General features: G+C 44.1%; 3 protein-coding genes across 6 annotated transcripts in view; 1 reads left to right on the top strand and 2 right to left on the bottom strand.

The window, feature by feature from the left end:
• Positions 1 to 919: 919 nt before the first annotated feature.
• Positions 920 to 11,842, bottom strand: MAPK13 (mitogen-activated protein kinase 13). Its single transcript, XM_030965667.1, has 12 exons — positions 11,131 to 11,842; positions 8,066 to 8,195; positions 7,653 to 7,711; positions 6,507 to 6,615; positions 5,459 to 5,488; positions 4,976 to 5,023; positions 3,943 to 4,057; positions 3,526 to 3,597; positions 2,978 to 3,057; positions 2,466 to 2,544; positions 1,412 to 1,588; positions 920 to 1,152 (listed from the first exon to the last, which is right to left on the bottom strand). Exons 1-12 carry the CDS (start codon positions 11,247 to 11,249, stop codon positions 1,073 to 1,075), a joined length of 1,098 nt encoding a protein of 365 aa, XP_030821527.1. The 5' UTR covers positions 11,250 to 11,842; the 3' UTR covers positions 920 to 1,072.
• Positions 11,843 to 12,862: 1,020 nt separating this feature from the next.
• Positions 12,863 to 34,774, bottom strand: MAPK14 (mitogen-activated protein kinase 14). 2 transcript variants are annotated; one of them, XM_030965566.1, is made up of 12 exons: positions 34,345 to 34,774; positions 27,617 to 27,746; positions 27,214 to 27,272; positions 26,731 to 26,842; positions 26,194 to 26,223; positions 25,723 to 25,770; positions 25,179 to 25,293; positions 24,648 to 24,719; positions 19,181 to 19,260; positions 16,484 to 16,562; positions 16,031 to 16,204; positions 12,863 to 15,253 (listed from the first exon to the last, which is right to left on the bottom strand). In XM_030965566.1, the coding sequence occupies exons 1-12, from the start codon at positions 34,458 to 34,460 to the stop codon at positions 15,186 to 15,188; spliced, it is 1,083 nt and encodes a 360-aa protein (XP_030821426.1). In that variant the 5' UTR covers positions 34,461 to 34,774; the 3' UTR covers positions 12,863 to 15,185. The 2 variants fall into 2 exon arrangements, with proteins under 2 accessions (XP_030821426.1, XP_030821427.1); XM_030965567.1 differs by lacking the exon at positions 19,181 to 19,260 and adding an exon at positions 17,082 to 17,161 and having other exon boundaries at positions 14,727 to 15,253.
• Positions 34,775 to 39,333: 4,559 nt separating this feature from the next.
• Positions 39,334 to 61,645, top strand: part of SRPK1 (SRSF protein kinase 1) — a 22,930-nt gene continuing 618 nt past the window's right edge. The window contains exons 1-16 of one of the 3 annotated variants that reach the window (XM_030965565.1): positions 39,334 to 39,432; positions 39,518 to 39,578; positions 47,999 to 48,117; positions 49,017 to 49,125; positions 49,538 to 49,625; positions 49,784 to 49,871; positions 51,217 to 51,323; positions 51,970 to 52,135; positions 53,134 to 53,159; positions 53,654 to 53,867; positions 54,109 to 54,546; positions 55,974 to 56,074; positions 56,965 to 57,072; positions 58,396 to 58,465; positions 58,917 to 59,009; positions 59,704 to 61,645. The exon at positions 59,704 to 61,645 is cut by the window's right edge and continues 618 nt beyond it. In XM_030965565.1, the coding sequence (XP_030821425.1) occupies positions 39,420 to 39,432; positions 39,518 to 39,578; positions 47,999 to 48,117; positions 49,017 to 49,125; positions 49,538 to 49,625; positions 49,784 to 49,871; positions 51,217 to 51,323; positions 51,970 to 52,135; positions 53,134 to 53,159; positions 53,654 to 53,867; positions 54,109 to 54,546; positions 55,974 to 56,074; positions 56,965 to 57,072; positions 58,396 to 58,465; positions 58,917 to 59,009; positions 59,704 to 59,888 (1,986 nt within the window). In that variant the 5' untranslated portion in view covers positions 39,334 to 39,419 and the 3' untranslated portion in view covers positions 59,889 to 61,645. Of the gene's footprint in view, positions 39,433 to 39,517; positions 39,579 to 43,236; positions 44,778 to 47,998; positions 48,118 to 49,016; positions 49,126 to 49,537; positions 49,626 to 49,783; positions 49,872 to 51,216; positions 51,324 to 51,969; positions 52,136 to 53,133; positions 53,160 to 53,653; positions 53,868 to 54,105; positions 54,547 to 55,973; positions 56,075 to 56,964; positions 57,073 to 58,395; positions 58,466 to 58,916; positions 59,010 to 59,703 lie in introns of those variants that run through there. The other 2 variants (XM_030965563.1, XM_030965564.1) reach the window with 2 other exon arrangements.

Genomic DNA, 61,645 nt, shown 5'->3' with positions numbered 1-61,645 from the left:
GGGGGAGTTGAGAATTACTGTATGTATTACTGAGGTCAAATACTTTTCTCTAGTGTTGGGGGCTCTGTGCTCTGATACAGAGAAGGCACTTGGATCTTGGCACATATCCCTTGGGATGGACTTTGGAATGATTGGCTGAGCTTGCCTGATCGCCCTGGGGAAGAAGGTGTTGCAGTCCAAAGGTGTTATCACAACGAGCAGCTGTGCCTGCACTATCAAGTGACTGTATTGATAAGCTGTGGATCTGCAGATACTCCAGTTTCAGCACAGGCTGGAAAATGTCCTGCAGATCCATATTCAAAGTCACTTGTGCAGCTGCTTGGGACTCCCAGTCTGTCACTGTGGGAAGTGGCCTCAAATTCCCAGGCTATGTCTGCTGCCTGCAGTGAGGAGGAGACAGCGCTGATCAAATCCCAGAGAATTAAATAAGCAGGGGAAAAAACAAAAAAAAAAAGAGGCAGTGGCTCTTTGGAGGGGAAGCAGCTGAGCAGAATTGTGTGTATAGGATGAGTTTGTAGCTGCTCTGAACACAGGCTGATCCCTTGGTGCTCTGGAGCTGACACTGTCCCAGCAGCCTTGTTCTGCTGGGTGCTCTGTAACTGCTCAAGGAAGCAGGACACAGCCAGAGTGAGATTGGTTAAGGTCATGTTATGCTGAAATTCAGTATTTCTGATTGTTTTGCTTAGGACTCGCTTCCTAGTCAATTTTACCTTTTTCTTTACCTCATCCATTAATGTACATCCATAAACTCTGTGCTTGAAAAGACTAATGAGAAAGAATGAAACCTCTCCTCTCTCAAGTGGACAAATACAGGGAAAAAAAGAAGGAAACAACAGATCAAATTCTCTCACTTAAAGTTTCAACAAGAATATATTTGTCTTTTATGTCGAAAACTGTCTGGGGTGCTTCCCCTTTAGAAGAACAAAGTCCAATGCCCACAGCACAGTGTCATCCTTGTGTTGGCACATAGAGAGAGGTCCCACAGGCCAAAAGTTGGCCACCAGCAGCACAGTGTGGAATGAATCTGATGTCATCAGGGAGAAGTGAGTCCCAGCCACAGCTGCACCCGTCGCTATAATGACATCCCACTTCTCTTCTTTGAATCCTTCCGTGCAATGGGACTGAAGGTCAAGATCTCCTTGTAAATGTGCTCTTGAAAAGCAGAACAAAATAACCATTAATGTGTGATTTTAGAGGACACAAATAAAAGTTGGAGTGTTGGATGTGCAGAAAAAGGCATTCAGTGGTGACAGCTGAAAGAGACAAAGGAGAGAGAGCAAAAAAGTCTGCCTGAAGAGCTGGAGAGATCTTTGCTGAATGGATAAAAGCAAGAGATCTGAGCCCTACCACTGAGGCATCAGCAGGAGAGGCCCATGCTAGACAGGAACCTCAAAGAAAATCAACTTCTTACTTTTCCACTCCTCTATGGAAAGCTTCTCATGTTCCAGAGAATCATCATAGGAGTGTTGTGCCTCTGTTTCCTCCTCGATATCTCGGAACTGGTCGAAGTAGGGGTGAGCCAAGGCCTCTGTTGCTGTAAGGCGCTTTTCCACATCCAGCTGCAACATCTTGTCAAGCAGGTCCACAGCTGTGGAGGAAGGGAACAGGGCTAGGCAAGGTGCAGGGGAGCACAGGCACCCTGTGCATGAGCCCTGCCAGTGTGGCACTGCTATTTCCAGTGTTTCACCTCCAGACCTGAACAGTGAAGAGAATCCTCAACCTGGCCAAGGCAGCAAGGGGCTCCCATCAATGGAGATGCAAAGTCTGCCCAACAACAGCCTCAGGGAGCTCTTACTAACAGAAGTTAAATTGTGCAGAAATAACAAATTAGACCTGAATAAGCCTTGCTGCACAGATTGAGCTGCAGAAACACGAGGAGTAAGCCAGTAACCTCAAGATATTTCTCAGGTTTAATAATTTGCTTTCATTCAGAACCCTGCATCTCAAAGGAGTCTTAACATGAGTAATCTGTATAGAAATCTGTACATCCCTGGTAAAGAGGAGGGCAGGAAACTCAGATGCTGACTAGTCTGTCAGCCTCATTCCCACTTGGTTTTAAGATTTTAAGACTTTCTTCCATTTAGTTTCTAGAAGAGTTTTGCTTGCTCTCACCTCTAACCTACCTGGGAAGAGAGCTCTTTCTAAGAGATTAATTTTTACCCTGAAAATTTCGCATCAGCTGTCTGTTAAATATTGCTAGATCCAGCTTCTACACTGTACTTAAAAATAATAATTTTTTATAAAAATAGTAAATGGCCAAGAACAGCAGAACATCACCATTGTAATGCCAATAAAAAATAATTCTGCGTTTAACTGATGCATATTTTCTCTGAGGAAGGGCACAAATTGCAAGGGAAAAAAGAAGCAAGAGATTATGAGAAGGAGAAATAAAGTTGGGTCTGTGGCAGTCAGCTTGCCTCCTTTCCAGCTGTGAAAACTCATGGGAAATGCTGGAGATTACTTACCCTGAGGATTTGCTTTAGGGAAAAGCACAGACAAATCCTTCTTGGGGATTTTAGGAAGGGACTTGATATAACTCTTTGCCTGAAAAAGCAAGGAAAGCACAGTTACTGCACGTGGACAGGTGTGAAATACAGCTCTCAGTCTCAGCAAATGAAGAGAAGAGCAAAGCATCCCAGATGTCCCATTTCAGCAAACAGATCACAAAGAGCTATTCTTATTGGTCAAAACAGAAAAATTCTTCTGTTTTAAGAGCCAAGCAGGAGAACAGAGAAGATTGGTGGTTTGCTGGGGCATCAGGCACCTCATGTGGGAGTCCCTGCCAAACACAGCCATTCCCAGTGCAGCACCAGCTCCATCAGATGTGCCACCAGCACAGAGAAATGCCTTCCTTGCCCAGGGAAAAGGGCATTTCCCTGCTGCTGTAGAGGCAGCACCTGTCCCATGCCAAACACAAGTCAGCCTCTTCCCCTGACACCTCTGCCAGCAGGACCCAAATCCACAGAAGCTTCCTTACCGCTTTGTCCTCCAGCTTCTCCAAGAAGTCCTCTCCTGGATGCCCCGTTACTTTCAGGATCTGGGTCAGCTGATCCAGGTCTGGCAAGCTGTGTTAAAGATCACCCTTTGAGGAGCAAACCCCCACCCCAGCGCAGCCTGCAAGAGTATGATTAGCTCATGATACAAACCCACAACAGTCACACAAGTAGAGATTCATTAGACTGGCAAAAAGAGCTCCAAGCCTTTCTTCCTGGAATGGCATTTCCATCAACAGATCATTTTTCTGGCACAACTATGCCAGCTCACAGATCCATGGGCTTGGAAGGGTATGCAAAGCTTTGGGAATGGAGCTATGGCCACACAGGGCTGAACAGCTGATAAAGAACCATGCCACCACAGAGGTGCATTTCTGAGGTCCCCTTCTGTTTTCTTCCCCCAGAAAGATTGGTCTTTGTGATTACCTCCTGATAAACCAGGCTGACACCAGCCTCATTTATAAAAACCCTTCCACACACACACTAAGAATTATTACTCGGTTGAGGCAAAAGGTTTAGCTTGAAAGGATACAGTCTTTTCCTTTAAAGAGTGTTTTCCCAGTCAGCATTTCTGCCATGATACAGCCAATAGACCAGATATCCACTGTTCAGAGAGAAAAAGGAGGGAGGGGGAAAAGGGAAGAAAATAAATTAAAAAATAAAAATTAGAAAGGCAGCAGTGGTTGCTGGGGCTGTCACTTTTGCTGTTGCTTGCAGCAAACACTGATTTAAATTTCACTCCCACCCTCCTCTGTTCTTTCTATGCTGCTAAAATCAGCTTTCATAATTTCCTGCAAGCAGCAGCTCTGGGAGTTGTGCAACACCTCTGGGACCTGCTCTGCTCCAGGGAACACTGATAAAAAGGAGGAAAAACAGCTCAGTGAGATTTGAGCCAGCAGGACCCCCCAGCTCATCACCAGGGAGTCACATGCTGGGCAGGGCTGCTCACCTGTCTGGTTGTAATGCATCCAGTTCAGGATGACCTCTGGGGCTCTGTACCACCGTGTGACCACGTAGCCAGTCATCTCAGCATCAGCCTGTCTGGCCAAGCCAAAATCCAGGATCTGCAATGCCAAAGGAAGAATAAGGAGAAGGGAGGGCAGGAGAGAAAAGAGAAATCCTATGGACAAGTGAGACTCTACTTCTAAGAGAAAATGGAGTACCTCCAATCAGATAATAACAAAGCTCCAAGTACACCACAGACTCCCATTGGATGGTTCAAAGAATTTATATATCTTAATTCCACTGTAAATTGCAAGCCAGCAACAGCAAACCCTGTTGTCATGAGAAGACCCTCCTGAAAGGGTGCTTTGTGCTCCCTGGAAGGTCACTGCCTTTCTTGAAGCTTAAGTTTTGAGTCAATGTGCTTTACTGGAGTTGGTCAGTGACCTGGTGGTGAAGGTGTGCTCCCAGGTCACCACAACTCACCCTTTCCTATAAGAACACCTTGCAGGTGACACAGCATGGCCTCTCCCTCCATGCTGAAGATGAACAAGGTTGACCCAACCTTTATAGGCAGCAGAGCCACTCCCTGAAATATACATTACAGAAAATGCATGCTAGAGCACCACACCAGCCAGCAGCAAGCAAACCTTCAGAGCAACCCTGAAAATGACTTTGTCTGGAACCACAACCACAATGTCCGTGAGAACCAAAGGGCAACTGCAGCTGAATGCAGTTGCCCTTCAGGGATCATTCACCTGCTGCAAGTATTGCTCAGCAGTGCTGAATTTCTCCAGGAAGTCATTCCACACTGCCATCCACGAGGATTACAGTGACAGAAGGCTCATTTGAGGTCCTGTGTCCTGATTCAGCAAGTGACATCAGCAGGGGAGCATTTCCCACTGCTGCATCTGCCAAGGAACACAACGCCTGGAATGGAGGCTCGGGAGGGAAGAGGAAACGTGACAGTGCCAATTTCCTGCTGGCAGAGCAGTTCCTCCAGGAGCTGATGTGCTGCAAAGTGCTGCTTTGCCACCTACCTTCAGCTGGCAGTCTTCATTCACAGCCAGGTTACTTGGCTTCAGGTCCTGCAACAGACAGGAGCAGAAAAATTGGATGTTTCAAGCTGCAATACATCAACACAACTCTCAGTTGAACCTCTGCTTGCCTTTCATGGGTCCCATAACACCCCACGTTCAATATCAATTCAGCACATGACTGAATAAACACCATGCCTGCTATATTAGATTACTATTTTATTATTTTCTGAAGCAGTTTTAATTCAAAAAGCATCATAAAATGCTTCTCAGCTCACCAGAAAATACAGTATTTTCTCAAAATGCTGCAGGAATTAGTAAATCCAAACATATATGGGGTTTTGGTAGGATGGAAAAGAGAGCAGACAGGATGGAAAATTAGAGCAGACAATGCTATTAGTGAAGTGATGGTTAGGAATTTATTAACTTTATGACTATGCTGTGTTTCTCAGACAAAAATCAGAATAAGAGCACACATGAACTTACCCTGTGGACGATGCCAGCTGAATGAATATACTGCAATAAAAAGAGGAGCCACAATGTGATCACCAGCAGACAAAATTTTCTGTTCTCCAGCAGAGAAACAAGAGCTACAAACAAGAACTTGCTGAGAACAAACCTCTGCAGCCTTCTACAGGTCCCTGGTCCCCAGGGCAGCAGTTTGAAAAGAAATTTCTGCCCCAAATTACTGACAGTATTTACAGTGTTATTGCCAGTCTAAAGAAGATGCATAGAGCAGAAGAGGAGGGATGAAGCAATAGCTGCTCAGAGCAAGTACAACAGCTTCAAACTATCAAAGTCATCAAGGTTACAGCAGATGACATGAGAACATGGTTATTCTGGGTGTTCAAAAAATAATCTCAGCCCAAAACCAAAAAATTGCAAAACTGACTTCAGGGGTTTTAGCATACCAGTCAAACCTTCTGTGTGCTCTTCCCCCCTTTATTTAAACTCAAGGTAGCAGTGACCTGGGGAGAGGTGTGATTGAGGTGAACTCACTGATGCCTGTAAGCCACTGCTGTGACTCCAGGTGAAGGATGTGACAGGACAGCTGGAAAACTCTGTCTCTACATCCCAGAGTTTGCAGGGATTGCTTTCAGCTCCCTCAAAGCCAGTTACAGAAACATATTCCTTCCTTATGCTCCTGAATAGAAAATCATTCCCTCTGTCCTCTCCCCTGAGAGCCTCTGTGACAGGTTCAGAGGAGCTCCTGCTGCTGCCAGTCTCTCTCTCTCTGTGCAGAGTTTTGCTGAGGGTTTGGGCAAGGCAAAGACAGAAGCAAGTGCTGCCCTGGAGAAGCCATCCCAAGGCCTGTGGCTGCTGATTACTTTGATACCTGATGTAAGCAAACACTCATTTTATTGATGTGTGCCGGACCAGGAATGGTTCAACAGCCAATTCCTGTTCTGAGGGGATGCCATCAACTCCCCACATCCTCCTGTACAGTATTGGAGGGGAGTTTAGTTAGGGTCAACCCAGAGGTGACACACAGAGGAGACACAGGGAGTCACTAAACTCCTCCAGACCCACCTACCTTCAGCCCTTTCAGCATTTGGTAGACCAGGTACTGGATCTTTTCATCACTGAATTCATGTCCCATGATCTTTTGTAAATCTGTCCGCATGTATGGCATCACCAGGTAGCTAAAAGGCAGTAAGACAAGGCCCTGAGTCTGGAAGAAAAATGCAGGGGACCAGGCTAGCCTTGTTCTCACTTGGTTTGGTTTTTTTGGCTGTGTAAGGAAGATGAGTTGTTGTGACTGTTCCTGGCTAACTAGCACATCCTGCAGAGGAGTTGGAATTTCAACCTGTTCTGAAAATTGCTCTTTCTCCTCCTCAGAAATCAGATATCTGATGTCAAGTAAGAACAAGGATCTTCAGGATCCTGAATTAATTTAGACCTCAAGTGAAGTTCAGTTTTGGACAGCCTTTCACCACCCAGGAGCTGAAACATCTCACATAGCAAAGCAGCTGCATTGGCTCCCAAATTTGTCATTGTAATGTTCTCCAGCCCTGCCTCAGAAGACAACATCCAGCTTCCTTCAGTACCTGCCTGCTGAGGCTGCTAATTAATTGATGGTCTTCCTGCAGGAACTGCTCTGAGAACCTTCACATGCTCTTCCTGCAGGCTGCTAACCTCAGCCATCAGCCAAACCCCAAAACCAGGCACACACTGCTCATCTGCAGTGATGGGGAAGCAAAAAAGATTTGTCCAACATGACCGTGAACATGAAGGGAAAATGCCAAAAATTTAATTGAGAAGAGCCAGAATCAAGAGGAAAAGAAGAACAGATCTTTCAAATTCTAAGTTTAATTGCCCTGAGGCCTGATGAACAATACTATTGCCATACTGAGTGCAGCCCCTTAGCTCAGCAGTCACACAGTGCTAGCATGGGTCACCCTCTGTGTGATGCACCTTGGAATGTAACACATCCTCATTGCACAGCTTGGTCTGTGCTGCTGTGGTGTCCCAGCTGGGAGCAGGGTGGGATCTGTTTACGTGTTCTGGGTGTGTCAGCCATGGGAGCTGAGGTGTGCTCTTGGTTCTCTGTGTCATTTGGGGATGCCTGGATTCTAGTCTGGTCCCTTTGCACCCCAACCCTCTCTGTTATGCTGCTGCTAAGACACAGCTGTCTTGGAAAATAATTAAGTCTGCAAAGAGCAAACAACTCCAGACTTACAAGTCCTGGAACCCCTGGTAGGAGGCAGTGGAGGTGAAGACATCAAGCAGCCCAATGACCTGAGGAAGGAGAGAAGCCCACATTTAAATCTGGAAAGCATTTGCTGTGCACATAGCACTCATCAGCTCTCCACTGGCACATGCACGTGGGTGAACACAGAAAATTCCATCTGAGGAACCCAGGGACTCCTCACTGATGCTGCATAAATGTTTTCCCTCTTACTAATACCTGGGCTTACCCATTACACACCTGCTCCATCCTGGGCACAGCAAACAGGTCACAGGTAAACCCTGAGACAGCCTGCACATACCAAATGTCAATTAAAACACAGGTGATGCCACCAAAAGGACTTGCTCCCAGGTGACAAGGAAACATCTCTTGTGTCAGCAGGAAGAGGAGAAATGAGCACTCACATTGTCATGCTGCATGTGCTTCAGCAGCATCAGCTCTCTGTAGGCTCTCTTGGCAAAGATCTCTGACTGGAACGGGCGGCACAGCTTCTTGATGGCCACTTTCTCCCCCGTCTTCTTGTCTATGGCTGAACTGCAGCAGGCAAAGAAAAAACCATTCTGGTGTCAGTAGAATGTTTGAACAGATTCTGCAACCCCACAGGTCATCTCCTAGAGAAGGGTTGGTTCCTGTGCTCACGGAAGGACAGCAGAGAAAGGTCCTTTGAGGAGCTCAGTGGAGCTCTGCACGCAGAGCCCTGTGTGGCTTTGGGCAGCCTGTGCTCTTTGGGGGATGAGGTGGGACACCAAGAAAAGCACAAGTGGCTCATCTTTATTCCCTTCAACCTGCAGAAATGAGCTGGAGGCAACAGAGCTGAGAGAAAAGGGAAATACAAATGGTTAAAGGTCAGAATTAGTTCTAAGTCTTCCTCTCCTTCCTTAATGCATGGAGATAAGGGAATAAAGATATGGCAATTTCTGCTTTGCCATCTGCTTGGAGGTTGTTGTATTTTAGGGCAGGCCAGCTGCCTTCACTGTATTCTGGAGCAAAGACAGTGGATGTCACATGTTGAAAATGCTGCTGCAATTAATCCTGCTGTGTTCAGAATCCTTGATTACATACTTGCTTCTGTGTAAGAGCAGGTCTGGCTGAAAATGAGACTCTTCTCTGAAGCTGATGAAAACCTGGTACAGCAGCCATTGCTGCAGGCATTATTATGCTGTGTTGTTCCTGCTGGTCACATTGGCTGTTTGCAGCTGGACACAGCAATCCTGTGACAGCTGCTGTCCCTCTGGAGGCTCCTTGCTCAGATTGCCAAGGAGGGAAGGGAGGTCCTCAGACAAACAGCTGGAATTCAGGGTTCTTTCTTAGTGGTGTTTTCCAGAGGTGTCTCAACCCCTCCTTGACTCCTCCCAAGAGGCAAATATGAAAAAAAAAAAAGGTTTTTCCTGCTAAATCCCGCTGTGGATTCCCAGAGCAATTCCCACTGCTTTGGAAATCCCTATCCCATCTCCCACGGGAACAAAAGAGCTGTAAATCATCATGTTCAACCCCATGGCTTCCAGCTGCACCCTCCAGCCTTGCACTGACAAATATTGAGTCAGGAGAAGCAAAGGAAGTGAAGGAACAGCTACACAATGCAGGTGAAGTGCTGAAGATGCTGTAGGGTGTCCTAGGAGGAGTCTCAGTGAGGTTTTGTCTCCATTCCAGGACTTCAGCAGATGCCAGCAGAGGGGACAGCACCGCGTAAAATTTTTGGAGGAGCCAGGAAAATAGAGGAAGGGACTCAGACCAGGGAGTCAAACTGCAGAATCCAAGGCAGATTTCCCATTCTGAGGGTATCCTCCCAGCTGCTGACCTACAGAGCATCTAACCCCAGCACCCAACACAGGAGAGCTGCAGGTGGAGCTTCAGCCTGCGCAGCACAGACAGTGCTGGTTACAGCCGTGCCTTAATCCCAGCCCAGAGCCGATGCAGTCGATGCAGCTGGGAGAGCCCCAGTGCTGTCCCCAGCACAGATTTGGTGAACAGATGCAGTCTGGGCTGACCTGGGGCAGGCAGAGCTGTGTCCCTGCCTTGGCTGGCAAGACCAGCATTGGAGGGGTCAGAAGATCCTTCTTTCACAGTCACACTCAGCTGGAAGCCAAATCCCTGCAGATTTTGGCAAATTAAAAAGGGCAGAAGCAAGCCTTTGCTGTTTCTCCTGAGTTACTTTCTCAGCTGCTCAAGAAGGTGTAAAAGCTGCTGCTGCAGAACGCTACAATAGGAAATTTTCCCAGCAATTCCCAGCAGAGGACAGCAAATCCTAACTCCACTTTTTCTGCCTCAGCTTTGTACAGCAATCAGCATCGAGCCCTCCCTGCTGAGCTCTGTCCATTCAAAACCACCATCCACCCCCGGGCTGCTTCAACCTCTCTTCTTGAGAGCTCCAGAGTTTTACAGGGACCAGTAAAGATTCCTTTTGATGTTTGTTTTTTTCAGCTGGGCAAGGAAACTTGAAAGGATTTCTCTTCTTTTTTTTTTTTTTTGTCCTGTCTTTATTTTTCTTCCTGATTTTCTCAGTGATAAAAATCAGAGAACACTGTACACATATAAATTAAAAGTCAAGTCTAATCCTGCCTGATTTTGCAGGATTTACTTAAGAATCTAAGAGGCAAAAACATATCTGGGCAACCAAGTGAGTGCCCCTCTGTAAATTGGAAGCTGGAGGAAAAGGACAAAACCTGGACACCAGAATTTCAGGATTAGTGCCAGTGGCAGGCCAGACTTTGCCCAACACCTATGAAAACGGACACACCTTTTTTTTTTTCCATTTATTTTTAGCTCAGCATGTTATGAAATAAGGGCTCTGTTCAGATACTATCAATGGACTGTTTCATATTTAACCTTTCAGGGTTGCCCATCTCTGGCTCGTCAGTGCAAACCCAGCAATTTCTGCCTTGTGCTTGCTCTTGCTTCAGGCACCTTTGCCTGGCTGAATAATTAACAGCAGCTCCTGCTGCTCTCTTCTAGGCTGGGGTTATCAGCCATGAAGGAAGTCCTGTCTGTTACTGATATTGGTTTGCAATAATGTCTATCCACTTAATTTCAAACTGGAAACTGTGTCAGGGTGGGGGTTGTATTGTCCGGCTGCTTCAGCTGCCTGGGACTCAGCAGCAAGCACACCCTGTTCCAGCTCCCACCTCTGTAATCACGGACAAATCTCTTCCAGACACCCAGGTATTCCCCCACCTCCTGCCTGTGCTACCAGAGCAAGCAAGAGTCCAAAGCAGCTCAAAATCTGCCTGACCCCAGTGCCGAGGTGACGCTCGGCTGCCCCGGCACCCCTGCCCTGTCCCCTCTCTGCCCACCCGGGGGCATTTTCTTCAGACGAGCGAGTGTCCAGCTGGACAGGAGACAACCTGCCCCCATCCCACATGCAAATGTCCTTCCTTAATGGAGGGGTGCTGCCAAGCGCCTCCTCATTCCCCCCCGGCACGGAACTCCCAACGCCCCCAGCTCCGGGCGCTGCGAGCGGGACCCCACTCACCAGACGGAGCCGTAGGCCCCGGAGCCCAGCGGGTGGAGGGATGTGTATCTCCTGGGCAGCTCCCAGAGCGTGTTGTTCACCTCCTGTCTGTAAAAGCCTCTTCTCCTTGCGATGTTCATCGCCCGGCGGGTGTGGGACAGCCACCCCCCCAGAGTAGTGGAGTACGGGAGGGCTTCTGGGGTGAGAGCGGGACAGGGAGGCTTCCTGCGCTGGTGAAAAAGGCTCTAGCGAGTTTCCTTCTCTGTTTTCAGCTGTTGCGAGCGTGAAGGGACATGTCTTTGGGCCCTCCTCCCTCCGCCTCCACATTGGCAGAGGTGAGGCATCGGGTTTCCTGACACGCCTCGGTGTTGTACAGGTGCCTCTGGGCTCTGCTGCAGGAGGGGAGCAGCCAGCCCCGCTCGGGCACGCCTCTGGCCGCCCCTGTCATCCACAGCTCCCGCTCTGCTGCTCCATCAGCCCGGAAATATCCTCACGGGGCTCGGCCAGGGGCTCATGAAATCCCTCCTCCAAACAAGGGGATGAGTAAGGACTCGCCGAGCCGGGGAATCCGAGGGACGAGCCACAGACACATCGCGTCAGGCACGCAGGGGATCCTCTCGAAGCCGATGGACAGCTCGTGACAAAGGACACCACGGGATCACATCGATGGCGCTTTTCTCCCGAGCCAGGCTTCCCAGCAGCGTGGGGAGGTGCTGAGAGTGGGCTGAGGCTCTCCAAGTGACTGCTGCGAGGGGTTCCAGGAGCAGCTGCGGGATGGGAGCATCTCCAGGACGGTTTGTGCCCCAGGCTTTGCTGGGCGCGGTTTCAGCTCCTGCAGCAGCTCCCAGCCCTTCCTGGCTCCTCTCGGACAAAGCAAAGCCCGTGGTCACCGCCGTGTCTGTGAGCCACCAGCCCAGCACCCCCAGCCCACTAGGACCATTCCTGGTGAGCAGAAAGCACCTCAACATTTCTCTCCGGCACCAGGAGGCTCAGGTGGGGCTCCCACGCAGGAGGTGCATCCTCCCCCCTCCCCAAAGGAAGTGACTAAGCCGAGCCTTACCAAGCCAGCCCAGCTGCTTGCACAGTGTTCTGCCCCAGCAGCCCTCCACCCTGCCCAGAGCCTCTGCTCCTTCCATACAGGTCACTTGCAAAGGTGTCCCTACAGGAAAAGCACAATCAGGGGGGTGGGGAAAATTCACTGTGCCTGCTTTATGTGCAACCACTGCATTGGCCCTTATGCTCTTCAAGCAGCCCAGCAGAGCCTGCTGTTCACAAACACCAACAGGGACAAGGCACCACGGCAGTATCTGTGTAATCAGCCATGGCTGCAGCAGCACAGCCCGGAAATAATCCACGGCTTGGCTGGGTCTATAAATACACCTGTGAGCAAGAGGTGTCACAGCAAAAGCTCCTGGTCCTTAAGCAAACATGTAACTCTTGGGTTATTTGATGAACACAGCCCTTGCTCAGCTGCTGCTGCACACACAGGCAATCAGCACCCAATTAGGGAGCCCTGAATAGCTGGGGCAGGTCTGGGCTGTACTGAGATAACTCCAGTGACCAAATCAAACAGGGAATTTTAGAATGGTGGAAAAAGGGACAAGAAGCCCCATGGCAGCAGAGTCAGCCTCCAGCCACCTTGTTCCCTCCCAGCCATCACACCCAGGATCCCCCACAGCACAGCAGAGAAATTCACACCATGCTAAAAGCTCAACACTTCAGTGCAAGAGGTTTCCAAGTACCAGCAGTGCAGTAAATCTGAAAAATAGATTTTATTTTTAACCAGTGGTATTGTGACATCTTATCTGGCATAACCAATTACAGCAAAATCCATGGATAGAAACAAAATAGCAGATCTCTGCTTTTGGGTGCAGCATGGTGCCCAGGCAGCTGAGCACAGCACGGCACTGGCAGCAGGGAGTTTGTGCCCCAGGGGCTCCCTCAGAGGACAGACTCCAATGAACCATTCCCACTCACACGCACAGACACACCCACACACACAACACCGAGAGTTTTTAAAAATCTTTAGCAATATTTCCGCATGAAATCACACTGTAGCATCTACACAGAAAATGGCTGATAAAAATAATCTTGCTGTAGGTTTACATAGTATATCTACATTTTTATTTGAATACCCAGACTGCTGGCCCAGCAGAATAGGGAGGTTTTTTTGTCTTGATTTTGTTGGGCTGTGGAGAGTTTTATCCTAGAGCACAACAGAGCTGCTCTCTTCATCTCAGCCCAGACCTTTATTGAACTTTTGGCCTGAAGAGATCGCTGGGAAGTAGCCCAGGAAGAATCAATGGCTTTGTCATCCACGTCCCATCCCTTTGTGCTGCCTCTTCAAACATGGGGCAAAAACTCTACAAAAACACTCTCTGCCCCACAGGTAACAAGAACACAAAATACTGCAAAAGCCTTTCTCCTCACATACACGGGTACATTGCCCACACAGGATGCCTGCAACAAATTAAATTCTAAAAATGTTTCCTCCAGAAGCCCTAAAACTGGGCTCCTGAGTTCCCCAGCTACAGATGGAGCACACAAACATGCTGAGAAACCTCCCCTCCTGCCAGTCTCTAACTCTGGGCACTTCACTCATGCACAGTCCTGGAAAATACAAAATATTTGAACCATGTTTGTATTCAAACATACTCCCTTCTCATGTTTCCTCGGGCAGAGATCAACCTGCTAAGAAATAGCCAAGAAGCTCTTACGTGACAGGATAAAAAAACTTCTAGTAAATGTTAGTTTTATGTATATAAATATTGGTATTTATAGATATAGACAGTGAAAGGGTGATTGTGTGTTTATGCATGCTTATTTCTTTGCTTTGGGTTCCAATACTTCTAAAAAAAAATCTTTTCAGGAAATAACTTAAGTTCTGGCACAAGATACTATAGTCATTTCTTTAAAGAACATTTTTTACACTTGATCTCACAATAAACCTTTCCACCCAAGCTCTCCTCTGCAGAGAGAAGGTCAGAACAAAGAAAAAGGTGCATGTTTCTCTGTTGTTGGACATGACATCCTTCCCTCGTTGAAGCCTCCAGGATGGCAGGTATTTCACAAGGAGCTGCAGCACAGGAGGAAGGGTGCTGTGATTTTATGGCGCTGCCTGAGGTACTCAGCAAACATTTCACTGATGACTGAACTGCCCCCAGTGCCATCCCCAAAAAGTAAGGACAAAAATCAAGCAGCTCTACATGCACATACAGCTACAACATGCAAAAACACACCACCTTGTAGGGAACAGAATACACAAACGTGTGGCTAGCAAGGATCTTCCCCAACCTCTGGCTCCTGGGAAATAATGCTGAGAAGCCTCAGAACAAGAGGAGGAGGAAAGTGAAAAACACAGGAATATCCAATCCAGGGGTTGAAGTTGTTGCCTCAAAATTACTTCCCAATTACATTGAGTTCATGCCTCACTACCTGGGAGCCTTCACTCTCAAAAACAGTGGGTCAGATTTCCACCCCAGACTTCCTTTCCCCTGTCTCCCCATTTATTTAAGGCACAAACATATTTACAGTTTCAAACAACATCTTTTCATGTTCCAAGAATCAGACACCAGAAGGCCTCTACACTCTGCTGCACCAGGAAGATCTGGATGTAAATCACACACCTGGCATTGAACAAGGACATCCCTCAACCCCTCCTGAAGAAAACAGAGGACTCTCTAAGCCTATAAACCAACTTTCGTTCTTTTTGAGGTTACTCAGTTGTAGGAGAATTGATAAATGGCAATGATTGCAACCAAACTGTCACTGTCACCTTCCTCACCTCATCCCAGCAGTGCAGACTGGTGGTGCACTGCTACTCTGGAAGAACTAAGTGCAGTCAGAACAGGTCTCCAGAGGCTTGCCCCAGGCTGTACACAGAATACAAGAGCATGCAGCATGTTTACATAGACTCAGCTTCCTTCCCTCCCCCCTCCCTCCCCAGTTCAACACACACAAAACCCCTCCACTAAGGAGAATATTGTTGTGATGAGGCACTTGAACGATAATTGGAGAGTCCCTATGAAAAGGCCTTCCCTTCACAGTGAGTGGGACAAACAGAAGAGAGCAGTTTCTCAGGACTCCATCTCCTCTTGGTCAAGCGGGGGTGGCACAAAGCTGATTACTTCTTCATAAGTCAGGCCTGGTGGGAGAAGGGGGGCAGAAACTTAGCAGCAGGACTATGATAGCACTACCAACACACCTTCATGCAAGAAAACCTGCAACAATCTCAAGTGTCCTGACAGCATTTTAAACAAAAAGTATTGCTTAATTAAGACAAAGAAAAGAATGGTTACACTGCTCTCAGAGACCAACGTACACAATAAAAGATACTTCCAGAGCATTGAGGAGATGTAAGTTTGAAAACAAGGATATGTTTGTGTGCTCCCAGCAGTAATTAGTTACCAGGGACTGTGCTAAATCTGCACACAGCATAGTGTAAGGACAGAATCAACAGAATGCCCACATTTTTATCACTTTCTGCTATGCCTCTGACCATGGCTTAGCTGAACCTCAGCTCATGGGATGGAGAGGAGACTGAAAGGAGACTCAGCAAGGTGTGAGAGGGGCAGATCCAATCTCTGCTCTCTGTGAGCACTGACAGCATCCAAGGGAGTTGCTGGAGCTGGGTCAGGAGGGTTGGGTTGGATCTCAGGGAAAGGTTTTTCCCCTGGAGGGGTGCTGGGCACTGCCCAGGCTCCCCAGGGAATGGGCACAGGCCTGAGGCTGCCAGAGCTCCAGAAGCATTTGGACAGTGCTCTCAGGGATGCACAGGGTGGGATTCTGGACTTGTACAGGACCCCTGTGTAGGACCAGGAGTTGGACTCCATGATCCCTGTGGGTCCCTTCCAACTCACGATATTCCATGATTCTACAACCACAAGAGAAGCTGACTGTCTCTCCCCTCCCCCAGACTCACTTTTCCATTCTTCAATCTCAAGCTCTCTGCTTTCAAAGGACTGGTCATAGGGGTCTGCCACGGGTTCATCATCGGGGTCGTGGTACTGGGCGAAGTAGGCGTGGGCCAGCGCCTCGGCGGCCGTGATGCGCTTGTCCGTGTCCAGGACCAGCATCTTCTCCAGCAAGTCCACGGCTGCAAGAGCACCAGACACAGAGGATCCCTCACATCAGCTGTGTGACTCTGCTCTGAAATGTAAAGCTTCTAAAAGCCCAACACAGATGAGGAATCTGTAGTTTCTCAGGACCCACCATCATCCAGCATTTTCTTCCTCTTACACCCGTGGCCCACACATCCTTCATAAACATAACCCTGTTCTGCACTACTCCTGTAGCCAGAACAAAGCTTTGGGAATTTCCAAAGGACAGGACATGCTAGTTTCAGTTTCAGGAAAATTCAATAAACAAGTCTTACCCAGGGGATTGGCACCAATAAACACGTTTTCAAAGTTCATTTTCGGCATGTAAGACAAAGACTGGATGTAGTTTCTTGCCTGTGGGAAGAAATGCTCTGTTGAAGTATCAGACAATATCCAGCCAGCAAGATCAAGTACTTTTCAACCATCCTGAAGCACTGGTTATTATGGTCTGTCTCCTTGCTTACTCTGACACCTACTAAGCACATCAGCATTACCCTGGCCCAACTAAGGCACTCAAGACAGTAGAGGAAGAGCTGACATTACTTGTGGCAAAGTAAGATTGGAAAGCAGAGAGGCGCAGGAAGAGCTGAGCCCCTGTGTCCCAGCAAGGCTGGGTGCAGCCTGCTGAGCTTTGCTGAGCTGCACAGCACACAATGCAAAACCAGCTCACAGCCAGGCTCTCCCAGTCTCACACGCCTGTGGCTGAGCACACACTGTCCAAATCTCACATCTTCCTTTAGTACAAAAATCTTGCAGAAGAGCAGGTAGTTAATTGCCCACCCCATGCCACATGCAAGCATTTCATTCACAGAAGTGGTGAACACTCTGAGTGAAGCCCTGCCCTGCACACCCCCTTCCTCTCTCAGATCTCACCTCGTGGCTGGGCATCCTGTTAATGAGATATGCAGGGGGCGTTCCCGTCAGACGCATGATCTGCTGAAGCTGGTTAATATCTTAAGTGCCTCGTCAAGGGCTTTGTTAAAAACAGTGCAAAAACCATTTCAAACGGAAAACAGTCGCATACAAAAGCATCTCTTCTGCAAACCACAAGGCAAAAGCCATACAGGCAGGGACCACTAGTTTTTTCAACTACCTGTGAAATGTTCAGCAATTTCACGAGTGAACACTTAAAGCAATGGAGAATCACTGCTCAGTTGGTAACTGCCAGTACAGAAAGTATTTCTGTCCAAGGGAAGTAGCATTACACTCCAACAAGGTTGTGTTCACATTTCCCAGCAGTTTTAAGCCATCAGAGTAGACATTTCCTTTAGCTGAGGCTACTCCACAAAATTTTTCCAGAGCTGTGCAGCTATACACAGCTTCAGGAAAATGAACAAAAATGAAAACAGAAACAAAAACTCTACCCTCTGCACTGGTTACCAGCTTTTTTTCCTCTTGCTGCATAGAAAGTGTTTAAGTTTCTTGTGGTGCAAAGTGAAACTGGCTTACAACTGACACCTTCTGAACAGCTGAGTGCCCTTTGATGTGGGCTGGGTGACAGAAGGCATTAAATGCAAAATTAGCAAAACATTAGCATCGCATAAAACAGAGTTAGCAGGTATCAGTGAACAGGGAAAGTGAGAGTCAGTCAAGTAATGCAGCAGAAAACCAGAATTTGTTATAGTGACACACACAAAACCATCAAACACTAAAGAGTTTTGCTTTCCCCATACAATGGATAAAGAGTAGAAACAGTATTTACAGCCCTTTTTTTTTACACAGACTTGTTTCAGACCCGGATAAGAGCAATTATTATTTTTATTGTGCAATAATGTTTAAAAAGACCCACTTCAACTTACACACGCAAATTAATCTACTGCTTAATTTAGTCAACCTTCCATCTTCTGTCTCTTGCTAATCCCTTGTACTTCAAACACCAGAGTAGCCTTAAGGTCAGTTCACAGGGCAACCAAATCAATCTGGGTTATTCAGCTCTAATCTCTCCAAAGTTGGAACATCCCAGGTGTTTTACTTTGGTTTTTACTTTTTACTTTGGTGGGATATTCAGCAAATTGACCAATTTAATCCCAATTTGCACTGCACATCCCTTCAGCAGGTGTTATTCTCGGCTAATCTCACATTTGTATTTACAGTCACTGTTACAAGAACATTAAGCTGCAGCACTACATAATCTTCTCACCACTTTCCACAGCTCTGATCCTCTGCTGCAGCTCACAAACAGCAGTGGCCTCAGTGCTCACTGTGCATTCCCCTGTTCCTCCCTGGCTCTGATTTATTCACTCCTCCTTCAGAAACAGGTACAATTAAAGGCCATTTCACACTGGGTTTGCACAAGTTCACAATTCAAGATTCCTACAGCACAGCAAGTGGATGAAAATGGAGGTGACCCTCCCAAAGTGACTGCAGGAAGCCTTTTTGGTGCTCCCTCGGTAAAAGGGCCCCATACAGCAAAACCCACATAGCACAAGTGAAGAGCAGACTCTGCTGTGGGCCCTGGAACAGCTGCTACAGAAAGGCACCTAAAAGGCATTTTCTGCTAGAAAAACAAAGATATGGCAGCAGTGTTTCAGAAATTAATCACACTACAGAAGGGACTGTGTGTGTTTAGAGGACAACACACCTGCTCCTATTTAGAAAGATCCCTGGGTATGCAATCTGGAGAAATAATAACTGAGACAAGCCTCAAGCTCTTAGCTGTGGAAAATACTTCCCCAGTAACACCCGATGGTACAACAGATCACAAAGCATAAACCCACAAACTGAGAGAAAAGTCACAAAGCACTAAAATGAGAATATGGAAGGATGAAATCATACCATGGGCAGAGGTAAGAGGAATAAAGATCAGATACACAAAGCATAAGAACTTAAAGCCATCCAAGAGCAAAGAATCACAAAGGAAGAAAAATAACAAAATAAATCCCAACACAATCTACAGATAAGACTACAGGAGAACAACACACAAACTTGGGACTTCTGAAAGGGCAGATATTACAATCAAAGTGTAAACTCACAGACTCTGAGGAGATTTTCTTCAAAAGCTCAGGCCCTGGGGTTCCAACGAGTCTCAAAATGAGCTTCAACTGATCAATATCTAATGATGGACCATAAAGGAAAATGCTGGGAGAAATCAAAATGAAAAGCGCAACACATCACCCTATTAATGCTGAAAATTAATTCTTGCCAAGGCCTTGACTGAAAAGCTATTTTAGGCAAACCATATTCATTCCTCTTGTTACAACTGAATATAACTGAGCTCTCTTGTATCAGACTGATTGAACATCTTGTCTACAGATACCCCACATGCATGGAATAGGGCACTGCATCCTGAACTATTTTGGAGCAGAAATCTTTAGCCCCAGTGGCAAAGGATGAACTTCCATGCTCCCTTCACCCCCTCAGGCCCCACACCAAGCTGCAGTTCACAGGATTAGGTTGCATTAGTAACAGCTGAAGTAAAGCAGAAGGCTGCAAAGGGTAGGCACTCGTATTAAGAGGAAAGTCAAGGCTTTTTGTGAACACCTTCCAAGCTCATTCAGCCACTTCTAAAGCTCAGGAGGTCAGGAAATGATTGGACCCTGCAGCATCACTTCATGGGCACCCCCTGCCCATAGCCAGGGCAGCTGAGCTGCTGTAGCTGGCACAGGTTCCTGCCCTGGCACCTCCTGGGACCACCAGGGCAGGGGGATCAAGCACCTGAACACCCCTTCTGCCCTCCAGACCTGCTGCAGCAGCAGGGAGAAACAGAGCAGGGCTCAGGTTTAACACGTCTGTGGAAAGCTCTCAGGGTGGAACACTGCAGATGGAAAGAAAGTTTTACCAGGACCAGAGCTCCCAGCCTGAGCTGTCCCCTTTAACAAGGCCTAGGTGACAAAACACACAATTGAGGGGGGGAAAATCCATCAAAGACACTATTTCATGTCTAAATCCCAAGACACTAAGACGACACAAAGCACCATCTTTAAAACCATCAATGCATAATCTCCCTTCTTCCCTGAATTACCCTCCACAGGGATTTCAGACTGTCCATAATGTTTATATTTGCCTTTAAAATTATACCAAAGTAGTTACACAAATCTTTTTAGACAATCTTGTTTTCTGGGATCAGTGCCTTCCTGATGGCTGAAGATACAGCTGCAGTTCCTTCTTGGAGTATCTATTAATTTGACTACTGCAAGAACTTCAAAAACTGTCACCTGTTTAAAAAACCCTAGAAAACAACACAGAGTTCCTATAATATTGGCAAACTCTGTATGAAGGGAATCACCAATGTTTTGCTAAAACCACCATCTTTTGAGGTAAACTTTGGTCTAAAGTTTTATCTATCGAATTAATTATGAGCTCTGGAATTAGCCCTTTGTCAGAACAGCTGAATTAATTTTTCACTTGTAAAGTTACTTGGCAAACTTCTAGCTACTCAAAACGCTCAAAATCTAAGAGTAAACCCAATGTCTAGTTGGATTTAGCACAGCTGAATTGCAAACTCTGAAGAGTCAATGCTTAAAATGAGATCAGAATACACTGCTGTAGGAGAATCAGCAAAGGGCACTCTACTAACCACAACTGGCTCATTTCAATTAGATTTTCTTCACAGCTATTTAAAACAGTCCTTACTTCTTGCACTTATTGTGCAAGCAGCAGCTGAAGTGCAAATTTTAGAGTGCTAACATGCCACAGGGCAGTTTAAATACTGAAGTTATGTAAAGGCATTTAAAAGCCTGTGCACTGGTGTGCCAACAATATTGCTGCCCTGTTTGCTAGTGGAAGATGCTTCTCACATAAATAAGAAAAAACACAGACTATGGAACTGCCTCTGCCAAAACCCAACCCTGCTTCTGGTTTTAGACCTGCTGAACTGCAGCATTCTTTAACTACAGGGCCCAGCACCTCCCAGAGAAATGAGCCACAAGCAATTAAAGACAGGAAAGAGATTTAGTAAATACAAAGCAGAAGAAAAACACCACCACATATGCATGGGGAAGGAAAGCACAGCATGCAAACCCCAAGGGCCATCTTCAGGGTACTCCCAAGGACTGAGGAGGGATTGTAAAATTCAGAAAATAAACTGCTATCACCACCAGCAGCAAATCTCACAAGATTGTAGCAGCTTATCCAGGCAAAGCAAAGTTCCAAGTTGTTTTAGCTGCCATCACAAGCAAGAACAAGGTGTATCAGAAGAATATGTCATTTCAGACTGGTTAGTTATCATGGAAGTTTCATAATACTGAATAAAAACAGTAAAAAAAACACTCTTCAGAGTTTAAGGGAACATAAAACATACAAAAATGCTAAACTAGTACAAGAAAAAGCTAGATATTCTTATGTTTACTTTATATTATTTTGTGCAAATCAAATATTCAAACAAAGTCAACTTTCCTGCTTATTTGTATGAATCATTCACATTCAGAGCTGTAAAGTTGAATATAGGTGTTTAACAGAAACTGATCTTGGCATCAGACAGATACAACAATACCAACAAGAAAGCCTCAGCTAAGCCTCCCATGCACAGAATATGTTGAGTTGGAAGAGACCCACAAGGATCAGAGTCCAATGCCTGAAGGACTCTGATTTTCATCACCTTACTTTTTGGTCTCTGCCTTCTTTCCCACAATCTTGATCCCCTTCTTCACCTCCTGGCAGAGATTTCACCAGTATTAGAAATCCCTCTTTCATCCAAATGCTTCTACCCATAGATTACAATAGGAATAATTCAATTACCTTACATTCAGTTGTAAATTAGAAGTAGTTCAGCAATTCTGCAGAGCTAAGCCCAAATTAACCACAGGGATTTTCCTAAGAGTATCTCAATTCTTGCTTTAAGTCAATGACAGCTGTGGTTAGAATCTCTACAGATTCAGAAGTTTAAACTCAACATTTATTTATCAGAGGCACAATCATCACAGACAGCACTGAAGATCCTCATTTCAGAGTCCAGGTTTTTTACTTACCTGACTAAATGAACTTACAGCTTACCTGCACTGAATGGGTGCATCCCCAGGCTGTACAAAGAAATATGTGAGGGACTGTAAATAACATCCCAGCATAACATTTCTGCCAAATCCTTGCTGAAAGGGACCAACACTTCAAACAAGAGAACCATCTGAACAGGCGGATGGTCATCCTGAGAAGCCATTACATATTCTGTCACTCTAATTTTGGAAATGTAAGACTACATAGTTGAGAAAATTTACATCTTGAGACCAAAAAGCAAGAACTACTTCAAATGTTCAGTTGTCAAACAGGAGCAATTTCCAGCAACACAAAGTCCCATTGCTTCCAACTGCACAGGGAATTTTCTAGAACTGCAGTGGATTTGGATATATCACATCCTTGGCTACTGGACACAAGGCAAACATACCTTGAATTATTCATGTTAATATTAACTCCAAAGTCAGGAAGTCAGCAATTGTACAGTGACACTACAGGAGGAACAAGAGCCTCTGCAAATCTGCGGGTACAATAAAATTAAGAGCCCAGAACTACCCAACAGGATCTAAACCTGGAAAACCCCTTCAACTCTCTCCACATATAAAGATTTCAAGGAGCCTTCCAAGACAGGAAGAAACCAGAACTGACTTATCTTAATTCTCCTTGCTGTCTTTAGATGCCGGCAAACCTGGAGTGAAAGCTGCCAGCCAGGGTCCTTTCCAATCCTTGGGTAAGTGCTCCATGCACAAACAAGATACAGAAAAACCCTGCTCCTCTTTTAGTTTTAACCTCATGATCAAAAAGCACAAACACAGAAGCACTGGAAGAATTACAGTACTACAAAGTTTTGTCTAAGATAGGAAAGGATTGGGTCTGTTTTTCTTAAATCTAAGCAACTCAAAACAGAAAGAGCGTTTAATTAAAAAGCATCACTGCCATTTGCAAATGAAATTGAGCATTTAAAGTAAATCATCACAAGCATCTGCTGGGAGACATAAATGAATGAAGTACCTTATTATGATAAAGCAAATAAATTAGCTCCTAGAAGTAAACTTCATTTTGCATTGCAGATATCAGTGGCTCTAATTTACAGCTAAGAACAGAGCTGGAGAAAAAACTTCTCAGACTTGGAAGAATCACCATTTTGTTCAATTCATAAAAACCACAAAGTAAATCAAAACCTTACACATTCTTCTTACACATTGCAAATCCTATTACAAATATTTTAGTTGCAAGCGTCAAGTTCTTTAAAATCTGAAGTGTCACTGTTGCTAGGGTTAAATAATGGCAACAGCTTAAAGGCTTTTGCTTTGTTTGAATGAACAATTCTTGGTATCTCAGTTTTTCTTAAAAGAAACCAAAAATAAATCTGTCCAAACCAACCTACACATGCTGAATCAACAGATAAAAATATACCAGCTTTTGTTTAATTCAGTTTCTGCATCTGACAAGAGAAAAATACAGCAGAGATGACTACACAGCACAGTACAACAAATTCAGAGAGAAATTATGAGATGGAGTCAAGCAGAAAAAGAGGAGAGGATAAAGTTAAAGCACACTGAAAAGAGGTGACACTGTGAAAGCTGTAATGAAAGCTGCTCCTCAGGAGGGAGTTTTGGAACCCAGATGCTTTCTGAAGGTTAATAAACAGCAGGCAGCAATTCCAACACCAGCTTCCTTTTGATCCAGTGCTAACATACTTAAATTAACTGACACAAATACTAACAAATTAACAAAAGTTATTAAAATGAACAGACTGTGGTTGAAATAATAAACTTGGGTAAAAGGTGGGCAATGTAATTTTCTCTGGCAAATGGAAGCCCAATTTGTAGGCAATGAAAAATCTTGCCAGTAGTAAATTACACCCCAATCTTGTGTGGCTGAGCAAAAATTTTAAGTGCAACAATTTGCACCAAGTCTCACTTCCAATTTCCTGGGGAAAATATGACCAAATCTCACAAAGTTGTCTCCTATTTGCCAAAGTGTCCTACCCAGTCCACTCTAATGAGGCAAAAAAAAAAATTTTGGAAAGATCTTATTCAAGGTTGAATTTTTGCATCAGTACAAGCACACTGTGAAAGGAGGTTCACAGTCAAGCATGGAAATGGAACCTAAACATTTCAGAGCAATTTAAATGAGAACCTTGGCACTAAAGAATTTGCAAACCCACTGCTTTCATAGCCAGGATACCTCCAGGAGAAAAGAAGAGAGGCCAGAAGGGAATCACATTTGCAAGAAACCTGAAGCATGAGAGGTTCTTGGCAGACATCCATGCAAGTATTAGCTAGAAACTCAACTAATCAATTTAAATAAACTTAAAGGAAAGTAACAGAAACAAAGAGTATATAAATCTAATGATGACAATAAATAAAGAGAACAGATGTGCAGCAAAATCAAGAACTCACCTCTTTGTACTGTGAGTAAAAGAAGCCATTAATTTAAAAACAAACAAACAAAAGTCCATAATTAAACCCAGAACTTATTTTCTTGTCAATTGTGTGAAAATGAAAATCTAATTTCAATTCCAAAAAAGAAATTACTTCTAAAGGATACGGTCTGTGCCAGGGAACAATGTTCTTCCAGTCAACAGCTCAGCCATAATGCATCCCACTGACCAAATATCAACTGAACAAAATAAAACAGAAAACAAAACATGATGCATAAGAATACAGCCTGAGCAGAACCATCCCATCCAACCAGAGCAAATGACTCTGTCCTGAAACAGTCTCATGGCACTTTTTGTCATTTCTTCACACTATAGCTCCAGACATTCTCTTCAACCAGACATATCCCAGTCACTTATTTTAAAAACCACTCTGCTAGGAAGAGCAAGGGAATAAGTGCTGACAGTATTTTGCTGATTGCAGTTTCGAAGGTTCAAATTCCTGGTGAATGCTATCACAATGATTCTTCTATCTGACAGAAAGTGGTTCAAATACCAACTCCAAAGCATAAATACCAAGAGTGCCAATTTATGCAATCAAATGAAGGGGAAGCACGTGCAAGGATAACCTCTTTTCTTCCCCCCTCACAATTCAGAAACTTGACAAAACAGAGAATTTCTGTGCTGGCCAAGGGCATTACCTGTCTGGTTGTAGTGCATCCAGTTCAGCATGATCTCAGGGGCCCTGTACCACCGGGTGGCCACGTACCCGGTCATCTCATCATCCGTGTGCCGGGCCAGCCCGAAATCCAGGATCTGCAAACACAAACACAACCACTGCAGGGCAACAAACAACCAGCACAAACACCAGGCAAGCACTGACTGGGGACAGGAGAGGTGGGAGAGCTGCAAAAACACATTATGAAACCAAATTTCACAACCTGTGAAAAGACACTCGGCTAGAACAGCGTAGGACTCGACAATCAGAATTATGGCTGGGTATCTTGTCTCCAAAACAAGTAAACACAAACTAAAGCTGTTAACTCTGCACTTGCATGATGATTCACTAAAAACACAGGACCAGATACAAAAACCACATCCTTACAACTCTACAGCTGGGAAGCATATTATTACTTTTCTATGAAAGTATTTTCAAAAGGAATTGTTTTGACACTTAAGTTGCAAGGGACATTCACATGGCACTCAAATCTCAGTCAAACAAAACAGATTTTTAAATTACATTACCTTTAGCTCACAGTCTTCATTAACAGCTAGGTTACTGGGTTTTAAATCCTAAAAAATTAAACATCTGCATTAACAGTGGAGTATGTGTTGTTTCACGAGTCTGAAGTAGGTAAATTTGTAAACAGAGATAAAAATACAGATTCTAACTGAGTGCAAATATTAACTTTGGATAAATTATTTTATCAGAGTCAGAAATCTCTTCTGTGGTTCTCAGAGGTGTCACATACAACCAAATATGCATAAAGGCAACACTGGTGCTGCATATTTGTATTTAAGAGAAAAGCTAATTCACAAAGGAAAATTATGGATCTTGACAACCACTTCCCCAGTTCAATCTTTCTACTACTTAACCAAAAAAAAATTTCAGAAAATTTTCTCTGGTTTCTCTTGGTGCTATATTGTAAAAGTTCATGCTTCATTTTTTAAAGATATTGCTTCACTACAGGAAACGTTCTTAGAATGAATACTCACCCTGTGTATTATGTCAGCTGAATGGATGTACTGTAAAATAAGATGACAAAATTTATGTAACAGTCCAAGCAGCCACCTCCTCATCTCTTCCCTGGAAAATACTGCCCTAGCCCAGCCCACACAATTCAGATGCTCCAGTCTGTCTGTGTGTCTGTGGGTTTCACCAGGTGGGTGTTCCAGTTTGCCTCTCCTTAGGAACACCCAGGAGTGCTGCCACACGAGTGGAACAACACAAGTAAACAAAACTGAAGAAATGGAAAATTCATTGCCAGAGCAGAGCAGAGGGCATCACAGTTCATAATTTTCTAGACTCTGCCCATAGGAACACATAAAAATGATAGGAAACCTTACTTATGCAGAGCTCCAGAGAGGCAGAAGTGAAACAACAATAATAAAATGTTATTCTACAATACTTTAGGGAAGTTATAGAAGCCCTATGCACACATCTGAATCTCTGAGGATGTAACATAACATTCACCAGGAACTTCCAGCCCTCATGGTGAGCTGTCCCCATCCAGGGAACACAGGGACACTCACCTTCAGGCCCCGAAGGATCTGGTAAATGAGGAACTGCACGTGGTCATCAGTGAGCTTCTGGCATTTCACAATGTTGTTCAGGTCTGCTCCCATGAGATGTGTCACCAAGTACCTGTGAACAAAACCAAACACGTGGACTGTGAAGCAATCTCTTGAATAGGATTAGGATAAAAACTCCCTATAAATCTCCAGTAGCAGAGCTGACTGTCCCAAAGCACGTTGCTCAATGGAACATAGATCGTGACACTTTAAATAATGTAGTAAATTAGTACAGTGATTCCAACTGCACTGAGCAGTAAACCACAGCAAGTGAACAATTCTGACAAGTCAAATAGCTTAGGATATACTGGAACTTTGTGCTGGAATTCAGGATTATTTGTGAGTGATGGCAGACAAATTAAAGAGAAATATTTCTGTCATAACCTCGGAGGTGTAAGGAGATACAAAAGACATTTTATTGCAATCTTCAGAGAAGTTACCTACACATCATTGAATTCTTCTAGTGATTTGGCAGGGGTGAACACATCCAACAAGCCAATCACCTAGAAAGAAAACAGTGAAGAGAAAAGCTGTGAGATATATTTATAGCAGTTACTAAGATCCTTTGTGGCACTGAAGTATTTATTCCAGTAGATGTTTCATTTCCATCTGTTCAGTGTTGTGCTTTATGCAAGCTAACAAGGCCTCCTGGAACTTGCAAACCTGATGCAGACACACGTGAGAGCTCTGCAGCTCCATTTACTCACTCAAATCATCACGAACCAGATACTCTAATACCTTGGACTGCTGCAAGCTTTGCATTGAGCATGAGGAAAAAACCATATGCACCAAGGAAAGAGCAATGCTGATGGATGCTCAGTACAGCTGGGGCTGTCCCTGCACTCACATTTTCGTGTTTCATGTGCTTGAGCAGCCGCAGCTCCCGGTAGGTTCTCTTGGCGTGGATGATGGACTGGAAGGGCCGCGACAGCTTCTTCACCGCCACCCGCAAACCTGTCTTGGTGTCAAAGGCAGAACTGCAACACAGAGCAGGAAAATCATCAAGTGAACTCTTTGGGAATGCCTTCAAATCCACACTTATTCTAGACACTGAGTTACAGGGAACACCATTTCTCCAATGAAAGTGATTTCTAGGTATCCTGGTCCATAACCTACACACCACCCAAAATAATCACAATTTTACACAACTGTTGGATTCTGCAGAAAATGTTTCAAAGATGAGTCTTGTCCACACAGTAAAGGGAAATCTTGTAGAAAGAAAGAGAAATGTTTATGACTTTGCTGTCTGAAGTGCTCTTAAACATAATCATGCACTAAAACTCTGGAGAGAAGAGCACTTGCACATACTATCACTATTCCTAAACATACTTTCAAACACCACGTTTGATCACAAAATGCTATGCTCAAAATACTATTTTCATGGTTTAAATTCACACAAAAATCCAGGACTTTGCCTAATAAAATCAGTTATGATTAAATTTCTTTGGTAAATCCCATCCAGTCACCAAGTTCTGTGATACAGAAGTGCCTGGGAATGAATGATAAGTAGCTGTACATGACCAAAATTTGTCCCTTTAGCAGAAACCTTGCACATACAAATAGTATTTTTTCCTAAGAGCCCATGAGGACTTATTTAATCCTAGTCAGTAACTATATACATATATACACACATATATAGAGAGAGTACAGTAAAATTATATTTTAAGTAATTTCTTATGCAACTTACAAAGCTATGGTCTGTTCAAAAGGAAGGAGGAAGAGAAAGAGAGGATATGAAACCAACACTTCACTCAAGGCAATAAATATGGGGAAAGTATGGAATGTAAAGAGTCATACAACGACAATACTGGTTGATTTTCCTGTTGTATTTATGATTCAGGTGAACTCCTGGTTCCATTTAAAAGTGAGTATGCACTAGTTCTTGATAAACATCAAGCAAAAAGGAATGCTACATATTTATAAAGTGTTAAATAAAAAGCTTAACTAACAAAGCTCAAAACCAATCACAAGAGCAGGCCTGGAATAAACCCACAATTGCATATGCAAACCACAACGCCCACCCCACCGAAGGAGCTATTTGAAATAAAGGCAGCTGTCATTTGCTTTTAAAGCAGCCACCAAGAATTAACCTGCAAAAAGACTCCTTATCTCAAATTTGCCCAGGTTTTAAGGAATTTGGTAAGTGAAATAGAAAACACAACACCAGCAGTGACCCTTCCCCCAGGCCCTGGCAGGGAATGGAAAATCCCTCTGTGCACAGTGGAAGAAGAGCATCTCCCTTTCTATAAAGGGCATGCACAGAGTGGAAAGACCTCTCTGGAAAACACAGGGAGGACACCAGGTCACAGCAGCAGCAACCTGCCAGAGCTGAATTGCTCAAGCTACTCACACTGGCTCAGAAAACACCCCTTAGCAACTACTTCCAATGCAACTTATCCTTTACACCTCAGCCAGGCACACAAAAGAAGCCATCAAGCATTCATTTTTTAATGTTGATTTCAAATTCTCAAGTTTTCACACATCACTAGGAAAAAAAAAATCAATATTTAAGCGGCAACACTTCATGAAATTTAGAATTCCATTTTTTTTCAGCCTCGGGTAAAAATCACCATCTTGCAATACACAAATATCTCTAGATTGGCCTGAAAATACATGCCAGCATTTTACTGATACATAAGGTGTTTTCTAGAACTTAGAGCAAAAATAAGAGTAATCATCATCATTCAGCACATGCTGTTGTAAATTAGTCATGCATCTTCACCAGTTTCCAAACATTTCAGGTACAAAATGCAGCAAATACCAGCAACTCTTTCATCCTGCAAAGAAGGTGATCCCCTGCATCTCAAACCTCCACAGCTCCAGAGACAAATTTCTCTCTTGGCTTCCAAGATTTTGAGATTTCAGAGCCACCAGACACAAAATAAGCTATTTCAGGATTCAGATGAAATTCAATTTCACTTTTTGTTTTTAAATGACATTTTTGGGGTCATATCAAGTCACTGTGCTGCTGCAGTAGCTGTACAACCTCCAAGGGAACTGCAGCCAGCAGTACTGGTTAAACAGCACAATGCACAAGCTCAGGAAAGAAAATTCTGTGTAATTGAACATTCACAATCTGGACTTAAAGTCAGAACACAAAGTCTGGTCGTATTTGAGGCCTAAAGACTATTTCCCCACAGACAAATCATGCTGAGTAATTTTCTGCCAATACAGATAACTGGCTAATGGTTCCTGCAGAGCTACAGAACAGCTGTCAGCTGGAGAACATTTTAAAGAACACGAAGCTGCCTTTCATCACAGACTTTAAAACAGCTGCATTACATTGATCACATTTCAGCTAAAGAAGCCCAATTAGGAAAAAATGACATGATCCACAGTTTTAAATCCCTTTTAAAACAAGATCACCACAAATTTAGAATTTATTACACTTTTTTTTGACCTCTTACATAGTACTGTGCTATGGCAAATGAACTGCATCCACCTCACCCCAAGTGAGCTAAAATTACAGTTCTGATCTAACCTGAATTGAATCCAGAACACAGGAGGTAGAAAAAAACAATTACTTTAGAGAACCAAGGTTACTTATGAGCACAATTTATTTAAATATTAAATAATCAGAATGTTATTTTTTGTGCAAAGGCTATTTTGCGAAACAGAAGCTGCTCATTGCAAGTGCCCCTGCAAATACCCAAGCTAACAGAATCTCCTTAGTGCTACCTCTGAAGTTAATTAATGCACTCCTAATCAGACAGAAAAACACAGTTAGCACCTGACAGTTTATTATTGACTGCAGTCACTTCTGTACCTGCACTTCAGTCATCACCCTCCCAACACACTTTAAAGTGGCAAATATCATTCTCCTGTGCTAGAACAGCTTCTGCTTCTAAGAGAGCAGCAATAAAAATCTCCCTGTAGGACACGTGCTCTCAGTAATTTCCCTTAATATCCCAAGTTCCCCTACAGTCCAAACTCCTTGCCAGCCCTCTCAGAGCTCTGCTCACAGCTTTTCTGTGCCTGCCCTTCTCCTACTCAGCTCCCCTCTCCCCACACATCTTCTGCCAATCCTTCCTGTGTGGCTGCTTCACCCACTCACTTTTACAGTTCTGTTCCTATCACTCCTCACACATCTACCACACCTTGCAGGAGGAGCAGGCACCTGTCCCTCCAAGCACACACAGGATTTGGAGGCACTTGCATGCTTTGATAAGGGATTAGAAAAAAAATCCACAGAGGAAATGTTTCTACAAATGTGGTATTTAGGGTTATTTCATTTCCTCTAGACCCTAATGTCCTAAAATTTCTTAAATCTATAATGTTTCTCTAAATTCTCAGTATCCAAGAAATTCAGACTCAGTACAACTGTGGGTTGAAATGGGAAGAAATCACAGGTTTTGGAGGGCTGTATCACTTGACAGTCTATTTTTAAAAAGCTAAAAAAATCTTATGCAAGATTTTGAGGAGTAAGTCTTGGCCATTCAATCCTTTCCAAATTAGTTAAGGCAATACAGATAGCTTGCAAAGCAACTAAACCAAACCCCTCGTTTTACAAAGGCATTAATACAACAAAGAACAGCTGCAAAAATATACTAATTAAGTAAACTAAGATATACCGAATGTGCTTCACAGCCTTTTAGAAATTGATGGGAAATTTGTGAAAACACCATTTTGCTTAGCTCAGAGCTGGCTGAACTGATGCCAGGAGTCGAGACTTCCCTCCAGCACAGGCAAGAAATGAAGCAATCCTCCAACTGAAGTGTGAGTCACCAATCAATCCCATCTCTGCTCAGCAACTTCCCACTGCAAGATGTTGTATTGTCTAGGCCCCTCTCCTTCCGTGAAATATTACAAAATGGATATGTCAGGAACCCTTTTTCCAATGCAGGCCTGGTTACCAAAGCATGCAAGAGACTGTGTTGTATAAATACACTAAATGTTGCAAGAATGAATGAAACAGCATTTCATACAACAGATGCCATGGCAATTATTATGTGATTTAGGAAGAATCAATCTGAGGATATGTGTAGATTTTTCTCAAAGTTTTGGAACTAAATTCCTACTTGCAGTTTTTAAAAAAATGGAACCTGAAAAATCCCTGAGCTGGCCATTTGAACCTCATTCTTCCAGCACATCACCCTTCAGAAAACTCTGCAATATTTGCTCTCATTTCAGGCAGTGCCTCAGGCTGCCTGCAGAAAATGCCTCTCCCTCCATCCACTGACTCCCAATAGTCAGGTTTGTGCACTAGGGAGCTCCAAGCCACACTCACAGCACATTCAAAGCAGCCTACAACAGCTCCCTAGTCTAAGTGACTCATCTGGCTCCTTAATGCTTTCTTTTTTATTCATTTTCCCCTCCACTTTCTGGAGATTGCTCATTTTCAAATGCCTCATTTTGTCAACTTAAACAACAGAGCATTTGATTACATTTGAATACAATAATTCAGTGAACACACATGAAACTATATTTACCATTTTAAGGAGTGTTAAAACACCACTATGTACTATCCCAACAGGGATGCACCAAATTCCAAATGAAACTTTTTACTGGACAGAAAAAAAATCTCTAAAGGGACAGAGCAGAACAAGTCCTTGCAGGAATACCATAAATAATATGCATCACCACTTACAGCTTAATAAACGTCCATAAATATTCAAAAGTTTTTGTTGTTTTCTTATATTTTTCAATTCTGACATACTTTCCATATCACAACATCTTTTCTGAAAACTATTTTTAGAAGAACATTAACATGGACTGTAAAAAGACTCTGCCACATGTCTGAAATTGCTTCCAATACAAAACTGTTTCACTTGGTCTGAACAAAGTTGCACAATCTTCGAAAGTTTTGACACAGCAAAACAGGAAATTCATGATGCAAACTCTTTAGTTACTGGTTGAAAACAAACTTTGCAAGTATTACATGTACAGTGGAGATTGTAGGGAGGGGAAGAGAAAATGGGAGTGGGGTATATGATGTAGGATCAACCTTAAAATACAAAGGACAAGGCACCAAGCAAATTAATTTCCCATTACATTTCAGGAGTTGCATAACTCTGTGACACTTACGGGGGTATTTATCAGCTGTGTCAACAAGGTCCTTCTTTCACCAAAAGAAACCTGTCTATTCCCTTCCAATCAAAATCATTCTATAATTATACTTTAAAAAAAAACAAACCAAAAACACACCTCAGCAAGTATACTGGTTATTCTTGCTACAAAATTGACCAGTCTGGTTTACTTTTATGAAATGCAAGCCTCTGCACACTTCAATCACAGCATTTTAAAAAATGCAAGTTATTTAAGCTCAATTTACCACCAATTTTATAACAGGTTAAGAACAGCTGAGCATTTCATTAAAACTGTAGCATGTGCAAAGAAACTTATTTTCTTTACTAGCAAAATGCAGCATGTGTCCCTCCTTATAATAAAATTGATACCCATAATGTAAATTTGCATACTACATTAACAAAAACATATGCATGCCTGCTCGAACACAACAGCACAGCAGCTTTGTAATTATGCACCCATAGTTCAAAATTCTGCTCACACTTTGAGAGAACCAAAGAAGACAGAATAAAACCCAGAATGCTCATGTGGAAGATGTTTCTTAATCAAAGGAGGCAGTAATCTGTGAACATTTAACTAAATGACTGCTAAAGTCTAGAGTCAAACTGATTAAAATACTACCTTGTCTTTAAGTTTAAGCAAAGTATGCAGCTCTATTTAAGTTTAATGATCCACAGCAGCTCAGCAGAGAAGCTACAAATTAAGGAGGCATTGTATCTCACACATGCAGCCTGGTTTGTTCCTATTGGGTAAGCATTAAGAACTAAACTCTTCCAGCTCCCTGTATTTCTGCAGGTCTCACAGCAGGACTTCACTCTCCCAGGGAGCACATTCTGCAGTATGTGCAGTATGTGTACTGCAGTAATTCCATAGCAATAAAACGAGTCCTCCTGTGTTCATCTATTATTGCCAAGAGAATATCGGTGCTTGTAAATCCACTATAACAAGTCAGGAATACAAAACCAGCCCTCCCAGCATTCTCTCTATTTCTTGCCTGTCAACAAATTCCGGATGAAAATACAATTGCCTCAAATATAATCTATCCTTCAGGTGCAGAAAGAAACTGGGACAAGAGCTGCCAAGCCCTCAGCTCTGCAAAGCTATCGGGGGGCTTAGCAGGCTCCATCCCTCTGCACTCCCCACCTACTAACTGCAAGAAACCTCACTGAAATATGTCCATATGAGCTCATTCGGGGCGGGACGGGGGAGGCCGGCAACGACACATTATTATCTTCCCCTGCAAAAATGTTTCAGAGCCACCTGCCATGTGGTGCAATCCCCGACGCATTCCAAAGACCAGACTGCGGCTTCCCGGCAGCACCGCGCGTAAAGCCGGGGAGGAAAAATGTCTCTTGCAGGAGGCTGGCGGAGAGCTGGGGATAGGAATCTCTAGGGGACAGGAGCCCCGGCGGACACAGGAGCCCCGCTTGCCGCCGTGCCCACCCCGCACGGATCGCGCCGCGGGTCCCTGCAGGGCACAGGGGGCCGCGGGGCGGGGCAGCGACCTAAGGCGACCTCCCCCGCACTGCCCCGTCCCCTCCCAGCACTCACCAGACGGAGCCGTAGGCCCCGGAGCCGACCGGGGAGAGGTTCTGGTAGCGCTCGGGCACCTCCCACACCGTCTTGTTCAGCTCCTGCCGGTAGAACTTGGGCCGCTCCTGAGACATCTCGGTTGCGGAGCCCGCCCCGCCCGGCCCGGCGGGAGGGGGAGGCTCTGCCTGCGGCTGCAACAGCACCGCCGCCGCCACTACCTCCTTCTCCTCCTGCAGCGGCAGGAGCGACTTCTTCCTTCCTTCCTTCCTTCCTTCCTTCCTTCTTTCGCTCCCTCCCCCGAGCGCTCCCGGGCGGGGGCAGCCCCGCAGCAGCGACGCCCCCGCTGCCGCCGCCGGCCCCTCACGCCCCGCCCCGCGCGCCGCCGCGCCCCCTCCCACAGGCACGGGGGGCGAGGCCGAGCGCGGCCGTGTCACCGCCTTCCCCGCCGCTCTCCTCCCCGGGCTGTGCCACGAGGGGCGGGATGGTCCCGTGAGGCGCGGCCGGCGGTCGTGCGGCCAGCGGCGAGCGAGGCGGGGGCGCCGGCGTGCGGGGCGGGGACGCGCTCCCGCCGCAGGTGGGACGGCGCAGGCGACACCGCAGCCACCGCCTCCTCCCCTCACGCCACGCCCCGAGCGGCACAGCCGGGGCACCGACCCCGTACACCCTCCACAGCACAGGCACCGGCGGGCACCGGCCGCGCTGTGTCCGCACAGAGTGCGGAGCCGCTCCCCGCGGGCGGCACAGCCCGGGGCTCCTCGGGGCCGCGCTCGCGAGAGCTCCGGGCCCAGGGCACAGATGCCCCAATATGGAGCCCGCGCGGCCGCGTCTCGCGAGAGCGGCGCTGAGGGCGGCGGGGCCGGGCCGCGTCCCGCCTTCCCCTGAGCGAGCGCCTCGCTTCTCCTTGAGCTGTTCTAAAAGTAAAAAGAAAGGGAAAATAGATAAGAAAGCTTAGCTAGGGCTGCACAGGGTGAGTAGCAGCGTGCCAGGGTGTATCTCAGCTCTAGTGCGTCTGAAGCCTTGCTGGTATGAATTGTTCCTGTGAACTTCCCAAAAATGTTTTGTTCCCTTCCAGGGATGTTAAGTCAGGGGTGTTGGGGAGAGCTAAGCTCGCACTGCACAGATTTCCCAGTGTCCTGATCGTTCACCGTGTTTTTTGAGAATAAGCTGCTTCTCAATACTTCTCAAAAGGCCTTGCAGTATCAGACACAGATGTGTTTGCTTTCAAGTGCATGCATACGTCTCAAGTCATTGAGTTCAGCAGGTTAAGCTAATTTAGGGATGGAATCCATGGGGTCTTTACCAGGTAGTAGGTACAGAATATCACAGAAAATAATTAATGTTAGGGATTTGTGTTCAAGGCCACTTAGCTTTTCATCTCAAGCTTTAGAAACTTAAATTGTCAGCAAAACATTGAAAGATAGACACATTCTGAATGGGTTGTGGAGCTTGCTTTTAAAACATTTGGCTTTCCATATCAAAACTCTTATCTTTCTCTACACAAAGCACACTGTACCTATGGTAAGTCATTGAAGCCCACAGGAGTAAACACTTAAAAGTTACCACTGCTAGCGCCTATAAAGTAACTATTTCTTGGTATCTTATGGTCCTTAATACCTTTAATTTGCAAACTCTTTTGCTTCCTGTTAGTTTTTCCTTGAAAAGGGTGGTTGTGCTCAAGGATGTCAGACACACCTCGCTCTCTCTGTGGTTTGGAGTGGCTGGGGCATGTGTACAAGACAGTAAATATAATGCTGGAGTCCCTGCTGTGGTATCAGAAGAAACAGGTCTCAGTGACTGTGGGTTTGTTTCTTTGTTTTAGTTTTGTTTGACTCTGAATATTGCAGTTTTCTTTCAGAATCTCTTTTTGGATCTAGTCTAGACTCTCAATGGTTATGGCTTTTTCTGCTCTGCTAAGTCCTCCTGTGAAAGTAAACACAGAACCTCTTATTCATCATTTATCTGGGCTTTGTTTCAGTGTATACTGAAACTTAAACTATTGTTTTGAGACCGTGACAGGGCTTGAGACTCAAGACTGAGCCACTGGGTGAGGTTCTCCAAGGTGTGGTGAGCTAATCTATCAGTCTGCTGCTGCCAAAAGGGACAGGACCACACAGGGAAAGGAGAGGAGGGGAGCCAGCCTTCTCTTTCTGGATAACCAGCTCTTTCATCCCCTGAAGCCTAAAACTATGGGTTTTGTCCAACTTACAGTGCTGTAAAGGAATTTTCTGCTGATAAATGCAGGCAACCAGAGCTGTAGTTTGAGTTGCTGTTGTTTTCTATTTCTCAGTACCATGAAGACTTGTCAACAAGGTTACTTTCTGTAACAGTGAGATCCTTTACAAAAGCCTTCTGTTCCACCACTGTCTTTTTATATCTTAAAAAATTTAAGGAGATTGGATGCAATTCTGGAGTCAGAGAAACAAAATCACTTGATGGTAAGAGTTGAATTGTGTATATTTATGACATGTGATGTAGAGTTAAGAGTCTGTCCACCCAAAATGACCTGATGCAATAAAATAAGTTTTACCCAGAATTCAAAGGGAAAATTTTGCTAATATTATTGGAAACTTTATCATTTCATTGTTTAATAAGAAAATCTCTTTTATTTTTTCCTCCAGCTCATTGTTTAAGAAAAATGTCTGTCTTGCTTCCCCATGATCTTTTTTCCCGGTTCCTTTGCCACTTCCCTGTTTCGTGTGTTTTCTCTGTTCTCCATTTTGTATCCACTTGTCAGCAGAGCCACCCTTGACAGTGAAATTATGGTGAGGGACACAGCTCTATAACGTTAATGTGAGTCCCCACAGTCACTGGTCACAGTTCAGGGATGCCAGAAGCCTCACTTATGTTCGGTTTGTAAATTATTAAAAAAAAAAAAAATCACCAACATTGCCAGGGAATTAAAAGGGCAAAGAAGGAGCACTGGGTGGTGAGGTTAGTCAGAGTTTAGCTACTGGAAATTCTGATTCAAACACATACACGGGAAATAAATCATGTAGGTCAAGTCCTGATTTAACCCACTCACTAAAGAACTTAATACAGGAAACACTTCTCTGGTTTTGGACAGGTGGGGTAGTTTTGTTTATTTTTGCTTCTCAGATGCAGTGTTTGTATGGTTTTCTTCTAGGTCAGAAGGAATCAAAATACCATCCCCTCTTTTTCTGCAGTGTTAATTAGGTCAAGTAATTGATGTACCCAGTGCTCTGGGCTTCTCCAGCACAGGCTATCATGTGAACAGCACACAGAGTATTTGTGATTCATCTGAGAGGAATGCAAGGGCACAGAGGTGCCTGCCTGGGACTGATGCTGTGTGCCAGCTCTGGGATAACACCTGTGCAGGTGCCTGCAGAGAGCAAACAGAGCAAACCCTGGCAATGCAGCAGGGACCCACAGCAGCTCGGGGCTGTCACCTCCAGCAGTCCCTGTGAGCTCAGCTCCTCGAGAGCTGGGGATTTGGGCTGTCCTTTGCTCCCATGCCAGCAGAGCCCTCTCGCTGCTCAGGAGGTGTCACCTCGTTATGGGAACTGCATTTGACCACCTTGACAGTCTGGCCACCCTTGGCTAAGAGTTATATCCAGATATGAACTTGACTTTTCAAGAAGACTGTGCAGAGTCTCTTACTGCAGAGGAAACCGAATCCTGGAACTTCTTGGACTGAAAGACAGGAAAAACTGAAGGCCTAAATGGTATTGAGCAATTCTCAAACCACGTATGCTTCCCTACATTGTTCTGGACAGTGGCCTCACGCCAAGCTTCTCTCAGCTCTGTTCAAAACGAGTAATGTAAAACCCATGAAAAGCACAGCCCTCATTTCCAGATTCTGTTGGCTCTCCAGTGGCAGCCTTGATTTACGATGAAATGGATTCCTAGCTATTGGCACCATGAAATGTCTCCACTGAAAACTTAAGAGATTTTTTTTCCATCTTGTTCAGCAAAGTTCCAAATCTTCCCTTCCTACCACAATGACTGTAGAGTTTAGCTCCAGGGGACAAGTCAGACATCAGAATGTCAGCATGCAAGTCAGGGGTGTTCATGCTGCAAAACAAATGTCCTGCTGAGAGAGAGTCCAGTCAATCCTGATCTTTTTCCCCATACAGGTGTGCAGTGCCACACCATTGCTCCCACATGTGGACACAAGGCTTCTGTGTTCAGCCAAGCACAAATCCCTGGACATGGGCTGTGAAGTGACAAAGCACCTACTTTATAGCCACATATTCCACCTATACCTCTAAAAACCCACAGAAGTCAGAGTTTAAAGGCCTGTCTATAATTTTTGTTGGCAGTCTGAAGTTCTTACCTGACGTAGTTGCAACAAGTCCGGTTGTTTTGCACGCAGCAATGCTCTAATGTTCTTCCCAGCTGGTGGGATGCCACGATGCTTTCCTGGCAGGGCTTGCTGCAGAAACCCAGGCTGCAGATTATTGTGGTTTAATTTCATATCCCCTACACATTCATCTTAGTCCTTTCAGATTAAATAGAATTGAGAAAAACTGCAAATAGCAGAACCTGCAAGAGTTCTAAAGTGAATACATAACCACCTTAAACACAGGTATTTGTTTAATGCATGCAACACAATGCCTAAACGCCCCAGGAACCGCAAAGGTTTCTTTCCGTGGTCGTTATTAAATAAATGATTTAATATTAAGAATCTCCAAGTCTGATGGATGTTGCATTCTGCTCGGGGCACCTGATTTTACACACGGATTCAGCGGAAAGCTTTGCGGGCTGAGCGAGGCCGGCGGGGCGGGTACAGGTGCGGGAGCTCAGCGGGCGCGGGAGGCCGGTGCGCGCCCCGAGCGGCCAAACGGAGCCCGCACGGTGCCCCGCGGCACTACCGGCACCGCCACCCGCCGCCGTTCGGCTCGGGGCGGCTCCCGCACGGCCCCGCGCCTGCGCCCCGCCCGCGCCGCTGCCGGAGCCGGAGCCGCCGCCGCAGCCGGAGCCGGAGGCCGCGCAGGGCGGGCGGGGCAGGGCAGGCAGGGCAGGGGCGGCTCCGGGCCGGGAGGCGGTGGCTCCGCGTGGCTGAGGCGGCCGAGCCGCGCGTGCCCAGCCCGGCGGGCGCAGCGCAGGCGCCCGGGCCGCCGGCGGTGGCGGCCATGGAGCGGAAAGGTGAGCGCGGCGCGGCCTCCATCGCCCCGCGGGGCCCCCGCAGGGCCCGCCGCCCTTCACGCCTCTCTCTCCTTCTCTCCCTCAGTGCTGGCGCTGCAGGCCCGGAAGAAGCGGACCAAAGCCAAGAAGGACAAGGCCCAGAGGAAGTGAGTGCGGCCGCGGCTCCCTTCGGGCGGCATCTCCCGCCGGCACCGCCGCCTCTTTGTTCCCCCGGCCCTCCCCTCGGGGAAGGGACCGCCGGGCCCGGCGGGCTCTGGGGGCAGAGGAACGTGCGGACCCCCGGGGCCGGGCGGGTTTTTAACCGGAGTTAACCGAGCGCACGTTTCGGGAGCGGAGCCGGCGCAGCGCGTGGCCCGGGGCGGCCGTTTTGCCGCCCGGCTCTGGCCGGCTCCCCTCGCCGGGTCCGCTCCTTGGGCTGGCCGGGGAACGGGAGGCTCTGCCTTCCCTGCTTCTCCCCGAAACCCGGCCGTGGAGCTGCCATGATGCTCAGGGATGGATGGTGGGCTGCCCTTGCCGGCTCCCCTTGGCCCCGGGCTGTACCTTGCAGGGAGTTGTCAGCGTTCCCTCTCTAAGTCCCCAGGACACTTCAGCAACCCCCGCCTGTAGGAACCGGCTTCACTGTCTCCCCCCTCTTGACTCTCTTTCCCCCTGAGATTTTTTTTTTCTTGCCGAAAGAATGCCGTGGTGTGTTGTTTACTTCGTTCTCTAACTTTGATGCACTCGTGTGGCTTCTTTCTCACCGCAGGAATGTCACGAGTCTTTATGTGTGGGGAACTTTTGGAGGCAGATGTAGAAATTAGAAGAACTCGAGTAAATACTAAACAATGTCAGCAGGCTGCACTAAGTGCTGTGTTCAGTGCTGCTCGTGGATCCCTTTCTACTGAAAGGTGATGTCAGTCCTAGAGTGGGTTCTGTATACTCCATACAATGCTGCTTATTTCTGTAAAATCTCTGGTGACTCAGGATGATTTTACTTGAAGGTGCCTAGGACCAAAGATAGTGAGGCTAAGGCTTTGGGGGTGGCAGTTGGTGGGTTTTTTCTTTAGGCCTAGAGTAATGCTTTCTCAGACACATCACAGGGATTTAAAATATTTTTTTCTTGTTGCCTTCAGCCAAGAGTCAGTGGTTTTGAGATGGGGCTTTTGAAGAGTGAGGAGCCTTAACCAAAGTATTTGGGAGACATGCGTTATGGTTCCATGCTATTCCATACATGTTCCTGGTATTCCTTGAAGGTAGCATTGGGCCAATTTTTTAAATGCTGTCCTCCTCCTCCTCCAATTTTTGTATGAATATTCCATTGTCTAATTCTATACATGTTATTTTTTTTCCTTTCTCTAGCTGCAGACCAGCAATACTGACTCTGCCAACAGAGTTCACAGTGCAGCTGGGAAGGTTAATTTCTGTGTAGATTTTGAGGCTGCTGAATGATAACTTTCAGAGCTGGCATGTTAGGAGTTTTTATAAATCTTTTTTTAACCACATATTCAGGACAGGTTAAATGCACTGCTGGTTAGCTCTTGATTTTGCCACTAACCTTGATTTGGGTGCAGAGCCATGTTATTTGTCAAATGCTGTGTTTATATTCTTACACTTCATGCTCAACCCTTTTCTCTGGTACCTAAGTTTATTAGATTGTATCTCAGAAATTAAAGAAACTTTCATGTGCTTTATGCTGTGCAATTAAATGAACTCAGTGTCAGCCTCTAACTTTAGGTACAGTTCCACAACATTTATTCTATTTAAATACAAAGCTGCTCTAGTTAAATCTTCTAAAATAGGCTTAACTGGGTTGTTTCATGACTTTCCATAAAATCTATACTTGAAACCACATGCAATGTGCTTTTAATATCCAATGTTCCATGATAATTTAGATCACACATTCAGTTTTTTTTGGTAATACATTATTTCTTTACATTTGCAGTAAATAACATGAAACAATGATTTTAAAAGATTGAGTTTAGTATTTTAAATTATTATATAAAATTGCAGAGAATATTCTGAAGGGAGTAAAAACAATTCAAAATATCTTTCATTTTAAAAATGAACTACAGCTGCTTTAAGTTTACCTATAAACCTAATATCATTAAAAACAGAACAAAAAAACCCTTTGGAAAGGTTAAAAGAAACTGGAAAGTTACATACTTTTTCATCATCCAGTTTGGTGTTTGCTTGGTTTAGACCAGACCAGTCTAAACTGATGCTTTACAGAAACACCTTGTAAATACTAATTATGATTCTGTGTATAAGCTGTTTTGTAGGAAATGAATATATATTTTTGAAATGATAATATATTTTTATAGGAAGGTCAACTGCTTTCTTAATTTTCTGCAAGTTCAGGATGATCCTATTTATTTCACTCCTTCCTCTCTTAAAAGTTTCATTTTATATCAGTGAAGTAGAGCATGCATTTGTCCTAACACTCCCCTGTAGAAAGAGAGCAGGCAGAGTTTCTTGGATTTCTGAAGGTGAGATACTGGTAATTTCCATTGCCCTCGTATTTTTTCATTCAAATACTGAAGGGATTATCAAACCATGACAGGACACAACTGAAATTTGCTGGTTTCCATAGAAATCCCTTGGTTTGTGATAGCTGGGCTAGCAGACAGCTCTACAAACAGCTTGTTAAGTGCTTGTGTGGGGGAGTGGGGATGGGAAGGAAGAAACTTGATTGCCTGTTATTTGTTATACCTTTCTTATGTGAAAGCCAGTACTTATCTTCAAACTGAGCTCCCACAGATCTGCTAATCAAAAGTATGTCTTGGTGCCTCTGAGTACTGGTATTTAAAAGCTAAATGTTTGACCGTCTCCAGTCTTCTTTTAAGTTCTTGACCGTGGTGTTCCTGTAGCTCTGGGATGGGCACTGTAGAGCAGCAAGTATTGTGGCTCTTAATAACACCAGTTATTCACTCAGAAAAATAGGGATGTAACAGTGAATGAGTTGCAGTAATCACAAAATAACATGGATTGTGCACTCATAGGTCCCCCATCATCGATGATTTATAATTCTCCCCAAAACAGCTGGAATTTCTGGAGCAGAAAGGCTGCATGCAAGCAGGAAAACAGTTTGATCATTTCAGACCTGAATCGTGCTGGAAGTTGTGTGAAGTTTCCATATTCATTGAGCATGAGGTTTGCCAGCGGATCTGCGTGTGAGCTCTCATTCTCACTAGATGTGCCTAAACATGAAATTACAGGCACACTAAGAAATAGTAATGAGCTGCAGCCTGCAAGCATTCTTCCTTAAAGAGACATTGTCTCCATGCACAGATGTGGAAATGGGAGAGGGGTTTTAAATCCTGGCTTTTCTCCATGCCATATGGAGCTTCTCAAATGAAAACAGGGAATCCTTCAGTGAGATCTTGCTGGGTTGGGTGTGGAGGCCAGCAAACCTCTGGCTGGATGGTTGAGGTGGAAGGAAGAGTCGTGGGGTGTGTTTGCAGTGCCTTTATCTGGTGCCTGCAGTGGGAGCTGGGTTTGTCATTCCTCCTGCCTTCACTGAACTGAGTTGTGCTCGAGGGCGTTTCATGGGTGCACTTTGAGCTCACCAATAAGGGGTGACACTGCTTATAAAGACTGGGTTGTAGGCTACTTAAAATTAGGAAAGCATTTCCCTGCAGTTTCCTGCAGATGGGCGTCGATTTTGCAAATTTCAAGGGAGAGGCAGACAGAGAGGAGTAAGGAGAGTATCTTTTTTTGTTAGTATGTATTTAAGGATGATGGGTGTGACAAAAGTGATTCGGCCTAAATGTACCTTGACTTCCTTGCTTGAGGGTGGAAGGAGTCTGCTTTTGCATCTATTCAAGGCAAGCAATGAGGTAGCATGGACAATATTTCTGCTGTTTCAGGGACAAGGAAGAATCTTTTCTGTCCAAAACGAAGATTTGAAGTCACTCTTGAATAGGAAAACCAAACACCTCCTTTCAAATTTTGTTTTTTTAATGTAAGTTATTGGAGCAGAGAGAACGCATTTGGAGTTTGATGGTGAAGCTGAGTGTGGAGACTTGGCTGTGTGTCTGGTAATTTATAGAGGGTACCCTTCCTTCTCTGCAAGTCTGTGAGAACCCACATTGTGTGGCCGAGATTTCTTAATCATTTTTTGCCTTCCTTCTTGTGTGTGGACCAGATAAGTGATTCCACTGAAAACTGGCAAGAGAATTCCACAGTGTTTTTCCAAATTGCTTTAACACCTTCTGTAAGGAGCAAGTGAGTGACTCAAATCTTAGCTCCTGCAAATAACTCTTCACCACTGCTGTGCATTGCAGGGGTTGGGTGATATCTTCAGTGAACATGAAGCAAAATCTTGTCTACAGTGGAAAATTTTGAATGTTTTTAGTTCCTTTTCTAATATGATCAGGTTTGGCAATACTAAACTATTAAAAGCATTCAAACTTCTGTGAGGTTTTAAGAGGAAAGTATTTTAGACATACAAGTGGATAAATGCAATTTTTTAAACCTCTTGCTTTAAAAGTGCAGGGGCAGCATCATTGTGTCTTTCACTAATAAAGTCCTCCCTAGGAGAGAAATCTCTAAATTGTTACTTGCTATGTCACATTGTTGGTGACTTGTTTCCCCTATCACTTACATAAACCAGCAGGATAAACAGGCACAGGAAATGACTGGGAATTGTGCATTGTTGGAAGATGATGTTAAGTACCCGCTGCTGTGAAAAATACTCAGTCCAACTTTTTCAAGAAGATTTGACTCCTTCTGCTTGTTTTGTCATTTTAAGCATAAAGGATAAGTTTTTCTTGTAACTCTGGAAGGGGAGGTGTGGAATTACATCAGAAAATTTATTTTTCCTTTGAACACTCTTTGCGTGCTGAGTGATTGTGCTGGAATTCCTCTATCAAAAGGGTTGCTCTGTCGACAATTACCATGATCCTTGTCTTCATCCCAGCTTTGAATCCACTGGGCTATTGAATAGGCAAATAAAACCGGCTGGTTCAGGAAGATGAAACAAAGTATCTGCCTGAATTTCTAATTTCATTAGAGGGAAGAAGAGACACGTAGACATCAAGAGGAGGGGATGAATCTTTATGCTCACCCCCCTGACATGACTGAATTTGCAGGAAGATCAGCTGAGAGCAAGCCCCAGCCTTGCTGCACGGTCCTTCACCTGCAATGCAGTGCTGGGCAGCTGCAGCTGGGTGCTGGAGGCAAATCCCTCTTCTCCTTCACTCTTGCACAAAGCTTTGCTGCATTTGAGGAGAGCCAGCCCCTCTGCCTGCTGCTGATGTCCCCCTCCTTCCCCAGCACTGTGGTGCCTGACTTTTGATGGCTTTTTCGAAAACTATTGGGCTGTCTTCAGGAATATCTTTATCCATGGGAGGCCGTGCTTCTTGCAGGTAGGTTCCCCTCTCTAATTTTGTCTCGAGAATTTGCAGCTCTTCGGGGAATAAGGACTTTTGGGAGGGTCTCTCTAGATGTGGACTCACACGAATTCCATAGAAGACTTAGCATTTTACCTTAGCTTTTCTGTTCCACATTGTTTTTCTTAAGTAAAATGTTGCTATGTAGTTGTAGAGAGACCCTGCAGATCCAGTTCATTCTGATGATTAATTAGCACAATGAGAGAGCAAAAGGAGAAGGTGATCACGGTGTTCTTCTGTAAATCAGAGGTGGCTAGAAAAGAAAAAAGTACCCTAGAACACTTGGGTTTTGATGTGTAAACAGTCATTTAGTATAGGATTTTTATATACTTTATCTGCATTTTGCAATTTTGACAACAGCTGTTTCAGCTGTCATCTCTAAATACTGGGCATGGATTTTTCTGCTGTTTTTAACAGCCTTTTGTGCCTTTTAGAGTACTGTCTTTGTGAGCAAAGCAGACAGGCTTGTGCTTTTGTATATAATTTTTCTAAGGTATTAATACATGTTCTGCACTGATTGATTCTCTCTTAATCCCTATCTTGGGCTGACATGGTCATTTCAGGGGAAGAACAGGGCGGTGTGTAATAACATCAAACAAATTTTCACAGGAAGGCAAAAGAATGAGGTGTATTTTGGAGGTGATTTCATAAAGGAAATAGCACTGTAGAGATGTGTGTGACCTGAATTCAGCTTTTTTACATTAGCTGGTATCATAGACTCTAATGTAGAAGTGAAATGCTTTTGGATCCCCATGAAAGACTCAGCTGCAGACTCCAGGGTGTGTCGTGTGTGAGACTGCCAGCAGCAGGATTAGTCAGCCCCTTAGGAGGGGCACAGAAAGCTTCCAGGAGAATGGGCTTTAGTGCTTCCAGCAACTTCTTCGTCCATGCATGGAATTGCTGTTATTGAGAAGCACTGGGGCTGCAGAATGTGTGATGTGTCTGTCTGCATCACTGCCACTTCAGGGCAATTTTCTTTTGAGTCCTTTTTAATCCCTTACATCCTGTGCAGTTAAAAAAGTGAAAATCCCAAAACAGCACTGGGAGAATTACTCTTTACTACTCAAGCTATATGTGAGGTTAAAATCTTTCTGTCCAGCTCCTGTTCTCTTTACCCTGTCTATAGGATTTATTGTCTGTGAGCATCTAATCTCCCCTTCAGCCATTCTGTCTGTGCCCATTTCTTGCCTTTGCTGCCTGCTCTTAATTTGGGGATAATGTGTGACTTTATGTGTATCTCAGTTGTCCCAAAAAAATGCAGCAATTTTGAAGAAGCTTTTTGACCTCTAAGACTTTCCGCACCCCCTACTGCAGGTTTCCTTCTTCCTACCCCTGACTGACTAAAAAGTCTAAATACTGAATACCTCAGGGCTGGATCAAGCTGCAGAGTTCTTAATAGAAGTCTCATTAGCCTGGCAGTCTTTGGTTTATGGTTTGAGACCACTAAGCTGCTCCTGAATTTAAAAAAACAAGCAAGACTTACTGACAGCAGACTGAAAGTAAATGTCTGGTGGTGGGTTGTGCATGGAAATGACCTTTGTAGCTCTTCCTTGTTTAAATGAACTTGAGTTGTGGATTTTAAGTGACTGCAAATTTAGTCATCATCAGGTTGGAACACAAGATTTCTCCCTTGTTATGATGTTTAAGATGGCTGTAGTTTGAGCGTGTTAGCAGTGTCTTTAATGTGTGACGTCTCAGCAGAGTGCATGTGTAGTAGGTCAGTGCTGAACATTCATTCTGCTGTATAACTGTTCCAAATGAAAATACTACATTTTCCCATGGATTAAGATGAGTTAGCACAGCCCTGATGTGATGTGCAGGAGTCCAGCTCAGGACTAAGTTGTGAAAGCTGCATCTGAGGGCCTGCCTATATTGCTGGCATAGCCACTGGGTGGGCAGTTCTTCCTTCTTGCAGCAAAATGAGCTGAATTTGAAGGAGGGTGCTGGAAGGCACCAGTGTTATCTGCTGCTTCCCTGCAACAATAGTTTCAATAGAAGACACTTCCGTTAATTCAGTGCTGGGAACTCTCTGTGAGGAATGTTATCTGAGCCTGTGTGTCACTGCTCTAATGAAGTTTGCTGCCCACTTCTTTGGACAACTCCAGCTTTTTTTAATATCTCGTGCTTCTAAGGAAAGGAAACTTAATGTTGATATCTCGCACTACTTTGCTCTTAAATCCTGCCAAAGCAAGTGGTCTGTAGGCATTGTTTTCATTACAAATGTTTGCTTTGTACAGGGGTATCTTGAATCTTTGTAGGCATTTCATTGTTCCCTGTAATGCTTTGTAAAGTAAATAAATTACCTGATTTTGGTATTAGCCTTTCATGAGCTGTTTGGCTGTTATCAGTGTGATGCCATGAAAGAGCTGAGGTATGGGAGATGTTTTATTTGGGGAGCACAGGCTGAGTGTGTGAGGGCATGGAGGTGGCCTTTGCTGACATGGCCTTCACAAGCAAGAACTCAGAGTAGCACATTTGATGGAAAATTAAACACATTAAATGAACACTTTTATTTATGGTTGTGGGAGTGAAAAACCTCCACCACCTTAGTGCCTGATTCCAATCCCTCTGCAATCACAAGCTCTCAGGAGGGTTTACTGAACATCTGCTCTGTGTCCTCCCACTCTCCCTAGTTCAGACAACTGTAATAAACTTTAGATTTTGAGTCAAGAGATGAGCTAAAAATGCAGCCTGCCCCTTGAGAACAGGAAAAATAAATGTCAAGATTAGGGGTCTAGTATTCTAAAGTGTTAGAAGCAGAAGGACTGTTAAATATTCATTTAACCTTGAATATCAAAGGAACAAAGGGCCACAAGTTCTAAAACACTGGTTAACTTTTTCTTTTCCAAAAGCAAGTAAAGACTAATTGATATTTGTCTTTAAAATAAAGTTAATCAATATTTAAATTTTCAAGTTTTACCTAGGATAACAAAATATAAATCTGCTTTAGAGAAAGGCAGAGAAGGGGTTCAGAGGCTAATATTTTGGTGGGATCACTAAGCTTTTAAATATATCTTCTTTGGACTTCGCTTGGTTCCACTATGAAAGATCTAGGGCATTAAGGTGCATTTCTCACTAGTATGCAAAAAATGATTTCTGGCTACTTTTAGGTTAGGAATAAAAGCACTGCTGTGTGTTCTGTGTGTGAGAGATGTGCAGTGTGATCTGTGTCAGAAATGCAGTGTGATCTCTTTCAGACCCGACACCCAGCACCGCAGCCTTGCTGCTCAATCCGAGAGTGATCTTCCAGAGCAAGAGGAGGAAATCCTGGGATCAGATGATGATGAGCAAGAGGATCCAAATGATTACTGTAAAGGTGAGCATTTACCTGTTTAAGATGCATGATTTTCAATGCAATCAAGGAATCCCCTCCACTTCCCATTTGCTGTAGAGAATGAAAATAGACTCCCTCTTACATTAAGAGTACTTTGAAGCTGAATGATGATAATAACATTTTTCAAGCCAACATGAAATGAAGAAGGTGGTCTCCAAGTTTCCCTCTGTTATCAGTCAGGATTTGAGTTGCAGAACTGTTTTTAATGCATAAGTTTAAAGCTGTTAACTTTTCCTCTGCACCAGAGGGCTTTCAATATTGACAAGAGCAAGTAGGCATTTAATTATTTTTTTTAGTTCATTGTAAAAGGGACACTTTCAAATTCCTTTTCATATTCTTCAGTTTTCTTTTGAAGATCAGATCATTATCTTGGTATCCATTCTTCAGAAAAATTTGTTTCTGCAAATAGCCTTCCCCTGTTTCTCTGAACAGAAACAAAATATAGAGCAAATGAAAACACCAAATCACAATTTCTTCTCTTTGTTCTGCCAGTTCCATCTTTGGCTTTTCATGTTCTTGCTTCTGTGATGGAATCCCCCTGTATAGTCAGTAGATTGAGAGATACAAAAGGTGCAGAGGAGACTTTCCTGTTTGCAGTGGCAGAGTGCCTTCCAGTCAGGAAAATTGCAAGGAGAGCTGTTGGGATCTTGGTTGCAGTTCCAAGTTCCAGATCTTGGTTACCTCTTTCATGTTCTGGGCTCAGAGCATACAAAAGCAATGCTGATATTTAGCTGGAAGATTCTGTTACCATCACAGCCTGTTTTCCAAAGCTGGTCAGCCTGCAGACTGCACGTGTTTTCACTGAGGAAATATTTAGTGGTGCTGCAGTGATTGTGCTGCTCGTTCCCCACACCTGCTCTCTGGTTCCTGTGTTTTTCCAGGGGGTTACCACCTTGTGAAAATAGGAGATCTCTTCAATGGACGCTACCACGTGATTCGGAAGCTTGGATGGGGTCACTTCTCCACCGTGTGGCTGGCCTGGGACATCCAGTGAGTGCTCCTGTTCCAGCTGCTGCTCCTGCCAGGCATGCACAAACCTGAGCAGAAAACATCCTTTTACTTTTAGATAAAAACCCTAAGCATTAGCTGTCCACATCCTAGAACATGAGTTTCTTCTGATATTGTGCATGCAAGTGTGTGGGAGGGACTTAACAGGACAAACCATATCTGTGGGAAGAGTTGTGTTCAGTCTCTGACCTATTTTTCCGTATTTTGAGAAATGACTAACACGAATCTTTTGTTAAAAAAAGATTCAAAGGCAGTCTTTTGAGTGTTTAAACCTTATTTTTCCATGATGCATGAAATAAACTCTCTTGCATGCAAAATAATTGGGATAATTCTGGAGAATAAGTTCTTTGTATGAGCATTAACAGTTCCCAATTTACTTGCCATGTGCGCACAGAGGGAGGAGATTTGTGGCAATGAAGGTGGTGAAGAGTGCAGAGCACTACACAGAAACAGCACTGGATGAAATCAAATTGCTGAAATCGGTGAGTGCCTGAGTTGGGCTCAATTTTATTTTATTCTTTGTTTCCATTTTGGGGAGTTTTCACTTGTCACATGCTTGATATTTCCAGATCATCAAGAATTTGTGTAGGAACGAGACAGTGCAGTGGATCTGACATCACAATAACCTCTTTCTCTGCAGGTCCGCAGCAGTGATCCAAATGATCCAAGCAAAGAGAGAGTTGTTCAGTTATTAGATGACTTCAAGATTTCAGGAGTGAATGGTTCCCGTATCCTTTTGTGGAATAAAAGCCACGAATTGAAAAGATGGGAGTTTCTTGGGCAGCTGCCCTGCTTTGGCAAGCAATGCCCAGGCATCCCTTTCCCTGCCCAAGGAAAGCTGTAGGAGGATCTGCCTGCTGAGCTCACATCCAGAGTGATGATTCAGTCTGGTGTCATTTGTGTCAGCACTGCCTGGTTGTTCTTTTAATGTTCTGCCACCAATTTGTGAATCAGGACTGAGTGGCTGCCTCAGGTAGGAGAGCCCATCTACCTCAACCCCTCAATTTTGTAAGCAGCCTGTTAAGAACCTGTTATTTCAGTACAGCATGTTAAAATCAGTAGCTGAAAATAGCAGATGAGCCATCTATAACTTGAAAATAAGCTTGGTTATCTAGTTATGGAAACATCTCACTTTGTAATTTATCAGCATTGTTAGGATGTTTGCAGGGTATTGCTTTGACAGTGGCCTGTAGTTCTGGGAACAGCCCTCTCATAGGCAGTGGTTTGTAACAAGTGCTAATAATGGATCCTCAGAGTTTGAAAGCTGGACTTGTATGCATTGTTTTCACTTTGAGATAACTTAAATTTTATTTCAGTGAGAATTGCTGGGCTGCTTGAGAGAATTGAGCTGCAGATTATAAAAAGTAGACCCATAATGCATTTTCTCTAACTTTTTTCCTGAGTAAATGTTGATTTGAGCTTATATTTCTTCCACTCTTGTGAAATGTATGCTTTCTGCCAGTGTAGATGAAAAGGAGCCTAATAAACTCATAGAAGTTTGGCTTCATTGTACTGAATATGTCACTGGAGTGACTGCAACTGTTGAGATCTTAGAGCTCAAAAGCAGATCATATAAATATAGTTGAAATCTAGGCTTGTCAAAAGTTTGTTTTGCTGGTAAAGAGGCAAAGGAGGGCAAAGAAAGTGACTTTATTGGTCTGAAGATTACTTATGAAATGGAAATTTTATTATCTTTTCAGGTAATGCTGGTACAGAGAGATCTGGCATCAAGTTTTGCCTGGGGCAGAAGTGTAGGCTGTTCCAAAACATACAGTAAATAATAATGTACATTTGTGCAACTGGCTCCCACTCAAAGCAGGAGGTGGCTACTGCTGCAGTGGGACCTTTGTGCCGCTCCATCCTTCTGTATTTTATTTTATTTTAGGTAATGGCACTGTTATGTAGGATAGAATGATGCTGTTGAGGAAGGCAGCTTTTCCAAGCTGTGTCAGAATCATGAGGGTTCTTTAACATGAAGTGCCCAACTGGTTTGGATTTCTCTTCATCCTCAGTCCTGGGAATATGGGGCTCCTTGGATCTGGATGCCCAGTTTTTTCCTTGATTCAGTTCCAGATATCTGTATGGTGTTTGAAGTTCTAGGGCATCATCTCCTGAAGTGGATCATCAAGTCAAATTATCAGGGTCTTCCTCTCCCTTGTGTCAAAAAAATCATCAAACAGGTAAGTTCCAGTTCTGACTGCACTCTTCCTCTTGACCCAGTTAAAAATCTTTCACTGATCTTTCTCGGATCCAAGGAAACAAAAGGTAAAAATCCATGGTAACTCCTTCATGCAACAAAATATTCTTGGGCTCTTTTCTCTACTGCAAGCCCCTTCTGCTGCAGATAGTTATTTTCTGACACTTAAACCGTGGTGGATTTTGCTTTTAACCTCTTCTTACCTCAGTCATTCCTCGTAAGTGAAGTATTTTTTTAAAGCTGTCACAGTAAGCACAGTGCTTAATGATGGGAAGAGCAGGAGAAACTGGTTCTCCCTCCTGGGTGGTAGCCTAAAAGAAACACCTTTCCACATGGGAGGTGCAGGGGAGGAGGAAAGTGTGATTTTATTGTGGAGTATTAAAATTAGATTTTTCACCTGTGGTAAGTTAAGCTGTGAGGGTAAATAGAGTATCTTTAAATGGTAGCTAAAATCTGTATGCAAATCTGTTATTGTGGAACTGGGTTGTAACCACTGATCACAGCAGCTCTAACCTGGAGCATTCTCAAACACACAAACCCTTTCATTGGCCATCCTAGGCACTTTGGCATTTTCACTTTGCTCTTAATTAGATTGTCTAATGGCTGACTTCCTTCTCCCTTGCCTGCAGGTTCTTCAGGGTCTGGATTACTTGCATACAAAATGTAGAATCATCCACACAGATATAAAGCCTGAGAACATCCTGCTGTGTGTGAATGACCAGTACATTCGCAGGCTGGCTGCAGAGGCAACAGAGTGGCAGAGATCTGGGGCTCCCCCACCATCTGGCTCTGCAGGTGATTTTTATTTTCTTTTTTTTCCCCTGAAAATTGATGCTGTTTCTCCCACACACCCCCAGATCATCACAAAGGAAAACTTCCTGAGTATGGTAGAAGAATAGTGCAAGTAACCTTTGAAAACCTGAGTGTAAATTGGGAAATTAGTCATAAATTGTAACTCAGATGATGGGGCAGGCAGTTTGTGTCAGAAAACAAGAAGGAGGATAAATGCTCACTGGAGCCTGCTTTTAACAGCAGCTATTAGAGAATTCTGTGAATTCTGTAATCTGGCACTGGTAAAGTCAGTCTTATGTAGCACAATGTTGATGCATTCAATATGGAACTGGTGTAAAAATGTGGCAAAATTCTCATATTTCCTTCAAAAGTTTATTACCTTTCATTGCATGATGCTGGAAATGGATTTGATGCGAGTTTCAACAAGATGAGTTACCTGTTGTCAGTTTGCAGAAATCTGGAAGACTGCAATGAAACCACCTTCCTTGACATGCAAACATCCTTAAAGATCTGAGGGCAAATTCTCTTGTGCTCCTCCTCAGAATATCCATCTGTAGTTGTGTGTACTTTTCAAAAACCACTGCAGTGTGTATTGCTCTGTCAATCATAATCTTACAACACCAACATTGAGCTGAACTGATCACAGCATTGCTTAGCTTAAGAAAGCTCCCTGAAATTTGGTATTTTAATGCTTTGATTTGCATTTTCATTTGGGTAGGATGCATAATCTATGCAGTAAATGAAGCTACGTGCCAGGAAGTCTTTGATACCAGTCAAGCAAGTCTCCTGTCTGAAACCTGAATTAAGCATTTGCTCATTTGATGTTTTATCATTTTTTTTATTGTTGTGTTTTTGTAGAGAAATGAGCCTTCAAAATCACATTTGCTGATATCATTAAAATGTTATCAGACCACATAGGAAAAATGTACCTTGACATCAGAATGCAGTTGCAGTTTTTGGGTATAGCCATACTGATTTACTGATCTTCCTTTCCCTTTCAGTGAGCACTGCACCACAGCCTAAACCAGTAAGTGTAAAAGCTTTCACCTGTAAGTATGCATCCACTGATAGTATTTCCTGCACTGTTTCAGAATCCAGTCAGCATTAAGAGAGAGCAGTCTCATATCAGAAGGGAAAAGTGTGATTTGTGTTTGGCATAGGCATCAGCTTCAATGCGGTCTTAGACTTGTAAATGGTATTAGTTCATTTATCACCAGAACAAGGAGTTCTTGTGGTGATCTCAAGGTCTGTTGAGAAAGTGACTGGTCTGTGGAGTCTGAGATCTCCCTCACTTGGAGAATAATGTTGGTTTTTCAGGTCAGGGCAAAAATGCACTGCTAAGAGCCATAGACAAGTGGTTCAAAACCCAGAATAGCTGCTTTCTATCTGGGAGAGGAGCTGTCTCCAGCATTTTCTTCATAGACTGTTTCCTCAGCTCTAAGATTAATTAAACCTCGGTGCATTTTAAATTTACTGAAGTATAAAATGTTAAGTCCGATTTTTCTGCTTGCTTCTGCGTAGGCTGACAAAATGTCAAAGAATAAGAAAAAGAAGTTGAAAAAGAAGCAGAAAAGACAGGCTGAGTTGTTGGAGAAGCGAATGCAAGAGATAGAGGAAATGGAGAAGGAAGCAAACCCTGAGCAGACACAGCCTGAAGAGGAGGAAGAAGCTCAGACTCCTGTGGAAATGCTCATAAAAGTCAGTCCATCAGAGGAAAGTATCAACAAAAAGCCAGGTATGGACCTAAAGCATTGCCAACGTGGCATGGACAGTGTTGTCTCATGGGTGTGAGGAGGGTGTACCTTCAGCAGAGGTGGCTGTTATCATTTCACCTGGGAAATCTGTTCCAATCTGAGTGAATGCCTGTGTTCAGTTCCATTTACAGTACTCCCTCCCTCTCAGGCTGCCCTTGAACATCTTCCAGCTATTTGTTAAGTTATATTCTGCTACATTCTCATTTTCCCCTCTCGCAGCAGAAACCCTTGGACAGAAGGGATCTAATCTCGTGGAAAGCAACGTGGAAAAAGATGCTCCAGAAATCAACTGCAACGGGGTGATCCCCATGACAGAGCTGACAGACTCTGGGAACGAGGGCTCCGTGCGCCTCGAGGACGACCTGCACAACGCCAATGCCTGTGACAATGCCTGTGACAATGCCCCTGACACCCAGAACACTGAGAACTTGCACAGCTCTAATTACACCCAGCACAACAATGACTCAGAGGTCGGGCCCCAAGAAGCAGTGTTGGACTTGTTTGTGCCCTTGGTCCCGGAGGATTCCATGGTGTGCCAGCCCGTCCCCAGCCAAGAGCAGGCACTGAACGAGCAGGGGATCAACGATTTTCAGGAAAGCATCAGGACAGAGATCCCTTCAGAGGATGAGAATGAGACTAACAGCCCCACAGACAACAAAGGTATAGGAGGAACCTTGTAAGAAAGGGCTCCTTGATGTGGGAGATTTCTTACAACACTTCATCATATGAATAGAAATGTGAATTTTGTAGGCTGAAGTGATCAGAACCATAGATTGAGAGTTTTCCTGCCAGGAGCAATTAACCTGACAGTCATACTCCAAGTTGTTTGCTGTTTGTATGTGCTGTTGTAGTAGTGCCTCAATTTTGACTTTGGAGTGCTTAAATATCCTCCTTCTCCTTTTTAAAAACACCTATGCCTTTGGATGTCAGTGGAGGAACATTTCCTCCTTTGAATCAGGTGCTGCTAGTGTGATTTGCATTAAGCCTACAGATTGTCATTTGCTGTTAAATTAAGGGGTAGGTATGATCAGTGTGTTCTGACAGTTTGGTTCTTAATTTGGAGCAAAGGTAACTTCTCTCTGTTATTCAAGATGGGTAAATGTTTTCCCATTTAGAAACAAAGCTTATACAGTGTTGGGAAAGAAACCAAATTTCTTTAATGCTTTTATTTAAATATGATTTTCTTCAGAGTGGAAAAATTGTGTCTTGTAAGCTTAGGAGAAAATAAGACATGAAATAGTGTACAGCAATTTAAACACATTCCAGGGATGTATGTGTTTAATATGAATTGGTAAAACTGTCCATTTTTGCATCTTTGTGTCCTTGCCAGGTCATACATATCTGCTTGGATAAGGAGGGTAAAAGTATCATTTGTACTTACTAAGAAAAAGTGTTCTAGCATTTTCTTGCCCATAGTGCCACTAGGGGAGTTATATGGATGAAAAGTAACAAGAGAAATTTGAATTTTGAAACTTGAACTGCACTTTGCTGGATGCCTCTGCTAGGTTACTGACATCTTTTGCTTCTCACAGCCCTCTCCCAAATTTGCAGCTTCAAACTCTCCCAAATTTTTGGTTCAGAGGTACAGCTGGATGTCATTTAGTGACTTATTACTTTTGTTCTCCATCGTGTCATTCAATTTTCCTAGTACTTCCTTTAGCTGTTGTAATTGTGTTGCACCAGTGAGTGATGGGTATGTCAGAAAGATGCTGTAACTTGGGGATTCTTCCTTCAAAGATTTAGGAAGGCTTAAGGGGGGTTGTGAGGTTTGTTTTGTTTCTGGCAATGCCCTTATTTCAACACGGTTTGTTTTTTGTTTTAACATAGACAGGCTGTGCAAAAAATGCTGGGAAATAGTCACTGTTGCATATGCTCATTTATCCTTCTGCTTAATGACACCAGTTGGGTCTTAATGATGTTGTTGATAGAGCAGAGTGATGCTCATTTTTATACCCAGGCATCAGGGAGGGAACAGTTCTGATCCATCAGAAAAACTTCCTGGCTGGGGAGAGGTTGATGGGATTTGGGTGACAGATGGTGACACTGCCTATGAAGCATTAATCAGCTGTTGTACACATTGCCTCTAGGAAAATCAGCTGCTGGGAATTTCCTTCTTAATCCTCTTGAGCCCAAGAATGCAGATAAGCTCAAAGTGAAGATAGCTGACCTAGGAAATGCCTGCTGGGTGGTAAGTTTGGTCTTTTCACATTGACTTTTTAAAGCTGCAGGTTCAGTCAGTTTGCCAAGATGGAAAATAATCTGTAAAACACATCCTTAGAGCTGGCTGTGAAAGCAGTGACAGTTTAAAACTATGACAGGGAAAAAAGAGAGGAAGCAGAGACACAAAGGAAGAAATGGTTCTCTAAACACAAGATTTCAGGCCATGCTTTGGGTGCCTCACTGGCATTTGGTTATTTCTTATAGGGCTGTGAGCTGTGTCACACACAGAGGGTAGAAATCTGCTGTGTGAAACTGCTGAAGGAGTTTCTCAGTCTCCAGGAGAGCCTACAAAGTTACAAACAATTGCTCTGATGTGCTGGTTCTGTAGCTTGTCAGAGCATTGCACATGAAAGAGACTTACACAATAAAACTCCCAAGTTTTATTCTTTGATGGTTGTGCTGTGCTGCTTTCAAATGTTTGCTATTTCAAACAGAAGACATATTTCTTTTTACTTGGCTTCTGAAATGGCAAATTACTTCAGATCTGATGAGTCTCAGCTCAGAATTGCAGTCAGGCTTGCAGTGCCTGGCAAGGTGATTTCTCACCTTATCTGCTTTAAGGGAGCAGAACCATGGCCTGTCTGCCAGGGCTGGGTAGGAGATGCTGCAGAATCTTCCTTTATTCTGCTTTTGTGGCTTGCTTTCCTCTGGATTGCTGGGCTGTTTCACTTGGAGGAGGAATATCTCATGTACAGCATTTAAACAGCACTTGCAGAATATAAGGAAATAGTTAATGAGGATGTAAAATGCAGCTGAAATGTAATTGTAATGAGCTTAGATCCACTCCAGCCTTCCTGGCAGTTGATTCTCCTCTTCTAAGCAGTCTTGAGCTGTTAATAAAACATTTCTTTTCCTTAGCACAAGCATTTCACTGAAGACATCCAGACCAGGCAGTACAGGTCCCTGGAGGTGCTGATAGGGTCAGGGTACAACACCCCTGCAGACATCTGGAGCACAGCCTGCATGGTGAGTTCTGCCAGCTGGGATCTTCTGCTCTGCCCTCTGAGCTGCTGAGGGACTGGCAAAAATCCCTTACAAGTGTTCAGTCAACTTCCAGACTTGTTGAATAATAGGTTTCCACACCACAGTTGGTTTGTAAATTTATCTTTTTTTCTCCACATGTGGCTTTCCTTTTGAAGGTTTTGTTGTCCAGCATCAGCAGATTTCAAATATGATTGTACTTTGCTGTCATGCTTTCTGGAAAAACAGGACAACCAGGCAATTCTGAACACAATGTCTTTTTATATTAAAAAAAAAGCCTTTCTGCTGCATCTAGCACTGTTTCACTGTGCCTTCAGTAGCATTTCTAATTTTAATCATCCTCTGCAGGTTTGGAATCGATGTTTAGTCTGAGTAATGCTGAGATGAGGAAGAAGCTGTTCCTTTAACAGCTGCCAAATGTAGAATATGACAATGAAAAAAATCAGTCAAGCCAGTTACTGCATGTGCCTCTTCAGTGTCTCCATTCTGTCTATTCTACAAATCAAAGCTTGGGTTTTATAATTTAAGCTTGGAAAAATAGACATTTTTGCTGTCTTGGAAGACAAGCTGGGATTTTGATGAATGAGGTAAAAGAAAATGCAGAAGGGTCATGTTTTCTCTGCAGAGCATGTGGCCAGAATTACACAGTGTGCCTGATTCCATTGTTTGGCACCAGCAGCTCTTAAAGAAAATGGAGAATACAGAAGGTCAGGGGTGGTACAAGTTCAGTTGTACTGAAGGTCAGTTCTGAGTACAAGTGAACTCATAAGGGGTGAATGTGTTACAGAATTTAGGAGTGGTGAGTTGAAATGAGTGCAGATGTTTTTCTCATTTAAAATGTGTTTTCATCTCTGCAGACAGATGTTCAGAGATTAACTGTTTGAAAAACATGGGAAAATTGGGGAGAGGGAAGAATCCCAAAAAACCCCAAGCAAAACAAAACAAAATAAAATAAAATAACCAACCTCAGAAACTATAGTTTGGACATGGTGTTATTTTTGCACAACTCTGAAGAGGAAAGGCTAAGCATGTGAAATACCTTAACTTTGTGGTTAACTGGTGGCCCTGCACCCAAAATTCATCCCAGGTGTGCCTATGATGCTTTTAATGCAGTTTTGAAAGCATTGCAAAGTCACTGCACAGTTCAGGCTGTGATGGAGTATTTAGGATTATAGCTGTTTACTGTAGTTCTGCAGGTTATTCTTCCCCACTGCTTTGCTTCTGGCCCACAGAGATTTGCAGAGTCAACCTGCAGCACATCTTAGAGTGTTTTGAAGTGATTGAATGTGCTCATTTCTGTTTGTTTAGGCTTTTGAGTTGGCAACAGGGGACTATCTGTTCGAGCCTCACTCTGGGGAAGATTACTCACGAGATGAAGGTTTGATTGTCTCAGATTTTCCTTTTTAAAGTGGGACTTGAAATCCAATAGTTGCCTCTTCAAAATGAGCCTTGTTTTACAAATCAGCAATGCAAAAGCTCCTTGCAAAAAGATTATTTACCCAAATCAGCAGCAGCTGTGCTCAAGCCTCTGCAGTAAAACACCCTGCAGTGAAGTCCATGTTCTTGTTCTGGTGTTTTGCATTCCTCTTGCTGCTGGATTCTGTGCATTGTGTCTCAAACTGATTGTGCCTCAAATTGCCCATATTTGTTTTCCCTTGCTCCTTGTCTTTGTTGTTGCTTAGTGTAACCTGGTTTCAGATGGGTCTCCAAAGTAATTTTTACGGGATAGTGTCTTTATCCTTATATCCCAGAGCATGAAACTAGCATAAAGAGCTTTTGTGTGGATGAATCTCATTGTCTTTTTTTTTTTTTAAATTTTTCATATGCAGATCATATCGCATTGATCATAGAACTTCTGGGGAAAATACCTCGCAAGCTCATTTTGGCAGGAAAATATTCCAAGGAGTTTTTCACCAAAAAAGGTAAAAGGAAACAAAGCAAATATCACTTTATCCCCTCATCCCTTGCCCAAATACACAGGAGTGGCTTGCTGGAAATGCCTGTTAGAAATAGATGCCAGCAAAGATGGCATCTTTAAGTCTTTCCTTTGTTTTAAGAAATGCTTTATCAGTAAAACTGCAGTTAAATGTAAGGCACCTTAAATAGTGCCTGGCCTCATGAGCCATGTTGCTCAGAGCACAGAACATTATCATAAAGTCCTGAGTACCCTAGAAATGTACTGAGTCAAAAAATTAGGTTTTGACCTAGTTTAATAACTCTGTTTATAAAAAGAAGCAGTTCTTTATTAGCAGTGTGTTGCTTTCTCAAACAGGCTCCATGCATTGCAGGTAGCCCAGAGTCAGTGGCACAGTTTATCTGTCATGTCAAGCAGCATCCTTGGTGATTTAATGAAGTTAATGTTTGCTGATAGGGGATTTGAAATAGCAGGAGGTGAAAAAAGAGCCCTTTGAGGAAGTACATTTCTACAACAAGCTTCTAAAGCAGATAAAAAAGGGGTTTAATATAATTGACTTTTCCCTTCAGCATGCCCTATCGGTTTGTATTCCCTTAGGACAGTCCCTGAGCTCATCCTGTCAGGTTTAGCTGTTTAGCCAATTTTACTGAGCTGCTCTGTTCCTGTATCTTACACTTAAACCATTTGTCTTGGGTTTTCAGGTGATCTGAAGCACATCACCAAACTGAAGCCCTGGGGCCTTTTTGAAGTGTTGGTTGAAAAATACGAGTGGGCCCAAGATGAGGCAGCTGGATTCACAGACTTCTTACTCCCTATGCTGGAGCTGATCCCAGAGAAACGAGCTACAGCAGCAGAATGTCTCAGGCACCCCTGGCTTAACTCCTAGAAGCTTCCAAGCAATGCCACAACGTTAAACTCTGGTTTACAGCATAGCCTACACACCCAGCTGCCCTTTCCCAGATCCATTTTTCTCCTTGTTCACTTTCAGTGTGGAGTTCTTCCTTCAAGGCTTCCAAGATTTTAGATAAATCTAACCTGTTCTGCTGAGTTTGTTTGTGTGACTTAATGGGGACTCTCCTCAGCCAGTGGGCATCATCTGTGCTTTTGCCTTGGTTGGGCTTCACCAAAGACTATTTGACTAGAATAAGAGATTTTTCCTCAGTCTCCTCACTGTAAAGCACCGTGTGTGACAGATGTGAGCTCACCCGTGCTCGGATATCTCCCTTAGCTAAATTCCAACTCTTCCTTCCTTCCCATGAAGATCTCACTGACTCAGGAGTCAATTTTCCCACTGTTGATCCAGTAGCTACTGATGGGGTGAGAAGTAACAGTTGGCATCAAGGTGCTGCCAGATCCTTGGTAGAGCAAAGACCTTGAAATCCTCCATCACTCTCTAGGTGTCTACTGTATTCTGTATTCTTTGCTTTCCACTCAGAAACGTTTATTTAGTTCTAGCTGCTTTTGGAAGAGCTTTTTAAACCTAGATTTTAGTATGCTGTATTTCTTCCTCCAAAGTGCCCTGTCCATTTACTTTTTCTCCTCCCCCGTGCCCTTGATAGTCAGAATAGTTTCTGGATTTGGTGATGTTTTCTACTTCAACACCTGTGACTAAAAGGTGACAGCAAAATCAGCAGAAGCTGGACCTGACTCAACGCACAACCCTCAGCAGACAGATGGGTGCACCCTCAGCCTGCAGAGAGAGCCTCATTGCAGGCACCTCTTAACTCTTAATTATAGTGAGCCATACATTTTGGGGGGTTTTTATCCCTTACTGGCACTTTTTTTTGCCTTGCTTGAGGTGATACTCATGAGAGATTGGCTTTCACTGATGGTCTGCTCTGACTTTTCATTTTTGACCATTCACTTTTTTTTTCCCAAGGGAAGGGTTGCAGTGCCTGTATCACAGCCATGCTGCAGCCCTGCACTTTGAAAATCAACACTTGAAATTCCAGTGAAAAAATTTCTTTTAATTTGCTTCAGGTGCAGGCCTTCAGAAATAACTTCCCAGGATGGGACTGCCTTTTATTTTCTGGGCCATTAGCACAAGAAGAGAGCTAGCAGAAGTGGAAGAGAAGTGACTTTTCCACGTAGATACTGGATTAGAAGCTGTTTCTAGAGTTACCCCGAGTGAGAAATGTTCTATGGGGTTTCTATGTAAACTTCTCAGAGGGGGTTTGGGTATAATGGGTTAAATGGATTAATTTTAATTAAAAGTTAAATGACTGTGGCATTTGATAGTTCTGTGATGGCTTCTTCTAGACCTGCCCATCCTGTTACAGATTTCAGTGCATCCCACTCTTGTCTAAGCAAGATTTGGCAGCATTGAGACTTCAGAGTCACTTCCTCACTCTGGACCAAACAGCCCTTTGGATTTGTGGTGGCTTGCAGAGGGTAGAAGTTGCTGGAGACCATGCAGATGCTATCCAAGACCATTTCCATTGCCAAAGCTGCCAAGACCACTGTTCTGTGTCACTTCTGTGTGTGTGTGTTTGGGAATTGTGGTTCATGAGGATCATTCACTCACAAACCAGGTCATTTAATCCACTTGAACAGAGTTTCTCCAGTTCAGAGCCTGATTTGGCTTATTTATGCAAATCATGCTGCATGTTCCTTTAGTAGTAGATCAGGTTCTCTATGCGTATA

Source organism: Camarhynchus parvulus, chromosome 26, assembly GCF_901933205.1.
Source record: "Camarhynchus parvulus chromosome 26, STF_HiC, whole genome shotgun sequence".
In the NCBI taxonomy this organism is placed as follows: domain Eukaryota; kingdom Metazoa; phylum Chordata; class Aves; order Passeriformes; family Thraupidae; genus Camarhynchus; species Camarhynchus parvulus.
The sequence above is the reverse complement of the archived record's forward strand: the minus strand, read 5'-3'. Positions and strand labels throughout refer to the sequence as shown.

Bases quoted from the DNA above. Each gene is read 5' to 3' on its own strand.
- MAPK13 (XM_030965667.1), bottom strand. From the start codon at position 11,249: ATGAACATCGCAAGGAGAAGAGGCTTTTACAGACAGGAGGTGAACAAC. The intron at 6,616-7,652 runs GTAAGTCTGGAG...ACTGCCTTTTAG, and splicing joins TACCAGGGGTTCCAGGACTT to CTACCTGGTGATGCCATACA. The intron at 3,058-3,525 runs GTATCCTTTCAA...ACAGCTTGCCAG, and splicing joins ACTCTTTAAAGGAAAAGACT to ACCTGGATCAGCTGACCCAG.
- MAPK14 (XM_030965566.1), bottom strand. From the start codon at position 34,460: ATGTCTCAGGAGCGGCCCAAGTTCTACCGGCAGGAGCTGAACAAGACG. The intron at 16,563-19,180 runs GTGAGTTTACAC...TTCTTCCCACAG, and splicing joins AGAAAATCTCCTCAGAGTCT to GCAAGAAACTACATCCAGTC. The intron at 15,254-16,030 runs GTGAGTCTGGGG...TTCTCCCACCAG, and splicing joins TGAGATTGAAGAATGGAAAA to GCCTGACTTATGAAGAAGTA.